Raw genomic sequence first — 58,423 nt, 5'->3', positions numbered from 1 at the left:
GGGGTGATGAATTCGGCTGGAACGACAGCCTCGGATCCATAAGTTAGAGAGAACGGTGTTTCTTGAGTCGCTGAGCTCGGCGTGGTTCGGTAGGACCACAGCACGCTTGGGAGCTCTTCCATCCATGACGATCCAGCCCGGTAAAGCCTGGTCTTGAGGCCATGGAGGAGAGTTCGGTTGAAGTTTTCAGCTTGTCCATTTGCCTGAGGGTGTCCCACCGAGGTGAAGTGCTGTTTAATTCCCAAGTGTTCACACCACGTCTTGAAAGGATTGTCCGCGAACTGTCTGCCATTATCCGAGATGACCACCCGGGGCAAGCCGAAACAACAAACCACATTTTTCTAGAAAAATTTTTGAACGGCCATTCCGGTGATGCTTCTCAGGGGCTCCGCTTCAACCCATTTGGTGAAGTAGTCCACTGCTACCACCACGTAAGTATAACCACCTGGAGCCCTTGGAAATGGGCCGATTATGTCGGTTCCCCACTGCTCGAAGGGCCACGGCGAGGTGATAGGAATCATAAGATTGGTTGGTCGGTGGTGCTCAGGGGCATGGTGCTCAGGGGCATGGTGCTGACAAGAAGGGCAGCAAAGGACCATGACCTGGGCATCTACCCTCATGGTGGGCCAAAAGTATCCAAGCAGCAAAGCCTTTTTCACGAGCATCCTGAAACCGACGTGGGCACCACAGAGTCCCTCGTGAATGTCCTGAAGAATTCTGTCGCCTTCTTCTGGGGTGATACATCGTAGCCATGGGCCGAGGTAGGACATCTTGTACAAGAGGCCCTGTTGAAGGGCGTACCGAGATGCTTTACGCTGAAGTTTGCGTGACTCAGCTCGGTCTTCGGGGAGTTCACCTCGGCTGAGGAATCGAACTAACGGTCCCATCCAGGTATCCCCAGGGTAGATGGGATACACCTCTTCCCCTTCGTACCCCGGTGCGGCTAAAACTTCTACAATGACCGTTTTGTTCAGGTCAGAAAAAGAGGTAGAAGCGAGCCGGGAGAGGGCATCAGCTCTCCTGTTCTGTGACCGTGGTATCCTCTGGATTTCAAAAGACTGGAAGTGTGCCACTAGCTGGAGGACCTTGGAGAGGTATCGATGCATCACCTCTTCCCTGGCCTCGTATTCGCCTAGTAATTGGCATACAACGAGTTGAGAATCGCTATAGACCATAATATGCGCGGCCCCGAGCTTACGAGCTAACTGCAGGCCGGCGATGACTGCTTCGTATTCGGCCTCATTGTTGGAAGCAGCAAAATCAAACCTCAAGGCATACGAGCAAATTTCTCCTTGGGGATCTTCGAGGAGCAAACCAGCTCCACTACCCTCACTATTGGATGAGCCATCTACATGCAAGGTCCATTGTTGAGGCTCGGCGGTGGACGAGGTGACAGCCTGGGTAATAACCGGGATGATCTCATTCGCTTCCTCAAAAGTAAGTTCGGCAAGAAAATCCGCGAGAGCCTGGGCTTTAATGGCCGTGCGAGGCTCATAAGATAAATCGTACTCTCCCAGCTCGATGGCCCACTTGGTGAGGCGTCCAGAGGCCTCCGGTCGCGATAGGACCTGCCGAAGTGGTTGGTCTGTCCTCAGGCAGACGTGATGGGCCAAAAAGTAGGGCTTAAGCCTATGAGCTGCATGAATTAAGGCTAGCACAAGTTTCTCCGCCTGAGTGTACCTGGTCTCCGGACCTCGGAGGACTCGGCTGACATAGTAAACAGGTGTTTGGACACCTTCCTCCCTTATTAGTACGGCACTTACAGCTTCAGCGGCAGCAGATAGGTACAAGATTAACTTGTCCCCTGGGCGAGGTGAAGTGAGTGTTGGGAGGTGGTTGAGGTACTCCTTTAGCTGCTCAAACGCCTGTTGACACTCTTCGGTCCAGGAGAAGTTGTTGGCCTTTTTAAGGACTTTAAAAAACGGCAATGCCTTGGAGGCTGAATGCGATAGGAATCGATTCAGGGCGGCCAACCGCCCCGTCAACCTTTGGACATCGCGGACGCACCGAGGTGAAGACATCTCTTGAATTGCTTTCACCTTGTCTGGATTTGCTTCAATACCTCGCCTGGAGACGAGGTAACCCAAAAACTTCCCCGAAGTGACCCCCAGGACACACTTCTTAGGGTTTAGCATTATTCGCGTCTTCCGAAAGACTTCCAGGACTTCCTTCAGGTCGGCAAGGAATGTGGAGGTTGTCCGACTTTTGAGGAGGATATCATCTACATAGGCCTCAACCATCCGGCCGATCTGAGACTTAAAGGCTTGGTTAACCAAGCGTTGGTATGTGGCCCCGGCGTTCTTCAATCCGAAAGGCATAGTGGTGTAACAATACGTGCCTCGGTCAGTGTAGAAGGCGGTCTTCTCCTGGTCTTCCGGTCTCATCCCGATCTGGTGATACCCCTTGAAGGCATCAAAGAAGCAGAGGACTTCATAGCCCATTGCTGAATCCACCAGGGTATCAATCTTGGGCAATGGGTAGCAGTCCTTGGGACAAGCTTTGTTGAGATCGGTAAAGTCGACGCACATTCTCCAAGCCCCCGTGTCCTTCTTTACCATAACCGGGTTGGATAACCAAGTAGGATATTGGACCTCCCGGATGATCTTTGCAGGGAGGAGCTTGTCCACCTCTTCGCCAACAGCTCGGCTACGCTCAGGGCCGAGGTGCCTTCTTTTCTGCTTGACCGGGCGGATTTGGGGGTCGACGTTCAACTCATGTATCATGAGGTGATGCGGGACCCCTTGAACCTCCTCTGCGGCCCAAGCAAAGACGTCCCGGTATTCTCTGAGAAGGCTCACCATACCTCTTTTGATAGGACTGGGCAATCGGGTACCGACGCGAATCGTTTGATCAGGCTTCGTGGGGTCCAGAGGGAATTCTTCCACCTCATCCCCAGTCTCCAGCCTCGGGATCTTCTCAGCTCGTTGAGGATCGATGCTATCTATAGAGAGGATATTTGACCTCCTCTCGGGCCTTGCTCCGGAGGTGGACGGGGAGGCTGCTTGTAGAGTGGCGGGGTAACACTCCCGGGCAGCGCAGACGTCGCTGCTGACCTCGGCTACCCCCTCTGGAGTAGGAAACTTAAAGCTTAGGTGATAGGTGGAGTATACTGCCCGTAAAGCATTAAGTGTAGGTCGGCCTAGGAGTAAGTTGTATGGGGAGTCAGCCTTGACCACCACGAAGTTGACGGGGATGGTTCTGCAGCGGAGGTGACGCCCTACAGTCACTGTCAAAGTCACCATCCCTTCGAGATGCACAATGTGTCCCCCGAACCCGACAAGAGGAGTTCTCACCATGGCCAGTTTAAGGCTATCAAAAGTACGAAGGTACATGACGTCAACTGAACTCCCCGGGTAAATGTAGACCTTTTTCACGATGTAGTTATTGGTGAGGACTTCAATCACCAATGCTTCATGACTGCTGGAGGCAGCTGGGACGGGGTCACTGGGCCCGTAAGTGATCACCTCAGAGAGGCGAGAACTCGACTCAGCCTGATCCGGGTTGGCTTGTCTGTAGGTCCTCTTCCGGGAGTTTTGACTATCTCCTCCCGTCGGACATCCAGCAATGGTGTTGATGACTCCGGCAATATTTGGTTCATATCCTAATCCTTGACCTGAGGATCCGTCTCCGGGTGGCCTCTTCGACTCCCTAGGATTCTCAGGAGGTCGGCAACTAGTTCTCGATACCCGCCTCTCATCTTGGGGTTGATCACCTCGCTTATCACGTCGATTCTCATCGCGCGGATGACCTCCACTTCGGCGGATAAACTGCTTGAGGTGGCCTTGTCTAATGAGGTTCTCGATCTCTCTCTTGAGGTCGTTACAGTCCTCGGTTTCATGTCCTATATCTCGTGATATAAGTAATAGAGGGTCGAGTTCCTCTTGTCCCTGCTGCCCTGCATCTTGGGGGGTGCCTTTCCAAGGTTATTTTGTTCCATTACGGATAGCACCCGAGACCGGCTAGTGTTCAAAGGAGTTAGTTCGGATTCAGGAATGGGTGACTTTCCTTTTGAGATCCTGTCGAACATACTCCTGCGATCTCAGCCGGGACTTTGGAAGCCGCTTCCTGTCCCCGCTTCACTTCGGCTAGGCTCCTTCCCTCTTCGGGCGTCAGCCCTCGGGCGAGCAGCTTGGACTTCTTTTTTCATGCGGTTGAGCTCCTCGGCCTGTATGCCCTTCTCGACCTTTAACCATAGTTCATGGAGAGTGCGGGGATATTTTTTGTGGATTCCTGTGTTGAACACCCCGGAAACGAGCCCATGGGTGAAAGCGGCGATGGTGACCTGCTCATTGGGATCAGGTATCTGCACGCTCTCTTCATGGAACCTCTGAACATACGACCGAAGTGACTCACCCGGGTTTTGCTGCATGTTCAGCAGGTAGGCCGAGGTTCGGGTCGTAGGTCGGGATGGAATGAACCTGTGGAGAAATCTTTCTACCAGTCATCCCAGGGTTGAGATGCTCCTAGGTTCTAACCCCCAGAACCATTTTCGAGCTGTCCCCTGGAGGAATACTGGGAAGGCTCGGCATATGACGGGGTCAGGGATGCAGTATAAGCGAAAGGCCGAGATGAAGGCGTGGATATGGTCCTCCAGATCACCCCGACCATCATAGGATGGAATTGAGGGAAGCTTGAAGTTGGGAGGGAGCCTCTCCTCATTGATATCGTCGGTGAAAGGTGGAGCCCTCATGTAATTCACCCCGGGTATCCCCAGGGGCCGAGGTTCCTCCTCAGGTCGTCGCCCCAAGAGTCCCCGGGAGAATGCCTTGGTCATTGAGGCTACCTTAGAGGTGGCCTTGGAGAATGCCCGTTTCGAGGCACTTCGGCTTAGGCGCCTTCCATCAGACTCCTTTTCGGACGAGTCTTCAGGAGACCCATCTGACTTCCTCTTAGAGGATTCGGCTTTTTGCTTGCCTTGCCTCTTCAGGTATCTCCCTAATTCCTCGAAGATGTTGGGATTGTCAGTAACAAACTCGGCCATACGAGAGATGGCTTCTTCGTTTGCGGGCTGGGTCCTTGGAGACCCCTGCCCTTCAGATATACCTTCTTGTTGGGCTGCATTACTTTGCTCAGCCCCAATAGTGAGAGCTTTTCTGCTCTTAGAACGCGTAGGCTTCATACTCTGATGTCTTTGCGTTCCCACAGACGGCGCCAATTGAAGAGGTGATTTCCGTCCCGCTGGAGTAAGTCACCCAAACTGGAGAAGTATTTTTATCTTGGGCAGCTCTCTTGGACGTGGTCACCTGCTTGGGTAATAAGAGGGGCTGAATCCCCTAATATAACTCCGAAGCTCAAGTTAGTTCGGTTGTAAGGAGGTAGTATAATTGAAGGGAGGAGTATGTTACCAGAGAATTGGTCATCATCCCTTTCTCAATAGAAATGTTGAGAATTTATAGAGGAAGGATAGGAGAGAGGGACTGTCGGCACGAGTCCCTAAAGATCTGAGATGGTCAGTGCATCCGGTAGACTTGACCAATCTTTATGAGATGTGAGGGGACATCTGTCAGGTTCAGACGGCGTATCAGAGCAGCCTTTCCAGGTGTCAGATGTGTCAGGAGTCACATCGTACCTTTCTGCAGTTATCAAATAATCAAGCATCACTTCGGCTAATGATCTTAGCCGGAGTGGTAATGAGGTGGGTTCCAAACCAACAGGTCTTGCCGAGGTGGCACTTCGGGAGGTACTCGAGCCGAAATGACCATCCTCAATGCACGTCTTGAGCTGAGTTGAATGGAAAATTAGGAATGGAAATTGAATATAAAAATCAGGCTTTGAGCTCGATTTCAAGCTTGGATTTGGGTGGTTCGAACTCGACAAGACTTGACGGGATTTTCAAGTTAATTTGAGGGGAGTTTAAGTTTGTATACTACTCGCATGAGTCGAGTTCGAGTTCGAGTTCAAGTATCGTTACTCGCTTGAATTCAAATAGCATTATCCATGCTTGAATTTGAGATCGAATTGGAATATGTGATCATCCAATTACACCACTTGGAATTTTATTTTATGGCACCCAACCTCAAGAAATATGTATCCTTTTGCAATTGACCGCCCAACATCTAGAAAAATGATACTCTTTGCTCTTTTTTTTTTGGTTAGATAGATTTTATCGACATTGATAATATACGAATTTGGATGCATATCATGTCATTTTAATTTTGAAATTTAACTCTAAATTTTACACACGTGACATGTATTTAAAATAATTTTAGTGCATATAGTCAAGTGTTGAAAAATGAAAAGATTTTGAACTTGTATGAATTGGTCATTTTTTTAAAAAAAAAAAATTATTTCTGTGAATCCATTTTTAAACGCTTTTTGGTAGTATTTAGTATTTACTAGTACTATATTTCGTACCAATAAAAAAAAAAGGGTAAAGTACATAAAACCCCCCTGTGGTTAAGGAAATTGACACGAAACCTCCTCATTGTTTAGAAACTCCCACTTAACCCCCCTGTGCTTTGGACTTGTTTGGATTTTACCTGCTAACCGGCTGGGGAGCTAGCGAGTGATATTTACGCGACTTAATGGTAACTTGTGTCTAGCAGAAACTCATTTCATTCCAATTTTGTCCTCTATGTCTCTTCCAAGCTTGCACCCACCATAGTTGTAGATCTGCAAATGAAAAATTTTGACAGAGATGCAAATCGAAGACCCAACCTCTATTCAATTGGATTCCAGGTCAGCCTAACCCTTCTTCAATGGGAAAGCAATAGAGCCTTTCATACCTAATTTCGAAAGAGAATGAAAGAAAGGGCTATAGCTTCGTTCCAATTACCAGGATTGCTAGGCGGGAAGCAAGCAATGGTTCATAGTAGTCCTAGGTTGGGCACTGCTTCTTGAGTGACTCGCAATTCATAGAGAAAAGGGAGCATCTCCAGCTCACTCCGAACTCAGATTCATGGGCACTACTTGCTACAAATCTGAACTACCTAACATACGCTCTTAATCCCTGGCTTGCTCAATCCCCAAAGGCAGTTCTCAAGGGCCACAAATCTACCTTTTTGATCCACTTCGCCCATCTTTCTGTCGCATAGCTGCGTAGTTAGCCTTTCCATCCACAATGGCATCTCTTCTGGGTTTAGTTGGTTAGCAATTGAGGAAGTCGCCAGACTGATTCGACTCCTTTTGAAAAGGTTTCAGCCAGATCTAGGCCTAATCAAACAGGCAATCAAAGCCTTGAAAAACAAAAAAAGCTACAGAATGTGTAAGCAAGAGAAGGGAGCAAGCAAAGCAACAAACCAATCAGAAAAAGCGCCTGCGGCTTCTGAGCCAATCCCTGAGATTCTGTACCCAGAACGGAAAAGACGAAGCTTTAGCTTACTTTGGCATTGATCTACGCGCCCTGAATTAGGGCTGTTTACACTGGTAAGGATTTTCTTTGGGCTTTCGTTCGTTGTTGCTGGTCCCGGGAACGATCTAGAGAATCAGGCGAGAAGCAGACGGTGTGCATTGAAGATGGGTTTTTCCTCAGGAACAGGAAGAAGGAATGCCGACTTTGGAGTTGGTGCTGCTTTTGTGGACAACGCTTGCTAGCGAAGAATGTTTTGGGATGCGGAATGCTACTCCAGCGAATGCGAAGAACAAAGAGATCCTGCCGCTAGGAAAGGAAGGGACGATGCTCAGCCCATGATGGAGGGATGCCTATTCAAGATGCAATTTCTCAAATTGACTCATTGCATCCGTAACTTTTCACATATTATATATGAGGGTATTTTTGGTATTTCATATTATTACCGGCTCCTCAGTCGGTTAGCAGGTAAAAGCCAAATAAGTCCAAAGCATAGGGGGGTTAAGTGGGAGTTTCTAAACAATAAGGAGATTTCGTGTCAATTTCCTTAACCACAGGGGGGTTTTATGTACTTTACCCAAAAAAAAAAAAGGCAAAACAACTTGTGGGAAACGTGGGTTAGTTGCAAAAGCAAAGCAACAGGCAATAGACTGACAAAGCCGTACGCGGCAACAAAACATAGCTCTCAGTCCCCCACGTCAGCAGTCCCTATTTATCCATAACAATAATGAACAATCCCCCCTCTACAAAAGGCCCCGTGTAATAATAGTAGTAGTTCCATTTGACCACGGAACAGTAGCAGCCGGCCGGCGCAAGTTTTTCCTCTTTCCTTCCTTCTCAGTTCCGAACAAAGTTTTATTCATTTATTTATTTTGGTCCGCTTTTCTTGCTGTTTGCATTTTGCGGTAAACTAAGGTAGAAGCCATTAGTTTTCCTTTTCCTTTTTCTTTTTTTATTTTATTTTATTTAAAATTTCGTCGTCCTTGTTGATATATGCAGGGTTAATTAGTTAAGATGCTCTGCATTTTGAATCTTGGGGTTCTTTAATTGTGATAAATTTTGTTCGGATTGTGGCTGTACAGTTAAGGTTGAGCTGAAATTTGGAGGACGAGGAACTGGGAATATAATAAGCACCGAAGGATGGAGATTATTTTGATGACCTTTTCTGTTATTTTGTTTGATTTGGCAGCTAAATGTAGCAGAGGATAGCTAAGAAAATACTGCTAAATAAGTAAATAATGCAACCTTTTTCTATTCCCTTGGAACCCCACCACCCCCCTCCCAAAAAAAAAAAAGAAGAGAGAGAGAGAGAGAGAGAGAGAGAGAGAGAGAGAGATTGTCAAAGCTTAAGGACGAGGGAGAATTCTTCATGTTATGCACTTGGATACTTTTATTTGTTAATTTATGTGTAACTTTATAACAAAAATGGATTTGCTCTAAATCGTTGTCCAGCGAAAGTGTTTTCTATAATTAGAGAATTTAGTTTTTGTCTTTGATGAACTGTTATTATAGAGTTAAAAAAAAAAGAAAAGAAAATTTTACTATTGTAGAGTTGTGCATATTAATTGTTTGGGTTGCTAAAAATGGAATCTTTATTTTTTTTCTTGATCATTATTCTGGGATAAATGTTATTTAATTATGTCTGCCTGCCTGTTTGACTTCACATGATTTTTTGGTTGTGTATCTATTTCTTATGAAAATGGTGGGTTCCAGGGGGAGTTCCAGTTGATGTGCACTCGGTATTGTGCCGTTTCTTTTTATATGTTGAGACAATGGCAGCTGCAACTTCCTTGCTTTCGCCCTGTGAAATGCGAATCTGTGGCCACTATGGCCAGTTTAAGGTGCATGGAGGTTTACTACATTCGGTACATGATCTGCACCCTTCAGTCTCTTTGCTAACTTTTTCTCAAGTAAGTTATTCTAATTTTCATTTGTTCGTGTCCAGGGCATGATGGAGAAGACCCGCTTACACTCGTTTAGCTCGTCTCTTTCATCTTATTCAGTGGTATGTAATGCGCATATGCTTTCCATTTACTCCTCTTATGCTGCTGGAATTTTATGCTTTCATGCTAAGCAACTGATTGGAATTCGTGAATAGCATACCAACCCAAATATCTCAATGTTGTTGATACCAAAGAAGAAGTTTGTTTTTAGCATATCCATTATCTACTTAAGCTTGTTATTTGCTATCTTTTTGGATTCATGTTTTGTTTGGGAGTTGAAACTTTCCAAGTGGATGATGAAATGAGCGAAATTCGATATATTTGGTTAAATTTAATGGGAACTTGTCAAATTTCGTGGATTCTAAAAATTTACCTAGTCCTTGACCAGCACTTCTCTAATCTGTGAGGGATATATTTATTTATTTATTTATTTTAGAGAAGTTGTCTTATGTGTGGACACTAATTTTGTCAATCATGTAGCGACAGGATGCTTGGAGTCTCTGCGTTTTGAAAAATGTACATGGCCCCCTATGCCCTAATAATGCTAAATTTAATGGTTTTACGTGCCGATCCCTATTAAAACCCGGTGGAGGAAATGAGATTCCTGTTCTGAAAGCAGCTGCAAAAATAATTTCCAGGTACATGTTTTATTTAATGCTTTCAAGGCTTTCTGTGGGATTCTTATAAGGGTCCCCTTTCCCTCTTGTTGTCCTCGTTGGTTGTCATGAAATGGTAGGATGGACCATAAGCTTGTCTTTATTTATTGCAAATACAGTTTTTTTTTTGCACCATGAGATGACGGGCACATTGGATAAACTCATAACCATTTTTAGCAGGTCACATGGTACTTTGCATGGAAGTCCTCCTGTGCTTCAGTTGGTTCCAGCCATTGGTATAATTGCCTTGGCTGCTTGGGGCTTAGGGCCGCTCATGCGTTTCGGGAGGATTCTTTTCCTAAGTGTACATTCTTTATCATTACCCCAATGTTTTTCTTTTCTTTCATGAGGTGTTTAAGCTGATACTTTGCTGATGTCCCTCATGAATTTTTTCATGCAGAAGAATGATGGTAGTTGGAAAAAGAGCGGGATACATAATCTTGTGACTTCCTATCTTCAACCTTTGCTGTTTTGGACTGGAGCAATGCTCATTTGCAGGTACTAGTGGGACAAAATTGGAATGTTTGTTATAACCTGTTTTGTCTTTAGACGATCTGATTATTTTTCCTTTTGATGGAACTTCTGCAGAGCACTTGATCCTGTGATTCTAACTTCAGTAGCTAGCCAGGCTGTCAAGCGACGGCTTTTGTATTTTGTACGATCACTGTCTACTATTCTTGCCTTTGCCTACTGTTTATCAAGGTAAACTTATTGCTTTAAAACTCTCTAGTGCTAGGCAACAAACAACTTGATCTATTACTATCTTTGTTTTCTTTTCTGTTAAAGTAAAAGGATAGGGTCATTCTACGATTGATTTCTCTTAGAAAACTCAAAGTTCGCATTATTGGTTGTTTAATTTGTTTTATTTCTACTGGAGTTGGTTGTTTTGCTGATGTTAAAGGCATAGCTCTCTCTCTCTCTCTCCCCTTCCCCCTCCCCCCTCTTTATATCATAAGATATGATCTTGTAACTGTATGTTGTTTGCCCCTCCTTGAAAATATAAGTTGTTTTGCTGTGGCAACAATCTTCTTAGGACGAGTCTCTGCTTTCCATTTAATTGTTTGTACAACTTTATGCTGCTGTGCAACTCTCTCTCTCTCTTCCCCACCCTCCCTCCCTCCCTCCCCTTTCTTTGTGCCCCTTAGATACAAACATACTTGTACGCATGGATGTGAGCGGGTAAATGTGCTTGCCGTAATTGGACCTTGTCTGCAGTCTGTTGCTTCTCTTGTCATGCCCTTTCTGTTGGAGTTAGTATAGATTCTAGAGTATGATATCTAATCTTGGTTTTTTTTTTTTTTTGGACAGCTTGATTCATCAGACTCAGAAGTTCTTTGTCGAAACAAAAGAATCTAGTGATGCAAGAACAGTACGTTTTGATTACTTTTAGATCTATGCAACAGATTTACATTCTCTCATTACATGTGCAACCGTTCAAATGTTCTGCATACTAGAAATTAATGTGAACCTAAAACCACTTGTAGAAAAGGCCCATTAATTGATGCAAGAGGCCATTATGTTGCCAGTCATTAATGACTAATGGGTAATTAAGATGCTAGTCTTTCTGCCTTGTCATGCATGCACATTCTCTGTTGCTTATTATGGTATTGCCTTTTGGTTCTGAGTTAACTAAAGATTTCGTGTTTTGCACTACAAACACTACCTACAGGTAGGTGTTTAGTTTACATCTGTCACGTATTCGTGATACTGTTTAGAGGTTCTTACGGATAACATGCATCCTAATTCGTTGAGAATTCCATCCATGTGTTTAGATAGACTGTAAAATAGGTCTAGCATTTTGTTTATTTGGTTGGTTTTGGTCATATGGATCTGTCAGTTTGCCAATGGTATTGTAAATAATCTAACTTCGTGATGATTTGCACCTTTAGATGGGCTTTGAGTTTGCTGGAAAAGCTGTATATACTGCAGTATGGGTTGCTGCTGTTTCATTATTCATGGAATTGCTTGGTTTTTCAACCCAGAAGTGGCTAACTGCTGGGGGTCTTGGGACAGTATTATTAACCCTTGCTGGTCGTGAGGTAAATCGTTCTCCTTCCTCCCTGTATCTTTTGTAGCAATTAGTGCAAGTAATTACTGTAAATACCTTTCCCCGCATCTGTCTTAGCTTCCCTTTCCTTCTAAGGCTAAATAGTTCTCTTCCATTTTCTTCAGATTCTCACAAATTTCCTTTCAAGTGTAATGATCCATGCAACACGGCCATTTGTTCTCAACGATTGGATTCAGACAAAGATTGATGGCTATGAAGTTTCTGGTACAGTTGAGGTTTGTCTGCATTGTCCTAAAATCTTTATGATATTTGTGGTGACAAAGTTCTGCATATAAATCTTAAACTCCTTGCAGAGTTAACTGGATCATTAAATACTGTATGAACATGTGACTTAGTGTTGAAATACTGTCTGGAGAATCTAAAATGTATTTAATTTGTTGTTCAGCATGTGGGATGGTGGTCACCAACAGTTATAAGAGGTGATGACCGTGAAGCAGTTCACATTCCAAGTCACAAGTTTACAATGAATGTAGTGAGGAATCTTAGCCAGAAGACTCATTGGCGAATTAAATCCAGCCTCGCCATAAGTCATTTGGATGTCAATAAGATCAATGTAAGATTTGATATTCCTTCTTATAAATGCTATGATGTTGGCATTGTTCCTATATTTTCACGCCACTTATACCTTTTGTTTTAAACAGAATATTGTGTCTGATATGCGCAAGGTTTTGGCTAAAAATCCTCAAATAGAGCAGCAGAAGTTGCATAGGCGAGTATTTCTAGATTATATAGATACAGAGAATCAGGCACTCATGGTGAGTTTTTCATTTCATAACTGTTATCATTGGCTCGTTTTTATGTGAAGTAGTCCTACTACTTTATCTGATGAGAAGAGATGATTTGTGGAAGAGTTTTTGTTTGTTCTTGTATGAAATGAGCTTACATAGCTGAAAGGTTACATTCAAATACAAAAATGCGTTGATCTATGCAGAAGGACACTGGGGCATCTAATCTTCAGTTGTTATTAGCTACAAATACTGATTATATTCACCAAATTAGCTGAATAGGCCAATATGAAGCTGTTTGCTGACTCTTTCCTCTGCTTTGGTTGCCAGATATAAAAATTTGTCATTCTTTTTGCCTTAGATTGTTTTTATCATCTAGCTTTATGGCTTGTAGCTATTGTTAAGAGTGCAATAACTTTTTGTTGGCCTGTATCATATAACAGATTATGGTCTCTTGCTTTGTGAAGACCTCACGTTTTGAAGAGTACCTATGTGTAAAGGTAAGCAACACTTAATAGTAAATCAGATTAGCTAGATGGTACATGCAAATGGGATTTCAGATGCTTAATTAGGTTTTTTTAGTAGTATGGATTCTATTTATCTTCTGTGTTGCCTTTGTTGCTGCCCTTGTCGTCATTAAGGTCTGCTGGAAGCTGCAGCTTCTGCGAGTAGTTCTGAGCTGCATTTACTAGTTTCATGCTTTTAGTGTTAAACATTCAGGAGAGGTCTGCATTCCCTAAGACCTAGCTCACCGGTAGGTAACCGTGACGTACCGGTTCAAGTCTTGAGTACCTCTCCTCGAGTTTCTAGATTTTTTTTTTTCAATCAACAAGTTGTTGTTTACCTATTAATGCACTCAGAGTTCATCTTGTCATTTATCTTTATTGTCTCAATACATTTTTATAGCATGTACAATGGCTCGAAGATATAGCCCCTTTTAATCAGTGTAATTCCCTCAATATAGGAGTCTATCTTGCAAGATCTCCTTAGAGTGATCAGTCACCATCGAGCTCGGCTTGCCACCCCCATACGCACAGTGCAGAAAGTATATGGTGAAACTGATGTGGAAACCATTCCATTTTCTGAGACCATTTTCCGTCGTACTAGAGCGGCATCTAATCGTCCTTTCCTGCTGGTTGATCCTTCTTATAAAGTTAATAATGACAATAAAATCAGGACAACAGGTCGTACAGAACAACCTAATGAAGAAAAAGATGAGAAGGTTGAAGCAACCTCAACATCTGAGACTAAGGTGGATGCTAAAGTTGGACCAACATCAATTGTTGATGATGACAAAGTCAATGATGAGGGCTCCACAGAACTGATATCTGACAACAATCAAAAGGCAACAGTTGAGAGAACTTCAACTTCTGATGCCTTGCCACATAAGGGTTCCATTGATCCAGGCCAAAGAAATTCCGTGAAGCAGGTAGCTGATAGAGCTGTATCTGAAGAGGCTTCAGCTGTTGCAACAAGTCTGAATACTGGAGGAAAGGTACCTGAAATACAGCGTCCATCTGTCCAAGAATTTGGCCATGATGGCAAAGCTGTAGCTTCTAGCACTTCACAGGCAATGCCAGATGTTGAAAGGCATATACCATCAGCGTCAGCTTCAAAGACTACATTGGAAGATAATATTGTTCTTGGCGTTGCTTTAGAAGGCTCGAAAATGAGACTTCCAATTGAGGAAGATATGGTACCAGCCCCAACTCAATCAGAGGTCAAGGACGTAGCTGCCTGCTGGAATGGAAATGGGTTGGCTACTGTAGGCAAAGATAAGCAGGATGAAATTGGCGAAATTCCAAATGGAGGACCGCGTGATTTGCAGGAAAAAGAAAAGTGATCTGTGTCTAGTACTGGCATATCTTTTAACAAAGTGCAGAATGCATAAAGCGTGTTTTTTGGAGCTGCGTTTTGCACTGTTATGAATTTCATAACACCTGTAAATGGGAATGTATTGAACTCAGAAATTCAAAATTCATTGAATTTAGAAGTTTATGCGAGTATGTTAAAGAGTTTTTTTTTTTCTTTGAACTTATATCAGAAGGAATCTATTGTGGGTCAGAATTTGCAAGACCGTTTGTATTGAAAGCCCCAAGAGATAAAAGGTGGTTTTACTCTTGATTGCATAAGATAACTTTTTCCATCAGCAAGCGGAATCCTCTAATCAGGATAGCCAATCCATACGGCAGTACAAAATCAAGTAAATTGGATAACAAATTTGATATGTTTGGATATGAGATTATTTGGAACAATACTTTTAGCTGCATATTTTATGATGTGAAAAAAAGTAGTTAAAATTGTGGATCTATGAGGATTGAGCTTTTTTAAAAAATAAAATTTTCAAATATAATGTTGCCATAATATAATTGTAAAAGCATCTAATCTATACAAATCTCAAATAGACTAATCAAAAATATAAATAAATAAATAAAAAATAATCTACCACCTCTATCTCTTTTCTACTTGCCACCACCCCCTTCCTCCATCGCTCATCCGCCTCCTTTCTCCTCTCTCTCCCTCTTCCTCTCCTTCTCCTCCCCGTCCTGCCCCTCCCCAAACCACCCTCCCCTCTGCCCATGACCAGAAAGGTCGCGACCAAAGGGCCAGGGGGGAGGGGGTTTGGGGTAGAGGGAGGGAGAGGGGATGGCCGGGCCGGGGGAAGATGAAGAAAAGGGGAAAGGAGGATAGATTGGTAGTAATGGTAGTACCCTAATAAAATATTAAATTATAAAAATACTCCGATTTGTTTTGATAAGAGATTATTTGAAATATATATTTGAAATAATTATGTATTACTTTCACTTATTGGTGCAAAAATATGTTTGTGATGTAAATATATAATTTTTAACCAAATAATTACAATCCAGACACAAGTGAGTCAATGACTAGATTAAGTCGTTTTGAGAGCTGTAACTTTCAAGTTAACGTCAGTGTGTCAAATCAAGCGACGGAGCTGGAAATTCGATGGTACATACCACATATTTTATTATGCTACTAATAGAATTGATCACAATAAAACCTTCTGATTTCAGACCTAGTCATACACGCACTTCATAGAATCATAGTAATGATTTACATGCACCTCACTTGGATTACTTAAGCATAAATTACGCAAACAGAAATGATAACCAAAACTTCTACATTCTCCAAGAAAAGCTTCAATTTTCATGTGGATGGCAGTCCCATTCCACGCAGAGGAGGCCAAGACTGTCGTGGTGGGAAAGGCAAAAATATTAGATCACCGACAGCAACTACCGATGAAGAACTGAATATGCACTTGACTAATTGGCTTATTAGCACTGGTAAAATCCAGAGCCAAGAAGAGTACTCACACTTCTTAAATCAGCAGGCAAACAGCACATCGCGGTAAGGGTGAAGTCCAAGTAGTCTTCTGCTTTCTCTTACAAGTCATAGACAGCGATGAAAGAGTTCCACTTACCATTATCAATGTTTAGCCACTACCGGCCTGGATTATAGTATGAAGAAAGAGGGCCAAACAAGGTTTTGTGTTTGGATCAGAATCAACTATGCTTGACACATGCAATCAGGAATAGGATAGGTGTAGATGGATTGCTTTTCTTTTCTTAACCTGAGTTGCCCTTGTCTATTCTTGTGCCCATTCTTAACTGCTTGCTGGAAATCTGACCATTCCAAGGTTTTATTTAGGAAGAGCTTGCCCAAGAGCACCATGTTCGGTCTAATGGTCTTCAAGTTGTTGTAAGTTCGGTGTCCTACCTGAGGATTCCAGAGATTCCAACTCAAGCATCATTCTTGTTGCATCAGCAATCCAATTCATCATAACAGAACACAGATTCAAGTAATTAACCTAATTTACCAAGTCTTACCAGTGCATTATGCATGTTTCCTGGTGAAGCAGAAACAAAAATGTCACTTTGCATGCCCACATAATAGTCCACAGCAGCCAATAAAGAAGATTTTCCGTCCACCTTAGCCCGTTCCTCGGCAGAAGAAAGGCTTTTTTTATCCTCCATATAAGGGAACAGCTTTTTCAGAGTTGAGATCCTAGCTTCACCACCATAAACCTGTATGACACAAGAAAAAAGAATCATCAGAAACTTGTTTCTTGAAACAAGAAGCCTCACATTTTGGAGTACAGTGGAGAATGACTTAAGTTCCAATCTCCACAATCAACCTTGTGGGATGCCAGATACAGTCTGGTACTGTTATTGTAGCCCAGAGCAGCCAGCAGAAGCCCAATTTCTTCCGGAGTCAGAGGACAACGCCCTTGAATTCGTAGTTCTTCATCAGTGAACTGAGAATTGAGTACCCTTCCCTGCCAAAGCACCTGCCGGTATTTTCCAAGTGCCAATTTCTCAGCTTTACCCCCACCAAAGTCACAAGCCGAGTGAGCAGCCATATCCTGTCCACAACAGATACCGACATGATGAGCAATAGGGACACAAATGGTACCTCAATTCTAAAATCCAGCCTAGCCATGCGGCATTCAAACTTCAACGAAATGTGTTTTAGATAATAGTTGCTGAGAAGGTAATCATATGGAGAATTGCACCATGGAACTATCTGGAAAAACTTCTCAGTAGCAGATTTCATATGTGGAACTATTACAACACAAGACAATGTAATCTATATTTACTTATAGTTGGTAAGCCACAAACAATGCTAAACCAACGACTGAGCTTATCTTAGCTATACACCTCTCCCCCAACCCCCCCCCCCCCAAAAAACGCCATATGCACATGAACATGCAATGCATTCTCTCATTTCTTTATCAGAGGCTTAAAGCAGAAAGGTTCATACTTTGTCAAACCGCAGGTGTAACACAACATACTTTCCAGCTCTTCGCTTATCATCTAATCTTTCCTGCCAGTTAGAGACGCCTACTGCCCTGTCACCACTAGGTGCATACCGCAGGCGATTGATGAGGGTCTCTGCTAACATCCGGATATGGGGAACAAAAACCAAAGCCTCAAAATTAACCTTACAGCGAAGCTGCTGGATCTCATAAGGCAGGTTGTCGAAGGCCAATCGGTGAGAAAATGGGGCAATAGCTGCAATCCCGTAACTAAACAAGCAATCAAGGGACGAATCAAACCAATAATTTTGTAGGAAAATTTAATCAAGGAAGGCTACTCTACAATGGACATGTTGTGAAGAAGAGCAAGTACCAGCATAGCTGGATGCAGAAAATATATGTTGACAGGAAAATCTTAAACTTCTATAGGACACATTTTGAAAATTTTCCATTTCTAAAGAGAAAGAAATTGTTCTTTTCTAGGAAACTGTGGGGCCCCACCCTCCCTAGATCCATCTATGATTGCCAGAATTTACTTCCAGATGGCGTAGATATTTTCTAGAACAATATCCAATGACATGATGATAGAAAGAACACGCCTCATAGGTGAAACCTTTAGAAGTGAAAGATTGGGATCTTTATGATTCAGTCTATAAACAATATTTATGCTCCTATAACATTGACATAAATTACGTGGATGAGGAAGCACTAATTTTCATTGGAACCATATAACAAGGACCAAAAACAGCAACATCAACAGCTTTCGATTCACCTGATCTAAATTATTGGAAAATCCCCAAACAACCATCATGTTTTCCTTATTGAAGTCAATTCAAAGAAATAGAAGCCCAGAAGTCATCAGAACTGAGAACAGAATTTAAGTTATTATCTTCAATTCAGCATCCACATCAGGTGAACAGAGTTTAATGATCCAGGATTTCCATGAGTAAACTGATGCCTTAAAAAGAAGCCTTGCTAAGAATTGGGATACTGGTTCTTTCCTTTGAAATGGTTTTGAGTCAATCAATATCTTGTAAACAATGATTCTTTTTAGCAGATACCTAGTGTTTAGAATTAAATGGTAATAGGATTGTACAGCAACTGTTAAAAGAAAAAAAGAAACAGTAGTGACATATATTCCACAACAGAGATAAGCATAAGCATTTAACCAGCCTTAAATGTGACGTCTTGGCCACCACTCTAATAACACCAAGCATGCAGGGCTCTAATTTCCACAAACCTCTGCATTACAGGCAAAACATTTTCCAGATACCAAGTGGCAGGTGCATGCATAGGTGCTGTTTTGATTCTAGTGGCTCTTATGCCCGTGGCATAATACTCTCGTGTACTCCAAGAATATTGACTTGGCAGATCTTTAACTACAGAGACTTCATTTTTCAGGGCATCAATAAAGTGGTCAGCATCAAAAATATCTGTAAATGAACTTCAGAAAATGAGATTTCAGGTCAGAAGTGTCTGTTTATGTTTAGGAACCAATACGCATAATCTTGAGCATACAGTACCTTGAATCTTGCCAAACAGGATTCACTTCAAAGTGTGGAAGCACAAGTGTAGCATTTAAAATTTTAGCAACAGCTACGGCATCACAAATCTTCAAAAGGGACAAATGGGAAATTAAGTAAGTATTAAAAGACATTACATATTGATATCATTATAAGAATTCTTTTAAGCAATTCACAGATAACTCAAGATATCATACACAACAGAAGCTACAACTGAAGCCACCTTACCCCCATTCGCTGCTGATTCAGTCCTCCATCAAGAAACACTTGAATGTAGCCCTGGGACTTTTTGGGCAAAGCTACAAAAGCAAATACAGTTTTGTATTGGACCATCAGAAGACAAAGAAACTGGGCCACATTTCTCCAAGAAAGTTTATGAGCCAAATTGGCGAAACATCAACAAGGTGACAAGGTACAATTAGCAAACTGAAAGGACTCACAAGATTTAGCATGTGAGTCAGCACAACGTTTCCATCCTTGGTCGGGCAAGGGAGACCAGAGTTCTGATTCTTGTTCACCAGACTGAAAGTTGAACGATAAAACAGATCAAAAGAACTACTAATTCCAAGTTCCAAAGATCATTTCTGGACCAAAGCTATAAACTTAGCACCTACTCACTGTTTGTTGTTGTAAAGCCCCATTCATCAATTCCAAATGCATAGGTCTCGGAGCATTCCATTCCTAAAATTGCAAAGATACCTCTGTGTGACATAAAACATCATAAAGCAAAGAGTAGTTGCTCTGATTTGCAAGTAGAAAGTTGCAACAAAAGTTTGAGCATTCCAAGCCTCTTAAGCTCGTCAAATAGCCAATCATCGTATGATTTATAGCTAAACGAAAATAAAATCTGCATTAGGCTCAGAGGGAAAAGGTAGCAATCAAATTTATCCAGACAGCAGGGCTGTATAAACTCAGTTCATCATAATATAAACCACCAAACTACAGTCTTCTCAATTTCCTGGCATCCCCAAGAAAACTCTCCAAACGAAAAATTACAACTAGTCCAAACAACAGAAAAATGCACTTATCTCGACTATATCAGCAAATTATGAAAGGAAAAACCCCCGCCAAACAAAATCCAAACTTCAACAATCCCAGAAACTAAAAGGAAAAAAAAAAACCATCGTACAACTAACTCTTCAGGAGATCAAATTCAAAGGAAAAAAAAAAAAGCTTCCAAATGCAATAAAAAATGACCACCAAAAGAAAGAAAAAGACAGGGACATTACAGAGAAGAGGGAGGGATAAGCACGGCCCAGCGGAGTGAGGAGGCCGGGAAACAAATTCGGTAGTAGCAGCACAAACGCTCCTCCCAAAGCCCATCTTCGAGTTTGAGATTGCAATTGCTGCTGATTTCTGTTGTTCATCTTAGTATTAAATTCTATGCTATGTTAACCTCTAACTTGAGTTCTTCATCTTCGAGTTGATTTCAATGGATCTCTTCACGATCCTGGCTTCTTCTTCGATGACAAATCTCACGTTTGGCAACACCCCTCTTGTCTTAGGACGATGATGGTAGCTATTTCCTCTGTCAATCGGTTTTGCAAAGCCCAACTATAGGACCTCCTCTATCTATATAAATTATAACTCACCTCTCGGCCCTTCTAATGATTTGGGCTCCAATCCTCATCTTATTGGCCCAAATTTTGCCCCCTAATTTTTTTATCCCTCAAAAAAAAAGCCCCCTATTTTGCAACCAATACCAATCACAATCAAATTCCTGAACTAGATTGCATTCTCAAAATTTTCTGACATGTGACTTTTGAAACATCATTCCCTCATCTGTTTGTTTTATGTAGTAATAAAAAAAAAAAAAGACTGGTTGTGACGTTATCGATGAGATTTTGGTCTAGTGGCTAAGGATCGGAGATTCTAGATTCAAATCTCTGTCCCCTTCCCGCTTCTCTCCTGCTAAAAAAAATGAAAAAAAAAAGTTGATAGTGATAGTATTAGCTAGTTGACCATGAAATTATTAGTTTAACTCTCAGATCTTCCCACTTTACATTTTAATTTTTAAGATTTAGAGTTTCGATTGAACCATGACAAAGTTAACAAAAAAATTCAAGATTCCGAATGTTGTGGAGTCGACCATGTTTTACAGGCCTTATAACAAGGGCCCAGACCAAGAGAGTTTGGACGTCCTTTAGCAAGGCAATGGCCCAAACCCCAACCCATCACTTTTATAAGGTTAGCATTAGGGATGACAACAGGGGCAAATGCCCCTGCAGGGGAGTAATGGGGCGTGAACGAGAGAAAATTTTTCTCTCCCATTTTAAATGGGGTGAGGGGACGGGGATCAACTCCCGCCCCGTTCTCCGTTTCAATTTATTAATATAAATAAATATATTATATTATATAATCTAATAATAATAAATTTAAAATATTTGACAACTAAATATAATCTTTATTTCATTTCTATCCAAATTCCTAATTGATATTTAGCACAAACATATTACGTATTCTATAAGTATTCCCAAATGTTATCTATACAATCCAATTGAGTTTTTTAATTTTCTTGGTGTTTTATTTCAACACTTTTTTTGTTTCACTTTTAATTTTTCACTTTTTTCAGTTTCATATTTTATTTTATTCTTTGAATTTAGTTTTGATCTATTGAATACAAGCTGTTAGAAAAAAAAAAACCAAATTATCATCCGTGGACATTCGCAGGAAAAGCGAGGCAAGGCAGAGGGTGGGGGGAATGAAAACGGGAGGAGGGGGGAGTTTTTGGCAACGGGTTGGGGGACGGGGAGGGATCCCCCCTAAAAATCCTCGTTGTCATCCCTAGCATCAAGAGATTCCTGAAAAGGTAACACCGGGCCCACTGGATTCCCACTCCCCAAAGACTGATACAAAAGTAAAGCAGAATGGTAGCGTCGTCTTGTAGTTGGGTGGGAAAAGCTCTGCCTATTTATGGTAAAGACTGACATAACATGGGACATTGCCATTTGTAACCCCCAAAAAGTTTCCTTAGTATTGCTTTAGCCCCTATAGTAAGGAGTAATTCCATGTGGACCCAAAAGTGATTATTGTGACGCTTGATTTCCACAGCAAATTTCGACATCTTCATGTTCCTAGTGAGTACTGATACTGTTGATATACTATACGTTAGTACGTATAATTCAGAAAAAAAAATTTGTATGGCTTAGAAATAGTTATACTTTTCATATAACCTCACAAAACACGTAATAAACTTTTGGCATATTATACTTCAAATATTTGGAAAAGTTTTAAATTTGTGTATATCATTATTACTCAGTTATGTTATATGTAGAATGACATCTATGTACGTCATTATTTTCTATATATTTATACACGCACACATGATGGGGTGGTAAAATCTTAATAAATTCAGTGGCTAATATACAAGAGTAAGAGTTAAAAAGTGGTATATGTACCATAATATTTAAAAATTATATGTTTATATAGCAAATTTTTCCAAAAAAAAATTTCGCTTGTATTACAAACACATTTTTCAATTTACTTTTTTATATTCTCAACCACATTTTTATCTCACATACATCACATCACAAAAAGTGTTGCAGTAATTATTGCAAATAATTATTTGGAATAATGCTCTATCCAAACAAATTATTTTAGCTTCATAAATTTCAAATATATTCGTACTATTCATGTCTGAGTTTTTGCTGAACTCGTGTTTTTGTGCCAAACTTCTAATCATACATTTGAAGAAAAATCTGTATAATATAAATATGTACTATTATAGTTTATATTATACCCGTTCTATATTATACTAACAATGATTGGCAGTCCAAAAACACATAATTCATACTTTATGGAACAAGTATATTAATAGATAATTTTTTGCATTTATAGTTCTCTTGGCTTATGGAATTTTGACCATTTTGAGCGCTTTGAATTTCATTCGTCTTCTGGTCATATCCAATGAGGTGGATATTTAGGATCCAAGTGTCTTACAAGTTAAAGTCATATCCAACCTACATTGATTCGTATAATTCTTGTTACCTTTGCTACAAACTCGTAGAGTTTTTGTATAATCGTAAATTTTACACCAATTTTGTTATATGAATTAAAAGTTTTGAAATTATACTAAAAGTAGAAAAGAATATATCAATCAATTTGAACCGAATAGAAATCCTTATTTCTAGATATTCGTGCCCAAAACCATCTCATATAATTTCGAGTTTCATTTCTTCATCCTCGCTTGTACTTGGTAATCGACAAACAAAGTCTTTAAAAGACTAGCGTAATTACTTGTTCGGTGGAATCCGGGCAAGCTAGGAAATATACCTTTCACTATAGTAGTTGTTTCATGCCATCTCTAGATAAATAGTTCAACCAGTAGTATTTCATATTATTAGGATTAACTTTTCAGCTGAAGCCCGGAAGCAAGTTCATACAAGAGAGTACAAATCTTGAGTTCTGGTTGAAGCAGGTGCAAGCAACACGAGCTTTTTTACTGCACCTTAGGACTTTGGAGGCAATCGAGCCAGCCATACACAGCAGACTCTTAATTTTATGACAGGAGTAATACTACCATAGACTTTTACCACTATCTTGGATAACATATAGACATATAGATGGAGAGAGCTCCATTTCTTGATCCCATGTTACTAGTAATTTTTAAAGGTAGGTCCCCATAAGCTGTCCACCGTCGGCTAGTTAAAGGGTAGCCTGAAAGGGAAAAAAAAGAGTGTATTACAAGTAATAGAGAACGGTAACAAGAACGTGGAGAAAGTACTCAGGATAATGCCAATGTATATAGGTGAATATACTATAGTCAGAGAAAGATCTCACGAAGAACCTCAGAAGGTATTGGTCTGTAGAGTACTGTTGGAAAATAGAGCATAAAAATGGATATCAAGACTTGGTATTGAAGGCTGAAAAACACCTCAGATTTCTCATTAAACAGCTCTCTTTTGACAGAGAGAAAGAGTGCAAGAAACAATTCTACATGAATCTTTTCCTAACAAACCTCAACATACTTGAGCTAGTCAAAAAGACAATAAATTTGAAACTACTTCGAATTTCTAGACTTATTCAACTATTACTTTCATTTATTCTAGTGCTAGAAAATTTGCAGTTAAATTGCACGTCTCAAGAAGTACTTTAGCTAAACATTCCTCTAGAAACATTCATCACTAGCAAAGATGAAGTTAATCCTCACTGTACAAAGCTATCCAACTTTAGAATTGTCTCAAGCACAGAGAATTAACCTCACCAGCGCATTTAAGAGGCAGATTGGCGAATTGTTCAATTCTCAATAACCAGGGCTAAACTTGCAATTGTTTATAAAACAGTAGATGTGTTTATGGAGGAAGTTAGAGATTAGTCCACTGACAAGCATGGAAGCACCGGCAGTACAAAGACACTTACCCTAGTTTGAGTGATGTATCTGAGCAGTCATCCTCCGGAGGAGGGCCACTGTTGCAGCTGCAAACATTGGTAATGGACTCTGAAGATTGGCCTTCTTCTATCAGCATATCTTTATCCAAGTCTGGAATCACTGGCCTCTTCCCTTCATAAAGCATTGCCATCTGTGTGGCCAAAAGTTTCAGCTACAATGTTAATATAACCTGTCAGCGAAAACTTATTTATACTTAAGTAGAAGATCGTACTTTTTGCTTCAGTTGCTTATTTTCTTCAAACAGTTCTGCACCCTGCCAGAAGATAAAAGGCGACTTATAAGCTTAGTATAGGAACTGATGCTTATAAATGTTGACTATAGAGGCCTATTACTACTGACCAGAGTTGTCAAAAGAAAGAATTACTGAAATGCATTAATAGGAAAAAGTTTGTGTCTGCAACTCTAACCTTCTTTTGAAGGGCATTGATCTCATTCATGATGCGTTCACCCTAGAATTAAGATAACATGAAGAAGTTAGGTTAGTAAATTTGCGACCCTCCTAAATTTTAGATGAAAGCTAGTGAAAGTGAACTGGGAACCTTCGTTTGAAGCACACGGGTTAGTCCTGCTTCCAGCACTTTTTCTAACTGCTGCAGCTCCTCTATCTTTAACCCTTGAAGGTCCTCACCCTTCATTTGCCTGATCCACAGGATCAAATGATTTCATCTTGCTAAGATTCAAATAAAACTAAAAATCCATTATGGAAAACAGTATTTATTTTCTGTTTCTATTTTGTACCTTAGCTGATGAGTCCTGTCAGCAACTTCCTTGCTCAATCTAACATGGCAACTATTCTCTAGCTAAAATGAGCAAGAAAAATTAGGATCACTATGCATACACAGCAATTAATGGGAAATACTCGATGAAACTTGCACTTGCACTTCTTGGAACAACTAGAAAAAGATGAATGGCTTACTTTGGTTTTGGCGTAAAGTAGCAAAATACATTTAACAGACATATATGAGGAGAAAGCTAGCCATGAGAAAAACAGACGGAGGGAGAGAAAGAAGAGGAGTATGGAATGATGATAAATTTGCTTGACCCTAATCAGCAGATGCATGCATAAGGCTGAGTACTAACAAATCCTAGCGTAGAGAAGGGAAGGAGGCTAAAGGAAGAAACTTCATTAGGGACAATACACATCAGTCATCTTCAACATTTCACCGACAGCCCCAATGGTTCATCTTGCTTTACAACAATTTAAGTTTAGTACATTTTCATTTGTCCCAATTGAGCATAAGCTAATCTCGTAGTGCAATGAAACATCCAAATCAGATTAGACTTTGTTTAATGTAATCGTGTGGCAAAGTAAAACCGAATAATGCATCGATTGAAGAAAGCAGCACCCATTCACAGCATATCAAAATCAACAAGCTTGTTAAAAAGAATCTTAAAAGTAGGTATTAAAGAGAGTCGATATTTTCGACTCAAAAATATTTAGTCAAATTTCATCTTGTCATTTCGCGAGCACCCTAGACGAAACAAAGTTCACCTAGTCACTTTACAACCAAAGAGAAATCGTAAAATATTCCTCTACATACCGAAAACAGGACCACTTATTATTCAAAATTTCCAATGCACTTGGTAATATCCTTCTCGAAATCTTTAGATGAAATGCAAGGTCAGAACAAATGAGACATATTCCCAATGTATTCAAGGATGAAACAACAGTTTTGCCAATCATCAGTTGGGCAATGTTGGTAATGAGATCAGTACAGCCAAGAGTATAGAGGAAACCATGAAAAGCGTTAACAAGATAAAGCCCGTGATGTTGACTGGATCTCTAGAAGAAAGATAACACAGATGCAACGCCATGTTGTAATACCTGAAGCTCAAGCGATGGTTGCTCAATCTTCTCGAGGTTACTTGAATGTAACTTGTACTTTCCAAGGATATCACTCATGCTGCACAAAAATGCAGGAGACTTGAGTTACTTGTGATGTTCTCTCATCACAATATGTCAGAGAACTTCAACCGACGCTACTTTGAAGAAACATTACCACAAAAAAAGAGAAATAAAAATAAAAATCCTTCTCTGTAAAGCATTTAAAAGGTAAGGATCGTGAAAAGAGCCACTCATGGTCAGATGATACCATGTTCCCATACTAAACTCATCCACCACAAATTTTAAAGCCCAAGTAAAAGTAGAAAATACAAACAGCTAAAAGACAATTTTTGTTATGGAGAGCATTTGACATTTTTATTTTAATAAGAGTTCCTTTACTTTTACATATGAAGGAAAGTGAAGTAAATTTACTTTGAGTTAACATATTATAATTCATTTTCCAAAATCCTATTTTAGTACACAACTTATTACACCAAAAGTAATATAGGCATTAGATATTTACAAAAGAATTTGATTGAAGATAACATTACCTCTATTTTTGAAAACACCTCAAGTTTCTGCTATAGATTACAACTGTGATTAACAAATTGCTATGCTTATTATCTCAAGTTATATTTGATTGATGAAAAGGAAAAGAGCATTTGTTTTTAATAAAATTACATGTAACTCACGACTTTGGAGCCAATACATGATATTACAACTAATCCTCACATTTAGTAGGACATATACTAACTTAAAATCAGGAGAGATTGACAATTCGATAGGATTTGAACCTAGGACCTCTAATTTCTAAATCCTAATTTTATAGTTTTTACTATACAATATTTAAAATAGATTCCCTAGAATATAAAAATGCAATAATCTGTTCAGTTTTAAGTTCTATTAGTCTGTTTGATAATTCCACTTAATGTTGAAAATTAATTCATTCAGAGTTTTGAATTCAGCATGTTTGATAACAGAAATACCTTACCACTTAATTTATTAAGCACACCTTAATTTGGGTATAAAATTTTAAGTAACAAAATTTCACTAAATCTTCTGAATTGACTACACATACTATGCCACTCACACACATAACACACTCATAGTATTCTAGCACTTGGTACACATTTATTTCCTTTATATTCAACACACACAGATACACAAGCATGCAGACACACCCTCTTACATGCAAATGCACATACTTAAATACCACCTCTAAATTACTTCATTATTTTTTCTCTCACACACATACGCACATTTTTCTTTTTTTCCAAATATACAAATAAGGGCAATTTTTTTAAAAATTGTCAACAAAATATTTGTGATATTTGAATTCAGTTTTATAATTTAGTTAATTATCAAACGATACAACTTAAATAATTTAGCAACTCAATACTTTTAATGGCCTTGTTTGGCAGGCAACTTTTTCCCAAGTTTAACTACAGTAATTTCAAAAAAAAATTTCAAAAATTTTAAACTATACACTTTAAAATATTCAAAAATTTACACACTTTCAAAATTTTTTAAAAAACTTTTACAGTAAATTATAGTAAAGTTTTAGACAAATATTCAAAAAACTCACTTGTCAAAAGGGGTCAATATTTAATTTTCACAATTCAGATTTCAATTTTATCAAACAGTTACTTAGTTGACCTGTTAGTTTATAATTCATGATGACAGGACAAAAATACAGTGCCCTACATATCACAAAGCCATAGTTATCATATAACAAGCATGACAAATGAATAGAAAGTCAGCACAACTATCAGTTATTTGCAAAGGTTGCCAGTTAGCATTAAAGTAAATCAAAGACTCGATTTGCCTCACGAGAACGTGTGAGACACCTTTACAATATTTCTCAATTTTGAGTAGAAGGAGATTCTATGAGATTGGAAAGTGATATTCAAACTCAAAACATTTACGTTCGAATAGCGTAGTTAGCTGTTCACCATTGATCCAACGCCTTTTCAAAGAAAGTCGAAGCTTCAAACCATCTGGGACATGTCTAATATATAAGATATGTATTAAGCAAATACAAGCTACAACCTAAACCATTCCACCCAAATTCACAGGTCCATTCAAGATCTGGAGGACTAATATAGAGTAAGTATTTAAGCAAGAAGCTCAAGGATCCCAAAAAATGCAAGCCTCGGGGATGCAACATGTGCTGAGGCATTTATGATTAGAAATTTATGGTTAAAAAAAAATCAGTGCAAATAGAAGGAAAGTTATGTTATCATTACTTGAACCGGTAGTTTATGACATCAACCATGCAAGTGTTCCATAGGCACATTCCTCTTCCTAACATTTAGTTGACTGTAGATCTCTTTCATCCATTCTACAACATGCAATCATTTCCAACTGTAATTTTTTCTTTCTTTTTTTCAGTTTTTTGTCAGAAAGAAACACAAAACATGTTCATTACACCGAGAGATAAACATTATCAGAAGTATGATATAAAATGAAATACATGTAAAGATCTGTTTAAAGAAAAACAAAATTACAAGTACAGAAAATTCACCTTGTCATTGATAGGTTACAATATAATTACATTAGTAATTAAAAGTAGGTGACCTTGAGTTATATTTCTTCAAAGTGAATTTAATCTTTTTATCTTTGGCTAGTAAAAATGCTTGTTTGAGTCTTTTATTTTTTTGCCATCTCAAGTCTAATTGCAAACCTGTCATATCATGGACTATGCAGTCAACCATTGAGTTATCAGCCCAACCAAAAATAAATCCTACCACTGATTAAAGCATAAAGGAGAGAAGAGAAATTCAAATGGTGATTTCCAGCCTTGTGCACAAGCATATGTGAAATTCTTTTAAGGAAAGGCCAGAAGAGTACACAAAAATGCGGTCAAGTAATACTCAAACCTAGAAGCCATGACTCGCCCATTATCAGACCTAGACTAGAAATCTTTTTACGAATACTATTAATCTTACAGAAATTCCTTCCTGTATCCAGAACTTACACATATGACCCGAAGCAAGTACAAAAACTGACAAGAGGCACACCTGAGTGAAGTTTTGATATCATATCAGAGACTAGGGAAATACAATGGAATTTCTCTTACCTCTTTATCACGAATCTACTGGTTAGACCCCACAAAACAGACATATGCATGCCTTATCCAGGTATGTGCAAAATATGCGTTTGAATTTAGATAGTAGACAAACCACAAAAAAGGGAACTCATGTAAGAAAGAATCCAAAGTGGACTGGATACAGGCTCCTAGAAACTAGACAGAATTTGGTCCAAGTGACCATTTTTAGTATTTTCTTGTGGTCGTCTGTTAGCGTGGAGCCATTTTATGCAATGATCCAACGAAACTACCAACTGAGACATATTTTAGCGATATGGCAAGCAATTTTTTTAATTCAAGCAACTTTTGAATAAGCTGCAAGACAAGGTACTATATAGGAAGTTGAACCAAAATGACGCTAAGTTAATCAGTGGCTGCACACGAGGATGAAAGTTGATTTTGTGAGCAAACATTAATTTCTAATAGCTACACCGTTAGAAAGACAGTTCACATGCAGCCACTGAAACATGACAGGAAAACACTTTCATTGCTGAAATCTAGCTACAATGATTTGTTCTGACATCCTTCGGAGTGAGCTAAACACAAGATCATGCCACAGTATATTAGATGTTTCAAAAGAAGTAAGACAACCGTTGGCATGTATATAACCAGGCAGAATTTTAAGTATCTTAATATGAAGTTTTTCTTTTGCAAAAAGGTTTTCATTTTTTACTGTTTTATTGTCCCAACGAATAATATACACCGTGCAACTAAAGATCGCGCAGTGTATATAGCTTACACTTACAAAAGTGTATAATCGGTTTTTAGATTTATTTGGTATCGTCCAATTAATATAAAGTTTTGGCAGGTTAATAGGTGAAGAAAATGATAAGATTGATTTGACCGGTGATCTCAAATGACTGCTTCGTTTCTTTATTTTATGACCATTAATTACGAACCAATTAAATCAGTTGGTGATCTTAAATGACTGGTTCGTTTCTTTATTTTAGAACCATTAATTAGGAACCAGTTAACTCAGTTAAGATAGACTTTCAAATTAATCATTATTCTATGATCGTAACTTAGCAGCTTCTAATTGCATGAAAAAGAAGTTTCACTACTCCATATTCTTCCCTTTAGCATCTCTCAAATGCTAATGCTATGAGTGAAATTAAAAATCAAGAATTTGAAAACATGAAATCTACTCCGCTTAATTTCTGATGCAAGTAAACATCCTGGAGAAAATTAAACTGAACATTTTGAGATTCGGCCTCCATTTCGTGAAGAGACTAATGGAATTGTGCAGCTCAAATGCTCCTTTCTAGCAAGTCAATCAAAAAGAATGGTCCATGGAATTGTACCGTTTCAGATTGATATATAAGATGGAGAAGAGTTTCCTGCTATGATCAAATAATAATTAAGCTACTTCTCAACGTGGGAGCTGGTGAAAATTTTGGAAAGAAACTGCGAAACCCAAGTGAGAGCGATTTACTAGTGTGATGAAATAGTCTAGTACCCTTTAAAATCGGAGAGACATTCTTGGAAAGAAAATGTGAAATCCATTGAACAAGTGAGACCTATTTACTGTGATCAAGTAAGTTAGGAGGAGTATAACTTACTGAACGGAAAACCGAGAGCTGGGTCGATAAGAAACTGAGTAAAAAGAAGCCAAAAAAAAGAAGTTGTGGGGTTCAAGTAAAGTAAAGAAAACTTTGAAGATTGAAAAGAATCTTTACTAGGGTTTCTAATTTTAGCAATTCTTAAATGTTACTACTATCGGTAAATATTTAAGACTTAAGATAAAAGGAGTACGGGTAAGGGGTAACGAAGGAGACCAGAACCTTTGTTGTAAATTACTATTCTGTTGTTTGGTTTTGGGTCAAAATATATTTGGAGCTGAGCTAAACACTTCTCATGTCAGTGGTCACAGTCTTGATTCCCTTTCGTCTAGTCACCTGAATTAAGAAGAGCCGATCTTCCCAACAAAATGTTGCTGACATCATCTTCTCAGACCCTGCCTATATCTAGAAAGAGAGACGGAAGGAAAGAGGGTAGAGAGATGGAGAATGAGACACATCTAATACTGACTCTCTGTTTGTGTGTGTGTATATATATATATATATGTATGTATATATATATATATGAACATGATAATGAAGCCACCCCAGCTCTCATCTTTGCATTAAAAAGTTATTAGTATACCATATGATTATATATAGGGTAGGGTTAGATTTACCTTGAGCTAGCGAACTCGAAGAGCTTGCCAGTGGCTGAGAAGATTATGAGGGCAACATCAGCATCGCACAAAACAGCAAGCTCTTCAGCTTTCTTGAAAAGCCCTCGTCTCCTCTTGGAGAAGGTCACCTGCCTCGCCGTGATGTTATCGATTTTCTTGATTTTGATCTTCTCTCTCGCCATTTTTTCTTTTCGATCGCCTTGATAATTACACCCAGAGGGAAAAGAACATCAAAGATGTTGCAATAGTAGTGTGGTACCACGAGCAGATGGGTTTGGCAAATAATTTTATGCAGCAATGGGAAAAGAGAGTATTAAATAGAAACGGGCACAAGAAAGAGGCGCAAAAAGTGCTCGGTGTGGTCGCCGGCAGGTGCAATTTTTTTCCAAAGAAATCAGGAGGAGGATTAAGTGAGCAAAAAGCAACCCTAAAGAAAAGAATACAAGTACAGATCTGAGCGAAAAAACCCAGAAAAGCCCACCAATTGATGTTCATTAACATGCAAGCTGGGGAGTGGGAGATGGGGTGTGCAAGGATATTGAGGGGGATGGGGGGATCGGTACTGTTTACCTTATTGGGTACTGGAGTGAGAGGGTGAGGAGCTGCAGGAGATGTTCTTTGTTTCGTGCGCTGAGTAAGAAACAGTTGTACTCTTAGCTTAACACCACTGTTGAGCTCAACTCCTCACACACAACACCAGCTTCCAAACAAGAAAAAAATATATCCTATATGGAAACGAAAATATCAAAAGAAGCCACCAATTAGAGAGAGGGAGGGAAGAATTGGGAACAGAAGCCCCATGTCAAGAAAGGAAAGTCCACTTTCCCTTTTATAGCAAAACCAATCCTTCTTTTATCCTCAGTTTTCCACATTTGCCTAAACCTAAGAGGAGAGGAAAAAAATCTGAGCGGCCTAAATGTAGACTATTTGTGTGTGTGTGAGAGAGAGAGACAGAGAGACTGGAGAATGTGTGTCTTCTTTTGTTTTCTTTTTCTGTGGATATCCTAAGTTTGGTTCTGAAGGATGAACGTGAGTTTTAGTTTAATGAAGAAATATTCCTGTTACAACTAGAATACAATTATCTTTTTCTTTTTCTTTTTTTGTTTATACAGAAATAATGACGACCGGGGAGCTGTGCCTAGCCTGTGGTGGGTGTGGCTTTTCTTTTTCTTTTTCTTTTCTTTCATATTATGTGGACGATGAGATGTCCGTACAGATAGACCGCGCTGCATCACTATCATGGATGGCCATTATTACCTCTTCGTACACTTTCTCACCATAATCAACAAACCTAAAAGTCTTTTCACCAATTTGCACGATCATGATCCACATTTTTTGGGTAGGAAAAAGGTAGGTGCTTCGGATCCGAACATCACCGGTTAGGACATATGTTTCAGAAGTAAAGGTCACTTGTAGGAAATTGCCTATCCATCCAAGGGTCACATATAAGTTTCAATAATATTTCATTTTTGTAAAAATATGTTTCATTCTTATATATTAATTGAGTCAACTTATGTTGAAAATGATCTACATTTGTATTGCTTCTTTATCTCGCCTGAAATGAGTAGAGTATAGAGGTACAAAGGAATGGATAATCTAGAATCTCCTAATGTTTCTCTTTTGGGAAATTTATAGCATATGTACTTAACACATGATCTGTTCCCTCTGTTGATTTTGCAATTTCAATTTACTAATATCCATAAAATCAAAGATAACAAATAAGAGTATAATAACTAGGAAATAGAGGAGTAGAAATAGACATGAGATAGAGAAATTGGAACGTTTTCTAGGTACTTTACTATACCATGAAACATAAGTGTAATTATTTAAACTCGAGAAGAATCAAGTGAAATTGTCAGAAACCTTAAGAGAGGTTTTTAAAAGTATCCCTTAATTTATCTATTTCCTACCGAGTGTTTAACCTTCCGTTGACACCACTTTTGGCAAGTAGCAAAATTTGTTGTGTTTTTATACATTTCTATTTTGTATGGTGACTCATTTATTGTGTTAGTGACTTAATGTTGATATTTGACTAAATTGTCCACCACAATGTTGACAAACTGCACTTTAATTTATCTATATTTCCAAGCAAGTGTTTAGCTAAAATTCCCAAATTTGTTTTCGATAATGCCTTCCACTAGATTGTATTTATAACATTAATAGCTTGAAATTGTGTTAAATTAGAATACCAAGATTTAAGCTTATCAAGCACGAAAAAGAGTCTATAATCTTGAAGGCTTCGAATGAAAAATCCAAACACATGCGTTAATAACAATTACTTCCTTCCCTTGCCCCAAACTGGAAAACGAAGTTGGCAGTGATTTTTTATTTTTTTTTTTAAAGTTTGAGGGCTAAACCATATGTATTAACTGCATCTGATCATGACTCTGGAGGTTTTACCAATTATGCAACGTCCATGGAGCTATATTTACTTAACAGGACGAGTATACTTAACCCCTTTGATGTGTCACGACATTTGGCTCCAGCAAGCAATTAGCATAGTCTATGCAATTGAACTATACACCTGAGTACTTGACGTTATGGCAATAGCAGCATTAACTTGATCTGGTTTTTCATCACAAAAGAGAATTCTCTTTTGTGTCAGGGACTCATTCTATGTAATACTGTGAAATTAATCACTAGGTACTCTAATCATATAAAACTTCACATAGCCTTTTGAGATAAGCTACGAGGATGTTTTGTACACAATTGAAACAAAAGCCCAATTTCTGCAGGAATCTCGTCACTCTCTATTTATGACTTCTTTTGAGTCTTCTTTCAAGAAGCACATCAATTATTCTTGCAAGCTTGCATTTGTATAGAGCCCTTTAAATTAAAAAAATAACAATAATAATAAGAGCCCATAAAGCAGAAAATGTCGATTATCAGTCCAGGTTGTTCCATTGAAAGCGAAGGTACAGAACAGAAGAATAATCTTCCAATCGACGACCCGGTTTTCAAAATTCAACTCCAAATAGGAGTAGCGGGACCAAATTTTCTTGCTACTTTCACAGCGATGCATGCAGCAGTGTATGGGATGTAGACTTTACACACACAAATATACAACGATACATTTATAATGTACACTTCATTTGGATCTTTGTACTTCAATTCGGGCACTGGTAATTGTTTCTCAACTCCTCTATCTATTGAGCATTCTTTTGAACCATTAGCAACGCTGGCTCTATCATAAAAGAACATCAAATTACAGATTATATATGTTTCTTTTCCTCAAATATTTTGTGAAGAAAAAATAGGCAGCAACATCATATATATATATATATATATATATATATTTCTCGCTGATCAATTTGTTAAACTTGATTAACTCAACGGCAGGAGCATAAACAAACACGGGAACCTTTTTCATTCGACCACTGTCAAGAGAAAATCTTTGCTTTAACTTGTCTTCATTCTCTATAGTTTGAAGTTAATTATTACATGGTCCTGCCTTGAGCTGCACACAACTATCCAAATTGAGGGTCGATTTGCAGATCATGCCAATGGGAGCTCCAACTTGAGGTGCATTGGCTATTGAGAGTATCTTCTTCTAACCGATATGGACTTCTCTGAGTGATGCTCCCCTTTTGGACCATTATCCATTGCCACAACCAATTTGCACTTGGGATTGAGATATCGATCGGTCTAAAGTTGTACGTAGTATTAGCAGTTATGTTCCCATAACAAAGATTGATCAGCCGTTATGTTCCCTCGATAGCTCGACTGCAGCTGGATGAGAGTCAGAGTCTTTAAATTTACCTTCGATGTCTCAAGTTAGGTGTGATCACTTCTTTATTAAAAAAAAATTGTAATTTCAAATTAACTTTGATCACTATTTTTTTCCTTTTCTTTTTGTAGAGGGTTTTGAGTAAAAGCACCCTTCAAAAATAGGCGTATGCAGCTTGTTCTGTCGAGCACACCATATTCTTCAGTAATGGGCGAAGGAACAGTTCACTCTGCTCCTCAGCACCTGAAGAAGTTAAGGACCAAGGGTCCAAATGGTTGCCAGACAAATTGTTTGGACAAGTTTTGTTTCAATTTTACAAGATGTAATTTTATTTGTTCATGATTTAATTCATTTTTAACTATTAGTAATTATAGAACAAAATTTTGTGAATCTTACACACACACACGATATTAAAATCAATGCACAAGTTGTGATCTAAATCTTAAATTTTTTTTTTTTTTTGGCCAATTCATGGCCATCCCACAAAATCCCTATTCGAGGGAATTGAGGATACTCTAGCTTTTGATAAAATCAAATATGGGCCTACAATTTTGCCACTTGAGTCGCACCTCTCACCTAGGGCTATTATGGCCAGGACAATGTGCATATCAGCACCTCATATCCACGGATTTTGTATGGTGGTGACTGGTGATAACTCGTCGTGTAAGTCAAGGCTGCAACAGTTGACGGCCGTCTCAAATGATGGAAGGTCGTGGTATGGTTAAAAATTCAAGACTTCAGAATGTACGTCCAGATTAATTGTCCATTTGAGTGTGTTTGAATAGTAAATTATTTGAGATAACACTTTTTGTGTTGTAATATATGTGAGATAAAAAAATATATTAAAAATTGTAATGATGATGTAAATAAATATATTTGAATAAATAATCTCTTGTCCAGACACACTCATTGATATATTGACATTTATTTGATTACGAGCAATACTAAAAATTGTCTCAAGTTTATGAGTTATTTATGATAAATTACAATTTGTTACAATTCTCTTTACCGATTCAAAATGATAATAGGGATAATTACGTTATTTATGATAAATTTGAAGTTTTTAATAATTGCGTTCGCCTTCCTTAAAGTTTGAAAAAAATTACACTTATCTTCTTTGGTGTTATATGAAAATACTATAATAGCTTTCACAAAATTTACAAATTCTAAATAAAAAAATTGAATTTAAAGATAAAAAAGGAAACATTTTCTCGTTAATACCTTTTTATCAAAAAGTTATAGTGTAATATGATCTAGTACATTATATTCAATTTTCAATTCCTCTGAATCGAGTTTTTGCTCAATTTTACAAAGAGTTGATCAGCTAATAGAAGAGGTGTTCATGGGTCGGTTACCAAGACCCATGGAATGATATTATTGTGACCCAACCTAGTTCTAACAATTCAACAAAATATCGAATCGTAACCGTCCTAGGCCATAGGATACCCCCGTCCTAGGCCATAGGATATCCATGTGGGTCAGGTACCTAGTACGCTGGATTTCCCAGCTTTTCGATTTTCCGGTTTGGTTTGGACGGCGTCTTTAAAACATGGATCAAATTTTCTAGCAAATAACTACTGTGAAATTTTAAAAATTAGATAGAGGCAATATAGGATATTCGTTGATTTTTTTGTGCTTACATCATCAACTATTACCAAAGCTTATTGTCTGGGGAGGTTTCTCTAATTTTTCAAACTTCAATTGATTATTGCAATACTCAGAAACCTTATACAACGGGTTTTGCTTGAAACCTCAAAAAAAAAAAAAAAAAAAAAAAATAGACTACTCATCTAGCTTTTCCTTTTGGCCATGCAGCTCCATCTTCCTAGATCACTTTAGAGTGCACGTACATCGCTGAAATATGTTAGAACGTGATCTTTAAGAACTTATACCATTTGTACCATGATTAGGCTTCTAAAAGCAATACAACCATTCAAAGTTATCATCTAATACACTAATATTCCGCATGTAAAACCGTATTGCTTAATAAACAAGGGTTTGGTTAACAGGTGTCTCAGGACTACAAGAGAGTCTACTCGGGTCTCAGGTGTTAATTTTTTGACAGTAGTGAAATTAATTTGGAAAAATGTCCAAATACATGAGGTGCATTAAATGTAAATGTGTGTATCTACATAGTAAGTTACGCATAATTTTTTTTAGCTCGAAGCAAGATTTCAAACCTTTGGAAGGGGAACGAGGAAAGGAGAGGGATTGAGAGTCGAACCTCGAACCTCACAAGCTAATGACCCTACCCATTTATTGGGTATAATTTGAATGTACTTTTGAGTGATCAGGGACACTTGTTAAAAGAATTTAATAAAAAAAAAATTCTCTTGATACATTTTTCGATCACATTTTTTTTTAATTTCACATACATTACATTGCTACAATATATATTTCTATAATAAAACTCTCAAAAAGCTCATTTTATTATGGTGCTTTTTTGCACGTTCTAAATCATCCAGATGATTAATTATGCTAAAGGATTCATCTTCCGGGGAAGAGGGGAAAAACTCGAGCATGCTACCATTATTGACTACTGATCTTGCCGCTAATCAATCGCAGCAGGCAGCACTATACTCTCATTGGGTGAAGGAAGCGAAATCAAGGGCATTTAATTACGGAGTAACTTCTCGTTATGAGAGAAAGGAGGGATGTTTGTGCGATTTTTACGCATATGTGGTGCAGCTTTCTCATCCAAGACAAAAGAAAAATGAACTAAAAGGCTTCTTTAGATTATGTATTTCAAATATAAAATGAGTACGACCACGCTTTAAAAACGACGTGTGCTTAAACTATTTACAATCAAAGGATCCTTTTGTTTTAGATGAATTAGGGACAGAAACGGTCGTAGCAGCAGCATTTTTCGGAAGAAACAAAAAAACCCTCTGTAATATATCTAATACACAGAAAAGTCCTCCGTGGTTTCAAAACATATAAAACGACATCTCATGTTTTGAACTACATTATAAACTAACAGAATTCGTTAAAGTTAACAAAATTCACCGCCGTAACAGAATTCTATACATAAGATTTACTTTATATACAAGGTTCAGATCATGTACTTTACCGCTTTTTCCTTTAGCACAGTGTGCTGGGTCCATATATAAAATATTGTGAAGTTTATATTGTGTTTTCAGTGATTTACATGGTTGAAGGAAAGGCCTACAATTTGCTCAAGTAAACAAAAACATTCCGAAACGGAACCACTGATAATCCTATTTAGATCCAACCTGCAGGAGCTACCCTCTTACTAGTAAAACAAACAGTCGCTGCAGGCTGTTTCCTTTGCAATCCCCCATTATTATAGCATCATTTGTTAATCGTTCTCTTTGCAGCATCTGTAGAATTAAGTTATAGCAATCTCAATTCTTTTCTTGCCTGAGATTCAAATGCTCTGCTGCAAAATTTTCCATGCATAGCACGGGCGGCGCGATTGCCAGTCTGCTTCTGTTCCAAGGATTGATTCCAAAAATTAAAGGAACACAAAAAAAAAAAAGTACTACTATGAACTAATTATGATCTCTTAGGGTATTGAACAAAACGAAGAGAAAAAGATAAGAAATCTTAGTGATGAATGATAACTTGAAGCTTGATAATCGAGAGAGCCACGATTCTTCATTTTATTTAGCAGAGAAGGGTAGGATTTAAGACCCAATATGTGGGATTTCAATTTTAAACATTAAACTAATGCATGATTCTTTTTGTCCAAACTCACGTGAAAGTAATTCTATCATTAATTTCTACAAAAGCGTCTGGATTGGGAATGATGACGATACCCCAAAAGGAAAAAAAAAAAAAAAGACAATAGAAGGTTAAAAGGAAAGAGCTGCCACTGTTAAAGATGAAAAACGGGAACCAAACTGAGTGGTAATTTGGTATTGTGAAGAAGAAGGCACTTTTGTTTTAGATCTAAGCTAGGAGTTCTTGATGCATGCCAAAGGGTCGTGCATGAAACCCATCTCTCGCAAACTGACTACGCCCTTTGGAAAGCTGAAGGTTCACTTATAATCGAGGGTTAAATTCAGATATCTCCCCCTGTTAGTTATGATGTGACTAAAAGTCCCAATTAGAAGCATTGAAATGACAATCATGCCCCCAACGTTTTCCTATCTTCTAAGTAGCAAAAGGCTGGAAAAAGAAAAAAAAAAATTCCTGCAAGCTAAAATATCCATAATTAAATAGCAAGAATGCCATCTAAAATATTTTTCTCTCCCTTTGTTGCAAAAAATCTTTGCTCTTAATTTCCTCCATACTACAAATGATCTCTTGAATTTTTTGCTTTAATTTCCCTCTTTGTGGACAACATTTGTTGTGTCTCTTTGCTACAATATCTATACTCTTAGTTTCCTTCTTGTTGCAAAAAAAAAAACTCTCAAAGTTTCAGTCCTTTTTAAAATGTTGAACTAGCTTTAGAAGTTATCCTTGCACGCAGAGGCGTTCTCTCAGTTTAATGTTCCACCTTATTTATTTATTTTTTTTCTAAATTTCAAAATTCATAAATCAAATTACACAAGGATAAAAGTAAAAAGATAATATAATCTCTCTTCTTCAATGCGTTTCATTTTTTAATACTATTGCTTTTACACATAAGGGGTGACATTAATGTTACACAAATTGTCATAATTATAAGAGATCGACCTATAAGAGATGTCGGAAACCTTAGCGGTGCTAGGTGATATTAAGATAAATTTCAGGAGAAGTTCATGAAATTAACTCTATAATCAAATGTGATCCAAAATGGTTTTGTGATTTTTACCCTAGGCTTTCCCATTTTTAGGCAAGTGCAAGGTAAAGTCGGCTTTCTGTCCTTTCTGACTCAAGGTATAGAAAAGTTAGTCGGTTGCTATCAATCAAAGTTGAAAGGCGCACAATGTAAAAAGATCGATGAGATTGCTGAGGCTGGAATTTAGTGATCATCGACTTTACCCTTCCTTTGCTTCCAATCTACCTTCTTCCCCCTTAGATATTTTCTATGCAGATGCTAGAAAAAGCATAAGCGTATGATTCTCATGTGTACACGTGTGAGAGATCTAGAGGATTACTAGAATCTATTATTGTTTCTTTCTTTGTTCAGTTCCACCTATTATTATTAAAGAAAGAAAGTCAGAATCTTGTCCAAAGGTTGTTTGTTTGCATGCGATGTCCTATAAAGGTGAACAGAACTCGGTGATCGCACATCTAGATTCCTTGTTCTAAAGTTTGAGTTTAAATTTTTTTTTTTTTTTTTTTAAAAAAAAGAAGAAGAAGAAGAAGTGAAATGTTCTTCCATACACTTGGCAAAGGCAATAACATATTACGGGAGGGTAGCATCCGGGTGTTTACTGCTTTGAATTGATGTGTTTTGTGAATCTTTCGGTTCAGAATCAACGTCACAATGATTAGGACAAAGATATATAGCAATTTTGTTTTGTGAATCTTTCAGTTCGGAATCAACCAACGTGACAATGGTCGGTACAAAGATATATATAAATATATATAGGAATAATCTTTTATATACTGATAATGTATATAATTTTATCATTAGATTCATGGCACATAATCTAAATTTGAATTTGAATTCTAAATTTTATATATATATCGTGCATCTAACCATGATAGTATATACATTGTCAATGTATATAAAATTTACTTATATATATATATATATATATATATATATATATATATATATATATATATATATATATATATATATATATATATATATATAGCAATTTTACGATGAGCCCGTTTTTTGTTTAGTTCAAAATCCTCTTCAATTGAATCAAACATGAGGCCATTTCCGTAAAAGTCAAAACTTTGACAATTTACTAGAGTTGTAGTTATCGCCATAATACAACTGCGTACTTCCATTCCACAGTTGATGAATTGTCCTTTGTTTCTGCGTAGTTTTTGTACAAACCAAACTAGTCCAAATCATATTTTCTCACAACATTTTCGAGCTCCAAAAGAGGTGAAAAAGGAAGGAAAAAAAGAAAAAGGAGTAAAACTATTATCATATGTTTGTACGCATTCATGTGGGTGCTTTTTACCCAGTGATAGGTCATGAGCGGATCAAAGAAAGTGGCATCTTGCCCATACAATAATGCAAATAGGGCAAAAGACAGAGAGATGTTGATCATACTACATCTTTTAGTCCTGCCCGCTTTTCGCTTCGATTCTTAGCAGAATATTGAGGAACTTTACTGTTTACATGTGGAATTGGTATTTCGTCGTCTGTGTAGTTTATTAGTTATAAACAGAGGTACAGAGGTTCAATGGTCAAAGAACTTTTCATAAAGATGAAAATTTGGAGATAATTTGTCCATCCCCTTTCCCCGTTAGGCTCCATATGGATCCCGAATGTTATAAAGGAAAAAGGAAAGCAAGAAAAGAAGGTGAATGAAAACTACTTGTTCTCTCATTTTTGATCCAACTCAGATAAATACAGAAAAAGGTCTTCAATTGCGTTTAAAAGTGAAGGATTGAATTGGTAAAGTGGGATCTAGTGTACATTGCATGCACTTGCCATTTTGGCGTTTGCCTGAGATTTTTCCTCTGCAATCCAAAAACAAGAAAATATACTCTGCATTGCATCCTTGCTTTTAGTACAATGTCACGACTATACGGCACATCGATCAAACGTGAAGTAAATATTTCCACAAATGCTACTTCGCAGCCGACACCCTTGAGCCATAATGGTCGTAATACTTGAAATCCTAATATCCTTAACAACTGTTGACACCTAACTTTCCATTTTTCACCACTTTGAATGACCAATATCTAATTTTAAATCTTAATAAAAATTCAACACTTAAAAAAAACTACAATACCTGCATAATATTTGAGCATTACTTGGAGAATATTACTGAAATTTCTCATAAACATGTCTAGCAATCACTTTTTTTTTTATCTTGTATATATCATATTAGGGCTGGCAATAGGGTCAGAAATGGGCTGGGGATCGGATTGAGACCCGAGTATAACAAAAAACCTGCTGACTCGAACATGACCCCCCATTCCGTAATAGGTCAAGATACCTGACCTGAACCTAAAATTTTTGAATTGGCGGGTCAATTTCGAGTTGACCTGAACTTGAAATTTTTAGATTGACCTGATATAACCTAAAACAGAATTTCAATTTACTAATTTATCACTGTAATTTCTAATAGAACCAATTTCGCAAAAGACTAATAATATAATGAAGTAATAAAAATCTCGATAAAGCAATTTCAAACCAGATCTAAAATAAATTCAAACATTGTAGAAGTGTTTTATCCCAAACCAGATCTAAAATAAATTAAGACACTATAAAAGTAGAAGATAATGTAATGCATTATTTGTCCAAACATAATAATTCCAACTTCATACAAGTTAAACAAATTTATTTAGGATTAAGTGATGAATGCCTTTGGGAAAAAAAAGAATAACTTAGTTTTGTTGATAAAATATTTTTATATTTATTAAATTCTTTTTAATTCATAAACGGGTTATTGGGTCAACCCGTATATGATATGAATTCGATCTATTTTCTTTTTGGGTTCGACCCGATTTTAATCTGAACCCGTAAAATCTCAACCAAAATCCATTAATTTCGTATTAGATTCATATCATGTTTTCATGTCGTATTAAAAATTACCACACCTATATCAGATCATAAAACATACTGTGGTAAAATTTTTTTTAGAAAAACACAATTCAAACAGACCCAATTGTGTTCTCGATAGTAACGGCTTCAATGCTAAAGATGATATACAAAGTGGCAGATTCAATCAAAGGGTCCATGTTCAGGTGCTAAAAACTTTCATGGATAAGATTTTTGGGGTCAAATCGTTAGCTGCCTAAACTTCAATGGTCGAAAGTGTATTTTCTCTTCTTTTTTTTTGGGAAGGGGAACCACATTCTTTTTCCCGTTTTCTGTGTAGGGGAAAGCAAAAATACCCACTAACCAAAAAACTCGCCATTTTCGATCCGATCTGATTCGAAAATTAGGATACCTGATTCATATTATTTGATCGTGTCAAAAGAGAGTCGGATACTGGTTTAAATGCTGGGCGGATTAAAGTTACATAATTAAAAAATTCGCAGGTACTCGACCGGCCGGCATATTTTTTAATATTTTTATACACATACTATAAAATAATAATTTTAGAACTATATAAACAATTTCATTGAGCAAATTGCATTACAAATATGAGACACTATAGTTTGTTTACAAAAATCATTTGTAGATTTTTCTTGTATTCTTTTCGCATGTTTGTTTCTTAGTGAGAGACTTTTTTTTGAGAAACAAAATATTTATTAAATCTTATATGAATATGTAAAATACAAAATTAAACTAGTATAAATCATTTTTTTACAGAAAATTAAATGATAAGTGAGGCAGGACGGGTACCGATTGACCCGACCCTATCTCGGTGAGTATTCGATAATTCGGTACCCACTGATATACGGGATGGGTAAGAGTCAAAAAATGACTGACTCGCAAGGTGCGGGTCGAGTCAGCCAAATGGTGCACGGGACGAATACTCGACCATGCCTACCCCTATTTCTGGGTTACCAAACTATTGCTCTATAGAGCAACGGGATACAAAAATTAGGATCGGCCACTCAGAGCTGGGCTCATCTTGCTGCAATGTTCCTCATTGAGCCCAATATTGAAATTCCAACCGTACGTTATACACATAGAAACCACTAGCCCACCTCTAAAAAGCTCTTATTCCTACGCCAATGAACCCCCCCCCCCCCCCCCCCAAAAAAATAAAAATGGTGAGAGTCTTTGTTATTGTAAAGGCAATTACAGTAAAGTTTATGCTAGTTTCAATCGAATGTGCTCTATATTTGCATTAAAAGTAAGAAATTCTTCTTCTCCCATAACGTTTATATGTGTCAAATTATGTATGCTTCCGCAACGCTTTTTCAGAGCCTACAAGCATCCATCCATGACAAATCATTTTGAAGTCTAAACAAAAGAATCTTCCATCTGGAAGTGTAATTCGTGACTTGACCCAGGAATCAGAGTGAATTAAAAATCTTCACCGATGCCCATTTGGGCGTTCAAACTTCGACCCAAACTCACCGTTTTGTCCACTCGGCTCTAATGATTTGGATGTTGTTAACTCTTGGATTTGTTGCGACTCGTTTTGCGCTTGGACTAGAAAGAGTGCGTATATAGCACAAAAGAAGGAAGCAGGCTCGGCCAAACCGGATCCGCATAAATGATTCAGAAGATTTTAGCCCAAACTGCGAGAATTACGAGATCGCAGTTTTGATCTGGATCATGCCTGCAAATTAACACGTCATGTACCAATACCTATACTGGAAATCACACACCAAAAAAAAAAAAAAAGAAGAAGAAAGACTATTATGTTTGAATTAATAATTCTCTCTGTTTTAATTTTTGACTTTGGAGCCATAATTGAACAGACACTTGTGTGGCTTGGACAAACATCAAAAAATCATTTTTTCTCTCAAAGTGTACCAATCACTATCTAAAAAATTTAATTTAGTTTCAGATGCATCCGACTATCACAAAGATAACCTCATATTTAAAGGATAAACTATCACTCTTGTAAATAATCATCACCGAATCCGACAAAAATCTATCTTGCGATACATATAAAATATTCAAATCTTTAGTCGACTACAAATTAGAAAGAAACGTAAAAAGAAACATACAATTACTTCCAAATATTTGTGCCACAAAAAAATAAAAATAAAAAATAAGTATTGGTAGTCTTTTTCATATATTAAATTGTAATTTAGCATGGAAGGAGTGCTAACAGGTTTTTTAAGAGTGCCAAAATCATTGCCTATTTTTAAGTACCATTTTATCACACAAATACCATATAATAAAAACTAGAAATTGCTAAAGTACTAGTCTAAAATTTTTTCCCAAGTAGTCCTTTATCCAAATACATTGTCTTGGGAACAAACTTGTACTCTCTAACTCATTATTTGGGACACAAGGGCCAAATGATGATGCTGATCCTTTGGGATGGTTAAATATCAATTTTCACCTGATATGCATTTGATTCCTAACACAACACATAAAAGTTAGAACCCATCGAATAAATAATTGCCGACTTTGTAATTTTTGTGCTTAAAATATCTCATCTTACTATGTATGAAGGGAGAGAAATGGGTATGATATGGACCTTTTTTTTTTGTCATTTTTTAGTTTTTCCTTATTTACTCTCTCATTAAAAAGTTAAATAGTACAAACATGCAATAATTGCCAAAAATTTCTTTTTTTTTTAATCTAACAACAAAAAAAAAATTATTCTAATAACTGTTCTTTTTTTTTAATAAATTTTTCTTTTAATTTGCACACGTATAGGGTGTGCATTTTCCTCTAATTCATAGAAGTGTGCCACGTCTCAACAAAAATATCTCAACTATTATTTTATTTACATCATAATTATAATTTTCAATCAAGTTTTGTTTTATCTCATATATTACATAATATCACAAAATTTCTTACGGTAATTATTTTCAATAATATTTTAAATAATTTCCAATCCACACACACTTGTTATACTTTGTGCATTAGTAAGTTGTACCCGCCAACTGCAGCCCAAACCCGTGAAAGCCAGTCAGTAACTGTAACCCACCCACTGAAACCGTCCCAACTTCCCAAGCTCCATTTCCGGACTGTCCTCGAGGAGACAGAGGGAAAAAAGAACCTCAAAACAATCCGAAAAAATTTAAAGCAATCCAACCTCAGAAAAAAAGAAAAAAATTTCCCCCAAGAAAAAATGGAACATCACACCACCACCACCCGAGCTGAAGCCGAACGCTTACTAGGAATCGCCGAGAAACTTCTCCGCAACCGCGACTTTGCCGGCTGCAAAGAGTTCGCCGTCTTAGCTCAAGAAACCGAGCCCTTAGTCGACGGCTCCGAGCAGATCTTAGCCGTAGCCCAAGTCTTGCTAGCTTCCGAAAAGCGTATCGGCCAACACAACGACTGGTACTCGATTCTCCAACTCCCCAACCGCACCGATGACTCCGACCTCGTTAGGAAACAGTACCGTCGTTTCGCTCTTCTTCTCCACCCGGACAAGAACAAGTTCGAATTCGCCGAATCCGCTTTCCGCCTCGTTGCCGATGCATGGAACGTTCTGTCCGATCCCGTCCAGAAATCCGCCTACGATAAGGAGCTGTCGTTTTTTACCAAGATAGATCTAGCTGCTATGAAGAGGCAGAAAGATTTACAACAGCGGCAGCAGCAGCGCCAACACAAGAATGATCTCTCCAATCAGAAATTGCCCGTCCGGCGAAGCTCTAGGGGAAATAATACCGCTAATAATGCTAGTGGTGCTGGTAACAATGCTAGCAATGTCAATAGCTCTACACCCAACACTGCCCGGGCTTCGGGCCGGAGGAGTAATTTGAGCAATAGCGGAAGTGGTGGTGGTGGGGCCATGAGGGGACAAAGGGGGGCTACAACGACGTTTTGGACGGTGTGTCCGTACTGTTATAATCTTTACGAGTATCCCAGGCTTTACGAGGGGTGTTGTTTGAGGTGTGAGAATTGCGAGAGGGCGTTCACTGGGATGGAGATTTCGGCAATGCCGCCCGCGGTGCCGGGGAAAGAGGCGTATTACTGTTGTTGGGGTTTTTTTCCGATGGGTTTTGCGAGTGGGGATTTGGATGGTGGGAAGGGTGTTGATGCTTCTGGGTTTCCGAATTGGATGCCTCCGATGTTTCCGGGTAATGAGGAAAACAATAATAGAAATGTTGGTGGTAATGCTGGGGTGGGGATGGAGAGTGGGAGGAAGGAGCAGAAGACTGCGAAGGTGGCAAGAGTGTCAAATCCGAGTGCTAAAAAGAGAGGTAGGCCTAGGAAGAATGTGATCAATGTATGAGCAGTGAACTTGGTTGGCGGTGGAATGAGGCGGCGAACTGGTGATGGAGGTGAATGGTGGAATTCGGCTCCGATGGATTACACGGGGAATGTGTTTTCCTGCTGATGAGTTAGAAGAATCTGACTAGGTGGATGGGTTCAAGAAGAACCTGCTTATAAGTTGGAATTGGAATAGATTGGTTGGATGGAAGGGAGGGGGACTGAGTTTGGTAACAGTAGTATCAGCTTCTAAGTTGTGATGTGCTGAAAATTTTGGACACGTTTTGATTGGATTCCTTCGCATAAGGTGGCTGATGTTTAGGTTGTCGGAAGTGTATTTGGTACTCAGTTTAGTTGTTCATCTGATGCCCCTATGTTTGTAGAAATGTTAAAATGTTTGTATATTTTGTTGCTCTGGAACTGGCTCCATGTAGGGAAGCCTATGTACAATCTCGCTCTTTGCAGGCAAAAATTTGTCAATGACCGATGATTGTTCTTGGTATGTAGTAGTAGCTGTGAATGTGCTTGCGAATTCATGTCTAAATTAAAGTCAATATGGCAAGGATTTAGCTTGCAGTTGATTCATATTGACTCGAGTGTTTGAGAGTTGAATTTTAAGGCTATGTACGTAGACGAGCAGGGAATTGAGACTGCATGGCTACTAAATCTATAGCTGTGTAACACTTCCAGATTCTCTCTTAGCTTTAAGCTCAGAGAACACTAACCAGGGCAGTGTGCCCATCTTAAGAGATAGATGTACATGTTGGAGGAAATTGCTTTGTGTTGCAAGGGATTTAATAAACTTACGTCTTCCATCATGCTTAATCTTCAATTTAGCTTAGCAGAGGAGAATCAGAGAATATAAACTCAGAATATTACCAAGCAAAACAGAATCAGCAATCTCCCATTGCCATCATTTGAAATAAAAGATCTAGAGTCTCAAACATGGGTGAGCGTTTAACAGAGGAGAATCGGAATTTCTCATACTACCATTTGGATTATAACCATCAGCGACAGAATAAACCCCATTAACCATGCGTCAAGGCAGTATGAATATGGAGCCAATCATGATCATCCCTCATCAGAGATGATGGATGCTACATCCCTAATCTTCCATGTGCTGAGGTTATTCTGCGTCTGGGGTAGATAAAATCCCCCCGACTTCAAGTTTAGTGGAGTATGACGGGATGGATATAAAAAGAAAATACTTGATTAAAAAAAACATGAAGTTGTCAACCAGAAGATAAAACCGAGATAAGAAAGCACCATCAATATGAGAAGCATAAATCTTGAATTTGAAAAGGGATACGCATCTCAAACAGAACGTCAGGTGCAGTAGAATCCTGAGGCCATTTTAAAAACAATAGCAATGCTATGAAGACATAGCAGAAGAATTTGAGAGCCTAAGGCACTCACTTTGACACCTCTTAAGACAAATGTCATTCCAATTAGGCACTTGATGTTGATTAACACAGACAGTCCGGGCACAAGCATCAGCGCAAGCATCTAGCTCAGAAACACCGCAAACAGTCACACAAGTATCAGGAGTTGGGTCTTTAGAAAATGCGCCAACCTTCTTCAGCATCCTCTTCGAAGTACACACCCTCTCACAAACAAATATTTCATCTGAGCTCTTTTCGCGACCCCGAGCACTCTTTAACCTCTGCTCGTCCGCTCGCCTGTTCTTCATCCTGAAAGCCTGCCCTGCAACCACAGCTGGTATTGCAGCCGCAACTATAGACCACCACCAATCCACCATTTCTAGATAATTGCTCAACCGCTACACTTCATGCTATCATAAAACCTTTATAGCGAAAAATAGGAGAAAGAGGGGAAGAAAAGGTAAATCCATCAAGAAAGGTCTTATTTTTATTTAAAATATGGCAAACTACATGACTTTTCTCCACAAAATTCAATTAGCGTGTCACCAAAGAGACGCACCCTGACCAAGAATTCTTTTGTTCTGCTTTTTCAATAAAGGAAACGCAACAGCTCAATGATTCTGATAAGAAAGTACAGAACATAATTTTCAAACATTGATCTTTATTAGTCAAATTCTATCTCCCTTTCCTTCAAATGCCATGTATTTCTTACCCTCCACAAAACCCTTTCATTACAAAATGATATAAATTTGTTTTGAAAATTTTATAGCATAATAACCACTTCCACAAATAGTACACCATTTTCAATCATTGCAGCAGCTTACATTCAGGCAATCTCACTTCTTATCTTCAAGCAGGGAAATGGAAAGAGCAAAAGCCATACATAGGAGCATCAAATATGCATAAAAGCCTGTTATTACTCTAGATAAACTATAAGCTTATCAATGTTCCAGAAAAATTCCATAACTAAGTGATTGCATAAGCTTAAGATAAAGGGAATCAGGGCAATAAAAATGAATAATTCTTTGACCAAGGAAAAATGATATGATGCTGAGTCTCAACGAGAGCACTATCAAAAAAGAAAAAGGAGAAAAAAAAAACCTCATTGGAAGATCCTCTTTTTGGTAATCAACATTATAAAATTACTAGCCCATGTTATCCGGAATTAAATACGGAGAAAAACAGGATATACAAGACAATGAGATTATACCAAATGGCTGTTGAAATATGTAAGCATGTGAATATAAGCTCAAACACGTAATAAGAATAAAACCCTACAGATACAAAGATTTTGCCAGTCAAAAGAAATTCAGAATTCAATATTCAATGCTGCAAAGCTAAAAATCGAAGGGAAGGAAGAGAAAAAGAGCGAGCCTTTAGTTGTTACCTTCTGGACTGAAGAACCCACTTCGAGAAAATCAGAGAGGGCCAAGGAGAGAGCACTTGGAGCAGGGGTGAACCGGTGAAGGGTTTTACAGATGGGGAGGAGAAGAAAACAGACAAAAACAGAAGCAAAGATAACGGGACGGCGTAGTTTCTTTTTGGAGGTACTAACATGCCCCTCGACAAAACATGTTTCTCACTTTGCCCCATGATAGGATTTTCAATATTTCTCAATTGACACAAACAACCCAATTGGGAAGCTATATATCAAATTGAATACTTAAACTTTGTCATGTAATTTTAAGTGTGTTTGGATAGTAAATTATTTGAGATAATTTTGTGAAAAAATACTGTAGCACTTTTTTGATGTGATGTATGTGAGATAAATAAGGTGATTAAAAAATATGTTGATAATACAAATAAATCAGTGTGTGTAAATAAGATAGAAATAATACGTGTACCAAATATACTCTTTGTTATAAGATTATAGCAGTTCAATCAACTTAAACATTATAACTTAAGTTACATAAATAGTAGGAACTATAAATGTGGGTGGGGAAAACAAATTTTGTCAAGTGCAGGCCTTGTTTGGACAGTCATTTTCTAAAGAAAAATTGCTACGTTTTCGGTGAACACGTTTCCCAATCACCTTTTTACCTCACATATATTAAATTGTTATAGTATTTTTTCTACAAAAGATCTAGAAAAATGCAATCCAAACTTAAGCCAAGTTTTTTGCCAAGTTTGTCTGCTACAACTTTTTTAAAAACTTTACCTACAGTAATCTCAAAAAAATTTTCAAAGTTTTTAAATAATACACTTCAAAATATTCAAAAAAAAAACACACTTCAAAATTTTTTTAAAAAACTTCTACAGTAAACTACAGTAAAATTTTAGACAAACACCCAAAAAACTCACCTTTTAAATAGGGCCTTAATTCTTGACCTTGAAAGTAGCAGTACTTTATACAAATAACTTTCTAACCAGTTGTGGACTAATTAGTTAGTTAGACACACTACTTTTGTTATATGGGATGCTTTAGTTAGATTAGTCAACTAGTTACAACTAGGAGTGTGCAAATTCGAAAAATTTCGATTTACCGACCGATTTCGAATTGAATTCGAAACTTCGAATTCGGAATTTCAGTAATTCGGAATGGAATTCGATAATTCCAATTTCGAATTGGTCGAAATCGGATCGAATTCGAAAATATAATTTTTGAAATCGTAATTACGGATTTCGAATTGGGGAATTCGAAATCGGAACTGTTATTTTAATTTCGAATAATAATATTTATATATAATATAATTTTTTTAACAATACATATATAATATATATTATATAACATAATAAGTTAATAACAATAATACTGATACATCTAACAATTGAAATTGCAAAAACCTAATCTGTTAACTCTTGTTACTCTTCGCCACCTCTTCCTCATCGTCTCTCAAGACTATCTCTCACCTTCCTTCCTCCATCTCTACCGCCTCCACCGCCTGACTCACTGTCTCACCTTCCTTCCTCCGTCTCCGACTCACTGTGATTTCCTACTTCCTCAACTTACTCTCTCTCACTCTCAGTTTCACCTCCATCTTCACGCCACATCCATGCTCCTGCCAGAGAACCTTTGTCGGCGAGAATTCCGAAGCCTAGGCTGGCGGAAAGGAGGCATACTCAGGTTCGCCGGGACAATCAACTAAAAGAGGTGATACCGCATACGAAACGAGTTCCAAACCGCTTCGTGGGACGAGTCTAAAAGAATAAGCTGAGGCCGTCGTATTGAAAGAAAAAGGCCTACTCAGTGGGCCGAAAGGGCGATAGACTACACCCAGAACAGAGGACAGGGTTGGTATATTTAGAGTATCTCATTTACTTGCGATCGGATCGGTAACCAAAAGCAAGCTTGAAAGGGTGAGGGTGCCCTTGACTTTAAAGAGCCGGGACTAGTTTTGGGCGATGAAGTTGACGGCATCCCTGGCGGTGAACAAAGGACGTCCATAACCGTCGTCGGCGGCAAGCATTGCAGCGTAAAGAGCTCCAATGCCAGTGTCGGTGATAAGATTGAGGAAATCGGCAATGCGAGATTGGGAATCAGCGGATTTGGCATGGATCTGGTCTTCGAGAAGGATCAAGGAATGAGCGGCGAAGATGGCAGAGGGGGAGCCGACTCTGCCGCCGTCGATACTGAGAATGTGAGTCTTCTTGGGGGGTTGGCAGTGATGCAACCACTGTTGCTCGAGCTTGGAGAAGATTTCCAGCGTCACTTTACTCAGCTCCAACCCTCCTTCCATTGGTCGTTTCTCTTTGCAGTTTGTACTACTTACTAAATCACAAGTAGCGTAGAGAAAGTTGGAGAAAACGGAGTAGACTTAGACTGGCAGGAGTTTGCAGTGGTCGGTGAGAGTGAAGTAGAATAGCAATAGACCGAGAAGGGAGGAAGTGCAGTAGACTAAGAGTAGAGTAGGTTTGAATTCGGTGAATTCGAAATTCGGGTATCGAATTCGAAATCGGAATTGGCCATTTCGAAATCGAATTCGGTCGGAAAAATTCATGTCAAAATTTCAAAAAATTCCAATTTCAAACTTCCGATTTACCGATTTCGATTTCGATGCACAGCCCTAGTTACAACTTTATTACGTTACATGTACATCTTGCATAGAACAATAAAATTGGAGATTCTTCGGCAAAGGAAATCAACATTTACCCACAAATATGTGTTCACCATTTTTAAACATGAAGTTGAAAAAGAACAAATAATAGACTTAATAATAATTTTCAAGTGTACATTTTCCAACTCTAGGTCACAAATAATGAATTTTATGACAAGCTCGTTTTATCGTGCTCCCGTGGGTAGCTCGGTTGGGATTGATCATTTATAATTACAGTAAGGTCTCAGATTCGATCCCCATGTGCTATTGTTGCTGGGCATATTTGGGGCGAAACTCTGCCCAACTAAGGGATTAGTCTGGGTAATTTTGGATACCCATTTAGACCCGAAAAAAAAAGCTGTCGTTTCATCACAATAATAAATATACATGCATCTCCCGTTACAAAATCATCATACTGGAAGGCAATTTAGGAGCGCTCGGCAATGGGAAACCATAAAAAGCTGAGAGAATTGATTTGTTCCATCATCCATGTGAATAACAAGCAAGGCAAGGCATGTGGTTTTTTGAGGGGGTACTTTGTAATTAACTCTTTATCCCTTCTTGTTTTCCTTTTGGCTTTGGTTTCGTTATTAGGACCTGGGAGACATTGAAGGGAAAAAGTCGTCCAAGGTCTGGGAACTCTCATTTCTGCGCAAGTGCTGTTGTAAATTGGCCACATTTGTTTCACTCCCCATTGTCTCCACTCTCCAACAAGAAGTGCAGATTATACGGAAAGAGTTTTGAGTTTTTTGACAGCTAACATCTGAAGTTTTTCTGGACTCTTTTCACTTCTACACGTAAGTTAATTTATCCTTTTTCTTTCCAATATTCATAGTTATTATTTGGAAATGGGACTTGGGGACTGGGGAAATTAGAAGGGGCAGGAGGATTTCTTGAATGTTTTTCTTGTTTCTTGGTTCATTTCTTTTGATTTTGGTTGTAGTTTGATTAATTTAAGATCGATGAAAGCCAATACTGCTTGGTTACCACTGGGTTTAATCCCCTATTTTTTGCGATTGTGTCGATATGAACGCTCTGGGCTAAAATGTGGTCTCTCAGTGCTGTTAATTGGAGCATCTCCTGTGTTAAATTAACTGCTGACTTTCAATTTCTGACAATTCACAGCTGATGTTGTTAACTAAAAGTATTAACCCTTGAGCTGCAGCGGAAATGATTTTATTGCCTTGTAATAATTTAGCTACAATTTGTGGTCCTACTAGATTTTTGATCTTTGATTGTTACTGAAGTGCAATGCTGGACCATTGGTATATGTTCGTAGTTATGCAGGGGCATTCAACTGCTCTAACATGACAATGTCTTTTTTGCCTTTTTTTGTTTTAATTGTTGAGAATTTGCAGCTTTCCAGCAGACCTTGATATTGATATCTGTCCATTTCATGCTAGTTCCAACAACTGGATGTACCTAATGTAGAGTAAAGTTTTCATGCTTCGGAGTTTGAAAATTGCCTTTACCTCTAGACATCTCTGATAGTCTTGGCATCTCAATATCCTAGATTTGAGGAAATTGTAGAACTTGATACCTAGAACCATTAGGCATTCTCATCCTGAAGACCTGCACTGAGCATGTGCAACAAAGATCTTTACTTTATGCAGCGGTTCTTTGAGGATGTGAGTGGTTGAAATGCTTGAAGCTATAGTGTTGCATGGGCAGCCATTCTGTCATGTGGATGTGATTGACGGTAGGGGTATATTTTTCAATGCATTTGTGTTTCAAAATAATGCACTCTTAAATGCTATTTAATGTAGATATATGGATGATAATGATTAGCCGCTTTTGTATATTGAAAGGGAAGATATAAGATACATTCAGTTTCCTTATATTGCATAATGCAGTCTGTTGATATCTAGTATGACCTATTATTGCTCTGTACAGCTTGAATTGCTTTAAGTACGATCAAATACTTGAAAAACCTAGATGTCAGTAAATTTTCTTGCAGTGTGATGTCTATTGTTGATCTGATAACGTGCAACTCCATATAGCAATGTGCATGAATGCAAAATTGATCATTCAGTTGCAGACGCTAAGATAAACTAAGGGCAAGTAACAGATTTTCTGTTGGAAAAATAGATGAGAGAGCGACTACTGTTTTTCAAATCTCGCAAGAGTTATCATTCTGGCGATTTTGTTGGTTCAGCTCCATATTCTTATTACAAAAAAACCTTAGTTCTCCTGCATTTCACAAATAAATGTTACTGCCAGTGAAATTAGTACATTCTGTATCTTGCAAAGAACAAAAGTGAGTCATATTTTTACTTCATTTGATGGTAGGTTGATGAAGGCACTGTAAGTGGAAGATGTAAAGGGAAGTGGAGAAAAACAGGTGGAGATCTCATTCCACTGTAAGGACACTACAAGTTGGAACTGGCCCTTTGCTGCTTGGTTGTTTGGTCTCTGCACTAATTTGTTAATTTTGAAGTTGTGGCAGCAGTTTCCTCTTCCTGCATCTTTTTGTAAGATCCTATTCAACTTGGCTTGGAGTTTGAGCATTTAAATTTGTCCATGCACCCTTTAACAGTGTTCTGAACAGTTATGTTGTCTATACCTTTCAATGATAAGATGCAAGGGATACACGAGTTGTCATAGTGTGCTATTCTGAGTGAAGCTATGAAGCAGGTAATTCTTTCTTGTCAAATTCATATGCAGAAGGCAATGCATAGGTGCTTTATGCTTCATTATAGGCCAGAAAATTAAATGATCCTTTTGAATGTATCTTACCAATAATGGATTTGAACTGTAGGAACTCCAGCGCTCCAAATCAGGTTCATGTAAGCAAAAAACAAAAGGTTAGCCCATCTTTTGATTTTGTATACCATTTTATGCTCCCTTTTTTTTTTTGTTTTTTTGCTTTTTTACATGAGTAATATGAGAAACTATTTAATTCAAGAGAGAGGTAGCTTCCTTCTAGTTTTCTATCAAAATAATGTTTATTGAAGTTTTCATTTTTGTTCGTTCCATTTTATGGGGCGTACTAGCCTTTTGGTATGTCACAAGGATTTTGACTTAGCTTACCAGTTCTCTTACCCTCTTTCTAGTCTCTCTCTCTTTTCTTAACTACATGACCAAACTTTGTTGAATTTTATGTTACGCACTTCCTACTTTGGGGCATCAAAAAGTTTTTGACACAGCTTGACTTCTCTTATTCTCTTTCTGATTTGCTGTCTTTTCTTTACTTAATTTGTGATTAATCATTATGAAGGAAGAAACATTTGAAGCTTTTTGCTCGTCTCTGCGCCCCAATCTCGTTAATACTGATGCTTATGTTATTTGTGAAGGTAATAGGTTTATGAGGTATTAAAAAGTTGCACTTAAGAAACTCACAAGATGGTAGTTATTGAAAGTGTTAGTCATAATTCAAAGTACTCAGTTATTTATCTTACTTTTCACAGTTGCATGGTTGTTTGAGCAGGAACAGTTGTGGCTGAGGCATCTCAAAATAAAATGGAAAAGCAAACTAAAATTGACAAAGGCGAGAATATCAAATCCCTTTCATCTGTAAGTTTGTCTTGTCTTCTTTTTCGTCTGGTAAAATCAAGGGGAAAATGAACACATTCTTCCTTCATTGCAATATCACCACCCAACTGTGAGTGCTCAGGGAGTCTAAATTGTTGAAGGTTTATAGTAATGTTTGGAATTCATACTGACACTTCTGAAGAAAAGCAAAGTAATGCAGTCCTCAAGAAATGCATTAGAATGGAAATCTGTGCTTTGTTTTATTTACTCCGTAGCTTCTTGAGCTTTTTATGGTCTGAGCCTCTTAATGGGCCTGTTTGATTGGATCATTATCTATATGTTTTAATTCATGTGCATCTGCAATTTTGTGTATCAGGTAAAATCAAATTTGGAAAAGCTAAATACCAAGTTAATGACAAAAAAGTCGAAGGAAATAAATTTGGATTCAGTCAGGAGCAAAGAAGAGAAAAGCCGGAAAAGGAAAAAAGAAGATGAGCAGAAGAAACCCAAGTCAAATAGCATAATTTCTGTGATTACAGGCTCCTTCCCTTCTTCATTTGCATTTTCTCATGTTTGACTTGTTGAGCTTTTCATTTTCTTCTTTGCATTTGTATGATAAATGCAGCCAACTCCAGAAGCAAAGCGCAGAAAAGAGATCAAATTGGAGCCAGTGAAGAACTCTGTGAGTAATTTGCAATTCTAGGTTCCATTTAAGGATGAATCTTAATTGTCTTCCTATCATATTGTTGAAACAATTTTGGGATCTTAGGGGAATATCTCCCTAGTACAATTACTATCAAAAAGTAAGAGTGCAGAAAGCAGAAAACCAAAGCCTAATATAAAGCCCAAGAAACCAAAAGCCACTTCAGTATCTGTGAGTAAACATCTTTTCTGGTCTTACATACCTTAATTTCCTCTTTGCAAGGCTTGCATTTTTGTTCTGGGGTTTTTGGTTTCCTTTAATTGAACATTATATCAGGTAAAAACCTCAAAAAAGAAGCCTTCAAATGGTACTGCTGCACAGAATTCAGTTAAAAAGGGCAAGACGACTTCAAAGTCTGAGCAAGGAAAGGAGGAGGAGGAAACGGAAAGTGGTAGTCATGAAAAACTTAAACCAAAGAGCCCAAATTCTGTGAGCAGATTACAATTCATACTTGCACTTTCGTACTGGATCTTGTTTTTGTGCTTCATGAGACAAAATTTATAGTTTTAGGATTATTTTCGTTCAGAATGCAGAGGCCAGGGAAAAAAATCATGATTCACTTTCAGTGAGAGCCGAACCATCAAGAAGTAAAGATCAGACACAGAATGCAACCCTAAAGACACCCAGGCTGAGTTCTGTGAGCGTGTGCTAGTCCTTGTTGTCTCTAGTTATTTTTTAACTCATTGTTTTTCTTTTTCTCATCAAATAGTTTGTATCTTGTTGAATCATGCACATTCTTTTAAGATTCATCAAACACAGATGGAAGCGGGGAAGCAGAAGAATGCAAAAGCAACTAAACATGAAGTTGTGGGTCAATTTTATCTTTGCTTTCTTTTGAGCATTCTGCATCCTTCATCTCCTGGGCAGCATTTGTTGACTTAGCTTTTTATTATGCTACTAGCAGTTGCCATCCTTGGTAGAAAAATCTAGAGATCCGAGTTTACGCAGACTGAAAATAATGCGAGCTCTTGGTTTGATCCCTCCTGCTGCATCTCCATTCATGAGAACTGGTGCAGGGGTCTGAACAGACTTCTGCTTTAATAACTATGCGCGGGTTTTGCAACTGGGAGGATAAAATAACGACATTTTGGTCCATTGTCATGGTGCTTTATTCAGCAATATAGCTGAAATTGTCTATTCGGCATTTCTTACTGACAAAGGGGTGGTGGAAGTTATGTAGCTTATGCCTAAATTTTGGGGATTTTGCAGAGTGGCTAGAGAAATTTCACCTTGTAAACTAGTCAGCAACTGCAACAAGACATCTGTATTGATGGTCTTATTGTTAATTGAGAAACTAAAACTCAACGTGACATTTTTCTGCAGGCTGACTCGTAAACTTGTCAATGTGGAACTCTTATATTTGTGTTGTAACCTAAAACTGTGTACATTGCAAAGATGCTTATCAGAGCACGACGCATATGCTGGAAGAAGCATGTGAAGCTGTACCTTTTTCTTTTGAACATGTCCAGAGGATGTGATTGAGCTACTGATAATTTGGACGGTATGCTTCTTTCTTTTTTTTTGTGAAAGGAATATGAAATTATACCCTTCCCCACCTTTTTTTTTGGTTGTGTATCTTGAATATCTGAATCGTTCAGAGAATGTGATTGGTCTACGCTGATCATTCAGCTGGTATGCTTTGTTTTTATGTGGCTGCATGAAAATGTGCTGCAGGAGGTGCCAAATTCTCTTGCTGAGCCAATGTCCCACTGAATAGTAACAATGAATGCCTTTTTTGATATGGGAAGAGAAAAGTGTTGAAGCTAGTAATGTCGCGTGCAGTTTTTTTTTTTTTCCACCTCTGCTTTGTTAAAATCCTTA

At 38.2% G+C, this 58,423-nt stretch overlaps 7 protein-coding genes across 18 annotated transcripts; 3 read left to right on the top strand and 4 right to left on the bottom strand.

Moving 5' to 3' along the window:
• Positions 1-341: 341 nt before the first annotated feature.
• Positions 342-4,369, bottom strand: LOC113711618 (uncharacterized). Its single transcript, XM_027234772.1, has 2 exons — positions 4,051-4,369; positions 342-3,913 (listed from the first exon to the last, which is right to left on the bottom strand). Exons 1-2 carry the CDS (start codon positions 4,367-4,369, stop codon positions 342-344), a joined length of 3,891 nt encoding a protein of 1,296 aa, XP_027090573.1.
• Positions 4,370-8,021: 3,652 nt separating this feature from the next.
• LOC113713086 (mechanosensitive ion channel protein 2, chloroplastic-like) lies at positions 8,022-14,686 on the top strand. 3 transcript variants are annotated; one of them, XM_027236803.2, is made up of 14 exons: positions 8,022-8,203; positions 9,002-9,153; positions 9,234-9,293; positions 9,712-9,869; positions 10,065-10,191; positions 10,288-10,385; positions 10,476-10,589; positions 11,196-11,256; positions 11,777-11,926; positions 12,060-12,170; positions 12,341-12,508; positions 12,597-12,710; positions 13,124-13,180; positions 13,645-14,686. In XM_027236803.2, exons 2-14 carry the CDS (start codon positions 9,061-9,063, stop codon positions 14,521-14,523), a joined length of 2,190 nt encoding a protein of 729 aa, XP_027092604.1. In that variant the 5' UTR covers positions 8,022-8,203; positions 9,002-9,060; the 3' UTR covers positions 14,524-14,686. The 3 variants fall into 3 exon arrangements, with proteins under 3 accessions (XP_027092604.1, XP_071923823.1, XP_027092605.1); XM_027236804.2 differs by having other exon boundaries at positions 8,023-8,203; positions 10,068-10,191; XM_072067722.1 differs by lacking the exon at positions 13,124-13,180.
• A 957-nt stretch (positions 14,687-15,643) lies between these two features.
• Positions 15,644-20,546, bottom strand: LOC113712677 (O-fucosyltransferase 31). Of its 2 annotated transcripts, XM_027236184.2 has the most exons (10): positions 20,210-20,546; positions 19,599-19,661; positions 19,421-19,502; positions 19,209-19,279; positions 18,981-19,069; positions 18,698-18,901; positions 17,463-17,727; positions 16,837-17,064; positions 16,529-16,726; positions 15,644-16,418 (listed from the first exon to the last, which is right to left on the bottom strand). In XM_027236184.2, the coding sequence occupies exons 1-10, from the start codon at positions 20,345-20,347 to the stop codon at positions 16,209-16,211; spliced, it is 1,548 nt and encodes a 515-aa protein (XP_027091985.2). In that variant the 5' UTR covers positions 20,348-20,546; the 3' UTR covers positions 15,644-16,208. The 2 variants fall into 2 exon arrangements, with proteins under 2 accessions (XP_027091985.2, XP_071923744.1); XM_072067643.1 differs by lacking the exon at positions 18,698-18,901.
• Positions 20,547-23,288: 2,742 nt separating this feature from the next.
• LOC113711672 (MADS-box protein SVP-like) lies at positions 23,289-32,304 on the bottom strand. The gene is made up of 9 exons (XM_027234845.2): positions 32,029-32,304; positions 31,459-31,657; positions 26,195-26,273; positions 25,108-25,169; positions 24,909-25,008; positions 24,777-24,818; positions 24,581-24,622; positions 24,339-24,499; positions 23,289-23,636 (listed from the first exon to the last, which is right to left on the bottom strand). The coding sequence occupies exons 2-9, from the start codon at positions 31,638-31,640 to the stop codon at positions 23,621-23,623; spliced, it is 684 nt and encodes a 227-aa protein (XP_027090646.1). The 5' UTR covers positions 31,641-31,657; positions 32,029-32,304; the 3' UTR covers positions 23,289-23,620.
• Positions 32,305-45,781: 13,477 nt separating this feature from the next.
• On the top strand, positions 45,782-47,597 carry LOC113711135 (uncharacterized). The gene has a single exon (XM_027234306.2). It carries the CDS (start codon positions 45,925-45,927, stop codon positions 47,032-47,034), a length of 1,110 nt encoding a protein of 369 aa, XP_027090107.1. The 5' UTR covers positions 45,782-45,924; the 3' UTR covers positions 47,035-47,597.
• A 687-nt stretch (positions 47,598-48,284) lies between these two features.
• LOC113711810 (uncharacterized protein At5g64816) lies at positions 48,285-49,917 on the bottom strand. The gene is made up of 2 exons (XM_027235019.2): positions 49,782-49,917; positions 48,285-48,816 (listed from the first exon to the last, which is right to left on the bottom strand). The coding sequence occupies exon 2, from the start codon at positions 48,769-48,771 to the stop codon at positions 48,385-48,387; it is 387 nt and encodes a 128-aa protein (XP_027090820.1). The 5' UTR covers positions 48,772-48,816; positions 49,782-49,917; the 3' UTR covers positions 48,285-48,384.
• A 1,233-nt stretch (positions 49,918-51,150) lies between these two features.
• Positions 51,151-58,163, top strand: LOC113712708 (uncharacterized). Of its 9 annotated transcripts, XM_027236236.2 has the most exons (13): positions 51,151-53,225; positions 54,718-54,899; positions 55,006-55,062; positions 55,187-55,232; positions 55,646-55,721; positions 55,856-55,941; positions 56,276-56,428; positions 56,525-56,581; positions 56,669-56,773; positions 56,879-57,031; positions 57,129-57,239; positions 57,347-57,409; positions 57,504-58,163. In XM_027236236.2, exons 6-13 carry the CDS (start codon positions 55,888-55,890, stop codon positions 57,624-57,626), a joined length of 819 nt encoding a protein of 272 aa, XP_027092037.1. In that variant the 5' UTR covers positions 51,151-53,225; positions 54,718-54,899; positions 55,006-55,062; positions 55,187-55,232; positions 55,646-55,721; positions 55,856-55,887; the 3' UTR covers positions 57,627-58,163. The 9 variants fall into 9 exon arrangements, with proteins under 9 accessions (XP_027092037.1, XP_027092035.1, XP_027092033.1 ...); XM_027236234.2 differs by lacking the exon at positions 55,646-55,721 and having other exon boundaries at positions 57,362-57,409; positions 57,507-58,163; XM_027236232.2 differs by lacking the exon at positions 55,646-55,721 and having other exon boundaries at positions 57,362-57,409.
• Positions 58,164-58,423: the final 260 nt, after the last annotated feature.

This window comes from Coffea arabica, chromosome 10e, assembly GCF_036785885.1.
Source record: "Coffea arabica cultivar ET-39 chromosome 10e, Coffea Arabica ET-39 HiFi, whole genome shotgun sequence".
Classification (NCBI taxonomy): Eukaryota; Viridiplantae; Streptophyta; class Magnoliopsida; order Gentianales; family Rubiaceae; genus Coffea; species Coffea arabica.
Note: the sequence above shows the minus strand (reverse complement) of the source record. Positions and strands in the feature narration are given on the sequence as shown.

Coding starts and splice junctions, on each gene's coding strand:
- LOC113711618 (XM_027234772.1), bottom strand. CDS start 4,369: ATGCAGCAAAACCCGGGTGAGTCACTTCGGTCGTATGTTCAGAGGTTC. Junction 3,914..4,050: donor GACAGGAAGCGGCTTCCAAA/GTCCCGGCTGAG, acceptor AACCTTGGAAAG/GCACCCCCCAAGATGCAGGG.
- LOC113713086 (XM_027236803.2), top strand. CDS start 9,061: ATGGCAGCTGCAACTTCCTTGCTTTCGCCCTGTGAAATGCGAATCTGT. Junction 9,154..9,233: donor ATGGAGGTTTACTACATTCG/GTACATGATCTG, acceptor GTTCGTGTCCAG/GGCATGATGGAGAAGACCCG. Junction 9,294..9,711: donor CTCTTTCATCTTATTCAGTG/GTATGTAATGCG, acceptor TCAATCATGTAG/CGACAGGATGCTTGGAGTCT.
- LOC113712677 (XM_027236184.2), bottom strand. CDS start 20,347: ATGAACAACAGAAATCAGCAGCAATTGCAATCTCAAACTCGAAGATGG. Junction 17,728..18,697: donor GTTTTGCCTGTAATGCAGAG/GTTTGTGGAAAT, acceptor TTGCTTGTTTAG/TTACGGGATTGCAGCTATTG. Junction 16,419..16,528: donor GAAACATGCATAATGCACTG/GTAAGACTTGGT, acceptor TGGAATCCTCAG/GTAGGACACCGAACTTACAA.
- LOC113711672 (XM_027234845.2), bottom strand. CDS start 31,640: ATGGCGAGAGAGAAGATCAAAATCAAGAAAATCGATAACATCACGGCG. Junction 24,623..24,776: donor TCAATGCCCTTCAAAAGAAG/GTTAGAGTTGCA, acceptor ATCTTCTGGCAG/GGTGCAGAACTGTTTGAAGA. Junction 24,500..24,580: donor ATAAGCAACTGAAGCAAAAA/GTACGATCTTCT, acceptor TTGGCCACACAG/ATGGCAATGCTTTATGAAGG.
- LOC113711135 (XM_027234306.2), top strand. CDS start 45,925: ATGGAACATCACACCACCACCACCCGAGCTGAAGCCGAACGCTTACTA.
- LOC113711810 (XM_027235019.2), bottom strand. CDS start 48,771: ATGGTGGATTGGTGGTGGTCTATAGTTGCGGCTGCAATACCAGCTGTG.
- LOC113712708 (XM_027236228.2), top strand. Junction 55,942..56,275: donor ATATCAAATCCCTTTCATCT/GTAAGTTTGTCT, acceptor TTTGTGTATCAG/GTAAAATCAAATTTGGAAAA. Junction 57,240..57,346: donor AGACACCCAGGCTGAGTTCT/GTGAGCGTGTGC, acceptor CATTCTTTTAAG/ATTCATCAAACACAGATGGA.